This window comes from Denticeps clupeoides, chromosome 10, assembly GCF_900700375.1.
Source record: "Denticeps clupeoides chromosome 10, fDenClu1.1, whole genome shotgun sequence".
Classification (NCBI taxonomy): Eukaryota; Metazoa; Chordata; class Actinopteri; order Clupeiformes; family Denticipitidae; genus Denticeps; species Denticeps clupeoides.
Genome location: NC_041716.1, coordinates 10,200,198 through 10,272,286, shown reverse-complemented (window position 1 = coordinate 10,272,286; position 72,089 = coordinate 10,200,198). Strand labels below are relative to the sequence as shown.

General features: G+C 40.6%; 1 protein-coding gene across 5 annotated transcripts; it reads right to left on the bottom strand.

Moving 5' to 3' along the window:
• Positions 1-19,038: 19,038 nt before the first annotated feature.
• slco4a1 (solute carrier organic anion transporter family, member 4A1) lies at positions 19,039-44,917 on the bottom strand. Of its 5 annotated transcripts, XM_028994730.1 has the most exons (14): positions 38,629-38,643; positions 38,158-38,314; positions 31,398-31,976; positions 30,743-31,118; positions 29,418-29,508; positions 28,607-28,728; positions 28,275-28,386; positions 28,031-28,185; positions 26,613-26,880; positions 25,829-25,991; positions 25,254-25,429; positions 25,073-25,137; positions 24,627-24,775; positions 19,039-24,545 (listed from the first exon to the last, which is right to left on the bottom strand). In XM_028994730.1, the coding sequence occupies exons 3-14, from the start codon at positions 31,818-31,820 to the stop codon at positions 24,366-24,368; spliced, it is 2,280 nt and encodes a 759-aa protein (XP_028850563.1). In that variant the 5' UTR covers positions 31,821-31,976; positions 38,158-38,314; positions 38,629-38,643; the 3' UTR covers positions 19,039-24,365. The 5 variants fall into 5 exon arrangements, with proteins under 5 accessions (XP_028850563.1, XP_028850562.1, XP_028850564.1 ...); XM_028994729.1 differs by lacking the exons at positions 38,158-38,314; positions 38,629-38,643 and adding an exon at positions 44,801-44,917; XM_028994731.1 differs by lacking the exons at positions 38,158-38,314; positions 38,629-38,643 and adding an exon at positions 39,863-39,914.
• Positions 44,918-72,089: the final 27,172 nt, after the last annotated feature.

Sequence of the window (72,089 nt, the reverse complement as noted above, 5' to 3'; positions counted from 1 at the left end):
AATAATAGGCTGACTTATTTTTTACTGCCACTCAGCCCTGAGATCAGTCAACACACACACACGAAATTACAAACCTACACAAGAAGATGTTAAATGATTAATATCTGTTTTAACCACTTATTCTGGTCTGTATTAAAATAAATAACACTGTCCAAACAAATAACATGGAGTCGTTGTTGTAAAAGTCCCTGTCTGGTCTTGTGATTGTTCATGCAGCAATTTAAAATGTTCTAATGTCTCTTGCCAGAGATAATGAGGTGGTTTATAGAGTGTGAAATCAAAGCAGGGTTCCAGTATGTTGTGCTTCTTTGTAACGATGTGACAAACAGTAGGTGCCCTTTATGGATGCAGCATCATGCCACAAATATCCCATTCCAGGTCTAATGGTCAGAAATGCTGTCCAGGAGATCTTTCAAGATCTTGATTTACACCCCCACCCTGTAGTTATTGTCTGCAGCATTTACACAATGTGACAGTCAGAAAATTTAAGAAATGCTCAATATTATGGCTGGATGCTGGCAGATACAAAATAAGACATTGCATTTTATTATTTACTGTACAAATCTGCATGGATTTTATCAGTTATTTTTTTTATTAACCATTAAATTAATAACATTCACAGCAGTAAAACAGTGTTGTGTATAATAATGTCACAAAAAATGCAAACCCATGACCCTTTTAATGTAAGTAAAGCACTTTTTCACTGGATGTTTGGATACATTGCAGTCTATTACAGTTGTCTGGCTTGATTTGGCTGTGCTTTCTTTTCTCCTCATTTGAAAAAACAGCTCATTGCTTGTTTTTTCATATGGGTCCAGTTTCATTCTTTCTTTCTTTATTCTTTCTCTATTAATAAAGTTGTCACTTCTGACAAAAGCTTATGGCTTTCCCAAACCAAAGTTTTAAAACAGGACATTTAAATTTCAGTAACTTCATAAATAGAATGAATGGTCGAACACAGAGATGAGCAAGGATTAAGGCAAATCAATGACATGTTTTCTGTGCAAGAAAAAGATGCCTGTCAAATTATTATTTTTTTCCCCGAAACACTTAGGACCCACTTAAGTCCAATTCTGGGATTATCATTTCCTGCTGTACATGTCCGCATGAAGTCTGCATTTTATTGTAATTTCAGATGACTATTGCTTTCTTCAATACTACTACTTATGAAAGAACATACATTTCAACTGGCTGGTGGTCACCAAGGTGGAGACATAGGAGTGAAAATATTAAATTTAATAACCTGTTTTCAGTTTAATTGTAGGATTTACTTTTGTTTCATAATTTTCTCTCCATTTGATTTATTTCATCTTCCTGATTCATACACCTCCCTCTTTGTGTACTCATCAGATTTCCTGTTGACCTCTCTTGACTCAATCATCTCTGCATTGTATCTGCTCCCTGCCGGATCAACATGGGGGCATCGGTAATGTGCCAATGGACGCTGAAAAACACATACAACTGCGTGCATCTGAACCGTGTCGCTTCAGACAAACAAGCCTGTCAGTGCTGGTTAGTAGCTGAGTGATTGGTGAAGTGAGAGCACATTCCATCTCCATCTTCTGTCACTGTAGGACGTTAGCATAGCTCTGACCCAGATGATGAGAAATGGACTGTGCTTGGAATACAGCTCTCATAGGTAGATGGGATGAAATTGTAAGATGAGGGCACAAATGTGCCAGAAGTGGGAGAATGGACGGGCTTCTTTCAACATATTTTTCAGTCTAGTCTGATGTCTTTTCAATCTGAATTTAATTTATTTTGAAAAGTCATAAACATTAAGTCATAAACATTAATATTTTCACTTAGTGTATTATTAATACCCTTTCACCACTTATATAAACTTCGAAAAAAAGACAGAATATTACTTTTAGTAATAACAGATGTCTAAAGCCAAATATTTGATTATTTTGTTCTTTTACTTCTACTTTCGACTGATCCTCTTCTCCATTTCCCACCCCCCTCCCCCCTATTCACATGGACCACCTGTACATCCATAAACCTTCGACTATGCCTTCTTTTCCTCTCGTCTGGCACTTCTGTAAGATGGGACGTCACAGGGCCATGACATTTCTGCACCTCCGTTTTCCATATCTTTGTCAAATGGCAAGAGGTGTGAAATGCCAGCCATGTGTTTTGTGATACCCCGCCCTGCCTTTGTCTGCCCCAGACAGGAGACACCGGGGGTGGGACAAGACAGAAACAACAAATTTTGAACTTCCTGTGGGTCAAATGTATACAAGAAATGTCCACTTGTGGTTGCTGGACTTTTTTCATCTTCTTTTCCATCGGGAACTGGGCTTTCCAGCTTCTGAGTCTTTTCTCCCATTTTTCTCCTGGATCAGGTGATGTCACTGAAGCTTGGTTCAGGCTTTTCTATCTTTTCCTCCTGTCTTTCATTTTGGTTTTCTCTGTAACATTGGTACCTTTTTTACACACATGTAACTGCAATAGTAATCTACTGGTGTTAATAAATTAGGAACTGTTCATTCTTTTAACCTCTATTTTGTGTGTAGAGAGCATTTTACTCTATTCGCCACAGTTTTACAGTTCCATCCTCTGTATCCACCTCTCCTCTGTCCAAACAAAGTGGATCATTTTTTCACCAAGGCTCTTTCATTAGTTTATTGGGGCAGTGGTGGCCTAGCAGTTAAGGAAGCGTCCCCGTAATCAGAAGGTTGCCGGTTCGCCCGGCAACCTTCCCGATCCGCCAAGGTGCCAATCCTGATCCGCCAAGGTGCCATTGAGGTGCCACTGAGCAAAGCACCGTCCCCACACACTGCTCCCCGGGCGCTTGTCATGGCTGCCCACTGTTCACTCAGGGTGATGGGTTAAATGCAGAGGACAAATTTCACTGTGTGCACTGTGTGCACTGTGTGCTGTGCTGCTGTGTATCACATATGACAATCACTTCACTTCAGTATTGAGCAATAGCTTTTTCACAGTCATTTTTAGGAACACCCAGGTAACACCCAGCTACATTATGAAGCATTCTGAAAGTTTTAAATGATGAAGATATTACCTCGTCAGATGCATTTGGGAAACCAGCCCTGTGTCAATCACAGCACAGAATTCAGCTTATTGATGAACGCTCAGCCTTGCAAATTGCCAAAAACTCAACCAAACTTGTGCTGGCAAAAAAAGAGCTTTTTGAAACTAGATTTAAGCTCACCTATGGCTCAGGCAATATATCAAAATGTAAAGCCAAATGCAGTTCTTCATCCAGAACATTTGCCCGTACCCATGGGCACGGTTAGCAGGTTGAGCGCCCCATCTAAATATTATGCTGTTACACTTGAAAAGGAGTACACTGACAGCCTGAACTTGGCTGCCTGGCCTGCATCACTGTTCTTCTGGAAGCCAGATTCATCCACTGTCATTTCACTGGCTTGCAGTAATGAAGAAAAAACATTCTACCAGCATTGTGTAGCATATGGACATTTTCTTCTCTTCGTGTCCCTTGACAACTTTTGCAAAGCTCACAATTTTGTCATTTTCTGCTCTTTCAACGGAAATTGCCATCACAGAAGTAACAGAAATAGCTTTCATCTCCATTTGTAATAATTTCACATCTATGAGCTGAGCTTGCTGAAGAATGATTATTATTAATTGAGAAAAATAGATATATTTTTTATAAACATCTCTTTCCAGCCATGTTGAAGGTTTCTGATTTAATGAAAGTTTATGTTCACACATAAAAGGCATAACAGTCAGGGATTACATTGGACTCGGGCCATCCAGAGCTAATCCTGTGGAGAACAGAGCTGTCTGTACTTTAGTGACATCTACTTAGTGCATGAAGCATGTCACATGCTAATGTCAAATTAGTTCTGTCCTCTGGGCTTTCAAATATAATTAGAGAAGAATAATGACTGTTTGCCCATTAGTAATTTTTTCTCTATGACTTTCATTTGTTACTATGCTTAATACAAACAGTGCAAAGATAACGTAAAAAACCCGCTGGGAAAAATCACAGTGAGCTAGCTTCACCCTGCACAGAAGCAATATGAAAATCCAGGATGAAACAAGTTACATTTAAATACATTTATTCAAATAAAAGCACTTTGTTTTCTGAGAACTAACAAAAGCATGTGTGCCACAATCATAGACACCATGTGTTTAATGCTTTGTACAAGCAACATTAAAGTCTGTTTTAATTGTCATATTGGCCTAGACACTAGACAGCAATGCATAAAATAGTATAATGCACAACGTAGCCAATATAATAATAACCAGAATGTGCAAAATCAATATCTATACAATAAATAGACATGCGTTCTACATAACCACGTAACCCAGAGCTGCGTTGCGGGTGTCTGGGTCAATCCCAAGGCATTGGGTGCTGCGCACACACACATATGCTAACACCAGAGGTTGAAGTCCAACTTATGTCAGTATTTAAGCCCCACCCGAGTACCGGGTTTTTCTGCCTTTTAGAGAGCTTTTTTACTTTTGCCTCTTGGCTTAAGAAGTTAAACTTTTAGCCTTGTAACCACATAAGTGTTTTTTTTACCTTACACCCTGCCAGATCGTTTTTCAGAATAAGCAAGGTATAAAATGACCCTGAACACTTCTAATGGTGTTGGTGACATATGGAGGGTTTTGAGAGATGGGTGAAAAGCTTTGACCTTTACCGATGAGGCTTCCAAGTACAGAAGATTATGAACCACAGACGTTTTGGATAACAGGTACAAGACTGCTCGTCCAAATGTATTATTAACTTGCGTTCCTGCTGGTACATTACGTCCATCATATTATTCAGTCGTGCTCCCATAAACAGTCCCGCTCTGTGCCCGACATTGTTAATAACTTTGAAATAACAAATCCAATTAGATTTGAGTTTTCCTCCCCTGCAGATTACTGCCAGTTCAGGACAGTTTAAAACATTTTCTCTGAGCTAAAACCAGACGCACAACATCGCACCTGAACAACATTATTTGAGATGTAGTTTACAAATGTAATTCTTCTGAATTACACTAACCACAGTAAACCTGATGTGGTCAGCATAACTTATTTGTGTCTAAATCCATGTGTTTTTTAATTACTTTTAATCTTATACTCTAAACTCTAAAGCAATAAAAAAAGAAACTTTATCTGAGTCATTGCTTGTTAAATCCAGTGACGTCCTGTAGCTTCTGGCTAATGAAGATTGTTTGCCTTAGAGGTATTGTGCTAATGATAATTTTAATGTATCAGTGTCAGTCCATATTCTTTTTAAAGATTGACAGTTAATTTGTTTGCTCAGTTTATATAAACTCATTAGTCATTTTAAAATAATACATATTTATACCTTGCATGTCCCTACTTCTGTTGAAGTGCATTCCTTCCCTGTTAAGAATAAGAACTGGGAGATCTGCTGTGTTTATGATTTTGGTAGAATGCTTGGGGTCTTATCATGGACATGGACGTGTCATTATTCTCATGGTGAGCAACCTGTACCCTAAACTAGTCAGAGAAACGAGCCCCTTTGGAATAATGTCTGAGGCCGGAGAAAATGAGAAATTCCAGCCAAGGGCTGAGCCTATTTATTCATTAGGGAGGAAAGAGAGGGACGGACAGCGACATGACAGACTGACAGACGGCGAGGGAGGGTGAATGGAATACAGAGAGCTGGAGTCGGAGGGGCTTCGCCTAATTTTTAAACTAAAGACAGATAAGACGGATTGTGTGCATGAAGGCGCTAGCTGAGAGCAGAGAGAGGAGGAGCCCTTGCAGAAAAACAGATTGGGATGAAGAATGATGATAAGCATAATAGAAAAGACAAAACGAAAGAATAATAATAAAAAAAAGAAGTGTAGTTCTAGTGCGTAAGCAGCTGTCACACTTTTTTTCTTCTAATTGATATGCAGCTGGGTGGAGGGTTTGGCAGTCGAGTTCTAATCCCCTGTCACCTCAGCTCTGTCTGTTAATTACCCACAGTTCTTTGCCCTCTTGTTGGCACGGCTATAGCGTTCCCATGAAACTAGCGGGGGAACACTCCTCTGCCCTCCATTACCTGCTCCTCTGCAGTTGAGCCATTTGTTTTTGGAATATTTTTTTTTACTATCTCCAAATTTCAGCTGAAACTCAAAATACAGGACTGTCATCAATTGAATAAAATTGCTTTCAGATTTTGCTTTCAGATGGGGGAGCTCATTGTTTTAGTAAAAAAAAAAATTTCAATTTTGGCTGTTCCCATTAGAGGACGCCACAGCAGATCAACCATCTCCAGTTTCCCCCATCCTCATCATATTCTTTCACATCATACTCTTTCACACCAACCACCTGCATGTCATCCTTCACACCTTCCTTTGTGCCTCTTGCTTGGCAGCTCCATCCTCAGCATCCTTCTCCCAACATACTTCTATATGTTCGTATAGCTGCATCACTGTCTGATACGGCATCTGCAACACTTCTGGCCACAAGAGCCTACAAAATATAGTTAAGATGACTCAGAACATCATTGGGATGCCTGCCCCCCCCACTACTGGACACATTCCACAAACGCAGCATCCGCATGGCCTGCAGCATTGTGCAGGACCCCTCATACCCCTCACTTGGACTTTTCACACTTCCTGCAGCAGATCTGCCAGGTTGAGGGACAGCTTTTACCCCAGACTCTCTGGGTCCTCAATACCATGCTTATACCAGGTGCTTGGGGTGCTCTGTTTTGTGAGTGTTCTCTTTTAGGCTGTCTACTGGGGGAGGAGATTTGGATTATGTTTCCACCCACCAATTCCCTGGTCAACTGGCAGCCAATCAACACACAGGACAGAGAACTACATAAGGACCATTCCAGCCACCATTCCGGGCTCATTGTTGTGGAGCCGAAGGAGGAGGAAGTGAGAGGAGAGTTTTGGAGTTGGAGTTTTGGATTGTGTTAGTTGGATTAGCCTTTGTTGTGTGTTAGTGATTAGTGTGGTTCGTTGTGGTATTGTTGTGTAGTTGTTTTGTCTCTCCTTTCATGGTGTGTTGTCCTCCTGTGAATTGTGTAGTTGTTGTATATAGCACTTTTGGTTTGGTTGGTTGTTCACTACTCACTGTAAATAAAAGCACAATATTTCACTTGGGCTTGATATCTGTGTATTCCCACTGCACACATTCCCCTCGTTTGTTGTCATGTTTCCTGACCCCTAGACAGGGACTTAACAGTATTATCATTACCATACTATCATATTATGTCATAATACTATTAAACCTATGTAAGATTGGGCATCGCAGGACCATGCTTTTGTTTTGCATAGGCAAGAAATTGTTGTGCATGAAGATTCAACACCTCTGTTTCACATGCCTTTTGTCGGACGGCCTTTTGTCGGCCTGAGGTGTTGGCCGTCAGGACCGCCCACTCTCTTTGTCTTCCCCAGATGGGAGGCACCGGGGGGCGTGACATCAGAAACAACAGGTTCTGATTGGTCTGTGACAACTTACTGTAGGCCAGTGACAACTTCCTGTAGGCCAGTGACAACTTCCTGTAGGCCAGGGGTATAAAGGACTGTTCACATGTGGGGAAGGGACTTTTCATTCATATTGCTGCTAGATGTCAGTCTTTATCATTGGATTTATCTCACTATATTGTCCATGTCCTTGTTTGTCATCTTTTGGTGTTGTGTGTTATTTCCATTACCATTTTGTCTTTTTGCACACCGTAAAATCCCTGAAACTTTGCAATCTCTGTTTACTTGTACATGATGAGATGACAATAAAGTTGACTTTGATATAGCGGGCCTTGCAAAAATATTTACTCCCCTTGGCTTTTTACCAATTGCTACACCTCAACCCGTTAGAGATGGGGACTGGAATCTGAGACTTGGACTTGAGTCACACATTTAAGTTGCACAATGACTTGTGTCTTGACTCGTACTGTTGGATGTTGTGACTAGTGAGTCATAACTCATAAGCAATGATATTTTCATGGAATTATTTCTGTAACTGATATTCTCACCTTGCTAGAGAACATGTGAGTTTCCTTCAGTGTAATTACAATGTAACACATGTGTGCAGCCACAGATTTCAAATCAACAGTGATGGCAAGTTTACCTGTGCCATTTGTTATCGCATTTGGTGAACGGCCACTTGCAGAGAGTATGGCATCAGGATAAATAATACCGATGTGACTCATTTATTACTCACCACACAGCATAACAGGTCGGGCTTGGGCTGTCAGTCTCAGGCCGGGTCGGACCTACACGTTGGCGCGGACTTTCCTGTAGCCACACGGCAAGTCCATGCCAGTTCACCAAACACACACACCGTACACAACACGCTTTCTCATATCACGCACTTTGAACACTGGTGCAGGCACTCCTTTAAAAAGAGAAAAACAGATGAAGGGAATCAGGAAGGGGCAGGGCCTACACTCAGTTCCTCAAGACCAGTAATCGTGCCCAGCTAACACTGGATGCCGGGGATGATCATTGCAACCCTCTTTCTTTAATCACCCTGTGCCACCATCTCCAATTCTTGTATGAATTCGTTGCTCTCATTAAAACAATATTTGAAAACTGACTGAAGAAACTGATTAGATGTTGTTGCAACAAAACCTAATAGCTAATACCAAATTATTTTGTTTATGAAGATGAAATCTCATGGGACTGTACTAAAAAGCACAGCAATTTGCATCATTTCATAATGCATTTTAAGTCTTTTCATGTTATTTAAAACTCATTTAGGCCTAATAGACATCTACTGTGAAGAGACAATGTGCAAAAATGTTAGAGGAGGTAATGTAGAAGGGCAGAATAAAAGTGTGGGCTACTTCTCACCATAACACCTGTATTTAATGCACCTGTATAGATACAAGCCCTTAAAGAAGGCAGAGATGGTTAGTCTTCTCGGGCTGGATTTTGTACAATAAACAACACTTCAACACAGCATAAAGACCAACTTCTGTTCATAATTGCAGTAATTCAACATAAAAAAAATCAACAATTAAAAAGCAATCAGCATAGTACACAGTTAGCATATCAATGAATCCCTAAAAAGTACATTAACATACTGTATACATTATGTTGGGGCAGTGGTGGCCTAGCGGTTAAGGAAGCGGCCCAGTAATCAGAAGGTTGCCGGTTCGAATCCCGATCCGCCAAGGTGCCATTGAGGTGCCACTGAGCAAAGCACCGTCCCCACACACTGCTCCCCGGGCGCTTGTCATGGCTGCCCACTGCTCACTCAGGGTGATGGGTTAAATGCAGAGGACAAATTTCACTGTGTGCATCGTGTGCTGTGCTGCTGTGTATCACATGTGACAATCACTTCACTTTCACTTTATAAAGTACAGTATAGTACCTGGCACTTTTCATGGTACTGTGCTTGGATGGATGTTACCATTTGTTAAAACAATTTTAATGATAAAACTGTAGTTGTATAAGTTATACAAAAAAAAAAAAAAACACACCACAGTTGATTTTGGACACAACCATTGATTTTTTCTTTGCTAGAATGAAAACTGTGCTTGGCTCACTGTGGTAAGAATTAAATGAAAGATGATAAAATTGTTTCATCAAGGCCTCAGGGTTGACAGGACTCGGCAGGCAACCCCCTTTTTTCGTTTAGTAATTACCTCTATGCAACTGCCATGCCATGGGAAATTATACAGGAGTGCACAACAGGACTATATCTTATAATAATAAACAAATAAAGAAGGCAGGTGGTGCCACAGAAAAAAAGTGTTTCTAAAAACTAGTTTGTATTAATATGTCTTGGTGTAACGGAGAGGTGTGAGAGTGACATTGGTGTGCAGCCAATCGGTCGCCTAATGGACCTCAGTTCTACATGCTGAGAATTGCCAGTAAAGGCTAAGTTAAACAGCATTCCTGCTGTGTGGTACCTTTCCATGCCTACACATCTGCGTCAGTGCGCCCTTGCCACCGTGCTGTAAGCCAGTGTGTATCGGCCTAGACGCAGCAGCCAATACAGAGAAAAGGGAATACACAACAATATGATAAAAACAAGACCACATGAATTTACCTGGGTAAGTAGTAGTATCAATAATAATAATGCCTAAATTTCCTATGAGGCCACCACGGTGCACCATGCCAAAATGAGTCACGGGACAAGGCCGCCGAGTGGTGCGCAGGCCATAGAAAACAATGGGTTTCAGAGCACAGTGCATGCTGCGTTCAGTCTGAAGGTGGCTTTAGTAGACTACAGAGTGCAGCACACACAATGGCATTTGAGTGAAAATTCAAAATCCGACTGCTTTGGGAATAAATCTGAGTATCTGACACGTAACATCCACAACATGCATGTTGTTTTAGGATAGAAGAATATATTAATTATGTTTATGCTTAACCAATAAATATGGTACACAGTTGGTCTCTGATTAAAAATTCTAATTCAGTTGTTGCCCAACAGTTAAGGAAACGGCCCCGTAATCAGACGGTTGAAATCCCAATCCGCCAAGGTGCCACTGAGCAAAGCATTGTCCCCACACACTGCTCCCTGGGCGCCTGTCATGGCTGCCTACTGCTCACCAAGGGTGATGGGTTAAAAGCAGAGAAGCAATTTCCGTCTAGATTAATAAAGTTAAAAAAAAAAATTCACCATCACCCAGATTTGTTCTTACAGCTCAACCACTGCACATGAGGGTAATCTGGGTAGTCAAAGACAGTGATTGGTGGCACCTGTTGGGCCAGGTGCAAATGAATGTTACAGCGACACTCCTTTTTCTGTCTTAACCTTCCAAAACCTCTTTCTTAAAAAATAAAACCGGTTTCTTTGTAAAACACACGTTTTCTCCAGTAAATTACAAACTCCAACAATCTCTGAATAAAAGAATGAATAAACATGCAGTGGACACACTCAATCATGGGAAATAGAAACTTGATTTCATGCAGAAAGTCATTGCGACCCCACTCCAGTTTAATATGTGTTTTATGTTAAATAAGGCAGACCTTTAGTTTAGCACTTCCTGCATTCTTCCTTCCCTGCAGTAGTAAACCGAGTTAAAATATCCTTAGGCAAAATAGTAATCAGATTATTACATATCAACTGGTATGTAGTCCATAATATGTTTTATAAGATCAAGATATTAGCTGAGTATGCTGCATGCAGCATATGTGTATTCTGTGTGGAAATATTCTTTTTTCTATTTTTAATGTAGCACTAATACATTCCTGTAAAAGCCAGTATTCCAATATTATCAATACACAGGTCAGAATTAGGTTGAACCAGTCAGATCAATCAGAGCTCCTTCAAACACTGTCATGCAGTGTTCTGAATTTAACAAGCCAAATCATTTGTTTAAATTGTCGATTGTCTTTGCATTGCCTTCTCTCCATCTCCCAAAAGGCCAAATGCCACTCTGCATGTTTAATCAGAACATCTATGGTAATTAGATTGGGAATATCATCTGTATGTAACTGACTGATGTCTTCATTAGGTGGATAGCAGCTCTAATGAGATTGTTGGTTGTTGTGGGTTCACCACAAGTTTTTTTAAATGCCTTCAAGAGCAAAATAAGAAAGTATATAACACCAAAAAATTTTTTTTTTTGCATTGATTGTGTTTTTGATATATACTTCTACATTCTTACAACACAAGCGAGTAGTAAAACCTTTACAAAGAGCTGTTTGGAAGTTTAACCTAATATCCACAATTATCCTGTTTGAGAAAAAGAGCTAATGATATACTTGCCTCAAGGAAGGAAAACTATTTTTAAACTATAGCTGCCAATTGATGAATCTGCTCAATAGAATATTAAAAACTTGCAAGTTGAAACTGCACATGAGGGAGAATTAATTTTGGACTATGGAAGAACATATACAGACATATACATCTGTAAAATGTAACTGCTATAATAATCTCTGGGACCTCAGTCATAATCAGCACCCCTGGAGTGTTAATCTCCCCTGTTGTGACAACACGAACCTGAGGACAACACGAAGATTGAGGATAGTGTCACAGTGTCATGTCCTCATTTTGTCAACTACACATGTATTAAGCTCAAGTGCATTTTATTTATCACAGGCTCAAAGGCAGGCCTCATGGTTACCATGGTGGCCGTGCACTTCCAAGGATATGATTTAGAATCCGGGATTTCACTTAGTGGGTGTGGAGTGTGCATAATATGCCCCGTGATGCAAATGGAATCTAGAATCGTACCATGGCTGGGAAAAGGTATGCACAGAAACAATAACATACACAGAACATAATAAAGTTTGAAATGACCAGACAAGGACCAGGCACAGTGTGAAAATATTTATACACGTAACAACAGGCGCACACAAACAGGAAATCCGGAACACGGAAGTCCGGAACATGGAACCGGAGCATCCAGAATTTCCAGGCCCTTGGTGGGTCCACTTTAATGAAGTTTCTGTCAGACTCACTTGCTTTCAGAAGCATTTTAAAATCTACTTTATGTGTGTTTGATTGACAGTGTGAATTTTGTTACATATTTCTTAACAGTATTCCCCTACTTTTTAATTTGGTTCCTTACACTGTCAAATGTCTAACTCACAAACATAATGTGTCACACATATTTCATCAAACCTCTTTTGAATGTATTTCAAAAGAGGTGTGATTTCATATAACCTTGACAGAATAATCATCTCAATCATCTTAATTTTTTTGAATCCATACCATTTTGTACCACCGAGCGCAAAAACTGGAAAGCTACTGACTACATTTTTGTTGCCAGATCAAGTAATGAAGTATAAGCTGGTAGGAGTATTTCTTCCTCAGTGGTTCATCAGCTTTTTCATAGGTTTTATAATCTTATCAGGTCTCAGGGTGGACCTGAAATAGCATGAAATTAGCATTTCACTGGGACAAAATCTTTCTTGTAGTTTCAAAAAACAGTAAATATTATTTCCTTTGACAGTTTTAAATTAATATCACGCAAAAGAGACCACCAAGAATTTTTTATCCGACACTTTTACAGTCATCTAGGTACAGGTTAAGGAGAGTGATGAAAATACAATATTTATAACTGCACATTTCAAGTAAACCTTGATTGAAGGACCTACTGTGGGACACTGCAAGATAATAGCAGTGAGATCTAAAGCTCTTATCAGCATGTGTGATTATGCTGTGTTCCAGGGTCTTCCCACTAGTTGTATGAAGGATTTGAAAAATCTTGATGGCCACGGAACACATCTTCAAGCGCTCTTCTGCCTTGAGCATGCGGTTCAATCTAAGAGCTTTACAGGAACATGACACCAGAATTAAGATTTATGGGCTGAGGATTTTATCACCTGCACATGCCCCTGTGGTTGTGAGGTTGTTTTGTGTTTAAGGGGAAAATACATTTTGTGAAAATAGGATTTAGAAATGGAAGCATTTGCCAATTGTGCATTTGTGCAATTTTTAAATAGAATAGTCAGAATAATCAGAATAGTTGGCGGATTCGAACTCCTGGATTCAAGCAAACTGGGTAAAATGCAGAGGACACAATTTGTTGTCCATGGCTACCCACTGCTCCCTCAGGGGATGGTTTAAATGCAGAGACCACATTTTATGGGGCATTGGTTGGCCTAGTGAGTGAGGAAACGGTTTGAATCCCAAACTGCCAAGGTGCCACTGAGAAAAGTGGGTTACATGCAGAGGACACATTTTGTTGTGTGCACTGCAGTGTTTCACAATGACAATCACTTCACTTTCACATCAATATTGACTCAAGTAAAGGTGATTTTCTTTCTTTGTCAAGCAGCATATAAAGTCATGGTCAAGAAATGATGGTAATCTGACCCCATTTTAAGGCTATGCTGTAGAGAGACTCGTCCTTTGTGTAAAGTTTGTTAATTTTAACAATGAGCAGAGTGATAAAGATGAATTATATTAATGAAACATGAAATTTTATCCATTGAAGCACTTCTATTATTATAGCATTATAGAATGTGAAATCTTAAATAATGGGCATTTATAAAGCCTTGTTAAATCCTTACATCCTCTCTTCTGTAAAGAAGATAATGAATTGAGAGATTTTTCCATAGAGTGGGTATTTGAAATGTTTTTTTTTTCAATATGTTTGTAACCATGGTAACTGTGGGATTCTAATACAAATTTAAGACTATTTGCATTGTGTTTTCTACTAAAATATGGTGAAAGTGCCCAAAGAAATGTATCAGAACTATATGTATGCTTTTTTTTTGCATCCTTCTCTATATGTGTGTTTGTTGTCTTACGTGTTTGCAGTTTTGCAAGCAATTTCACTGTGTAATACTGGAGAAATTGGAGAAAATATATCATCGGAGATCAGTGCAAAAGAGAAAAAAACTCATGAATGTAACGTAAGTGCCTGAATAATGCAACAAGACCCCAGCAGAATACTCAGAGATGACAGATCTTTGCTAAGTACAGCAGTTGACATTGTGACAGGTTCTACATATATCTGGAATTTTTTGTGAAACAATTTGACCCTCCAGGATTGCAAGTTCAACAGCATCAATCTTTACTGCCATCTACAGGCACATTTTCACACAGAGGTAGCATGAATGAGCTGCTAGTATGAGGTGAAAGTAGCCCAGTTGGTACCACACTTGCCTAAGTACCTGAAGAGTGCAATCACAGGTTCAAACCAGCTTAAGGTGGGAAAGCTGGTGGATGTGCAAGTTTGACCACAGTAGCTTATGGTTTTATGTTGGTCTAACCAGTTAAGATCAGACTTTACCATCTTAAATTGTGTGTTTTTTCTGGTCATGTTGTTTTTTTCTAGCACGATTGGCCAAATATGTCTTTTTTTTTCTAGGAACCATAAACTGTAGTTTTCACAGGTCTCACTAGTCAGACCCATCTCATCATAGTGCAACAATAAGCTCTGATTGCCTGAAATCACATTTGAACATGCTCAGCACTCACACACATCCTGGGAGATCTGCCAAATTCTTTCTAACCCCAAATTAAAATGATTACAAGTTTATGTAGATGACAGGACTGTGGGTGGCTTGACATCTCTTTCCAGACTATTCTGTGCCCAGGCTGGCAGGGTCGTGGGCAGCAGGAGAACATTCCGCACATACATACATATATGTTATGAGTTGTTACCATCATCTCTTGAGTCATTCTAATGTGTCAAATGTCTCAGATGGAAATGTCAGAGCAAAACGTCCCCATGGTACCATGTTGTTTGCTGCCCCTTTGTGGTCTGAGACACAGCCGCAGGCTTTGGCAATGAATGAAAGTAGAGTATTTATTTGTTTGCATTATACATTTGTGTGCATCTCAGTGGTCTGGCAGTTTGGTTAATTTAACTGATTCCAGTTAACTGTAATTAAAAATAATGAATCCCCAGTGAGAACTGGGTGATGACTGATGGGTGACAGGTGTCCCTCATCAGCGTTTTGACTGCGAAGCGCTGCTGCCTGTGAACTCAGCCGCATCCAGTCAGGTTCAGCCCCCAACACCGGGTCAGCCATAAAGGAAGGCCTGTCACCAAAGCTGATGCCCACAGGTGATGAGAACTCTTGACCCAAAAAATCCTGGAAGGCTGAATGATGACAGCAGGTGTCCTCTGTTCCACACCCACCATGTGGCACTATGGCGAACCGTGACCTTGTTGATAAGGGCTCTGTGACGTACAGAGCAGGCACAGCAGGTGGCCCATGACTGTAGTGTTATCACAGTCTTTACATTCCAGCCTATAAACCGGGCAGAAGGGATTTGAAAGATGTTACATTATAGAACTCTCAAACAAGTCATCACAAACAGGGTAAGATGCCTTGACCTGATTAGTACAGACAAAAGAGCAATGCAATTATGTTTATAATTTACATATAATTGGGTGCTGATAATGAAGTGGTGTCATAATTCACTGGCGTACAGTTGCCTCTTATCAGCAGCCATTGGATTAGCTGAGACAATAATGTCAGTAAAAGCTAAAAAATGAAAAAAAAAAATGGAAGAAAGATCTATCGCTCATTCACGATCCATAACTGCTTTATCTCAATCCGGCAGAGGCGACATTTATTTGCCTTCATAATTGTACTCCGTAATGAATCTACCTGGACTTAATTATAAAGGGCATACAGAGCGTCGCCTTGCATTGCCAACGGCACACTAGTGGTGCACGATTCATGAAGGAACCTGTTCATGAACTGAACATACTGGTTCACATGTCAAAATTATTCAGATCACTGTAGTCATATCTGCTCATATCTAACTCCCGCTTTAGTTGGTCTTGGCAATACAGCATTCTTGGGACGCATCCTCTTACCAGAGATGGTCAGTAACAAAGTAAATATAATTCGCTACTGTACTGTACTACTGTAAGATTTTTGATGTATCTGTACTTAACTAAAGTATTTCACTCTACAGAGACTTTTTACTTTAACTCCACAACATTACAAAGTAATATTACTTAGTAATATTTTTTTTACAAAGTATTATTTTACTTACATTAAACAAAATCTGCTTTTTCTTCAGTTTAACTGTTTAGAATCTTATTATATAAGCAACAAAACGCAATGGTCCATGACATTGCATCTAGCGTCAGAGAAAATCCATTCAAAAAAATCAATTTACACAAAACTAAGCTAATAATATTAATAATTATGGGATTTCAAGAAAACATTAATTGTCATACTGGGTTCACGAGAAACAATATGTGATCTTGAGAAAGGTTTTATGTTGAGCGCTAGAGATAATTAAGTCATGATCTCAGGAAAACGAAGTTGCTTTCAGTTACATTTGTAACTGATTAAAGTCTTATTTGCCTGTAATGTATTACAAAGATTTGTTGGAAATCAGTAAAGTTAGTAGTTTCATCTGTTGTTTTCCACTCACAGGCCAAAAGCATGTTTGCTCTTGTTGAAATTTCACACTCGTTTCTATGTTCAGTTGACTGATATTTATTTGGTTGGATATTTATTTGAGGCCACACGTTGGCACAGTGGGTGGCGTGGTGGCTTCATGCCTCCAAGGTCACAAATTGTTTTTAGTGTGAGTGAGTGAATGGTGTGTGTGTGTGTGTGTGTGTGTGTGTGTGTGTGTGTGTGTTGCTGGAAAACAAGTTATTCACTGTGAAAACTAACTTGTTTAAGATAAATTAATAAACCCCCTGGGAACTTTACTCATTTACACATTGGCCTTATGGCTTTATGTGACGGTTATGACTGGTAACAACTAGTTAAATATAAAAAGATAACAAGCAATATTTCACATTAAGAGAAAAAAATAATAAAAATGACAATAAGGGGTAGGCAGAAAAAAGGACTAATATGACACAATATAGGATAAATGTGTAGCAATTATTTTTTAAAAAATCACTAAAGGCATTGCCATCCCCACTGATGTACACACTATAGGAACATAATGACGGATCACTTCAATTAGATCTAGCAGTGCGCTTCGGAGTTGTGTAATTTATGCATTGTGTTCACCACTGTGGTGTGGATTAGCCAGGAATCTCAGGTCCTTTCTGTACCAGATGAAATCTGCCCCAAGATCCAGATCCATATCATATACATTGTGAATATGAAAGTCCAGTTATCCCCTGTGATGTGGTGGCACTCTTAATTATGATTAACAGCTATTTTATTACTTAACAATTCAATGATTGACACACACAAATAGTTTTTGAATGATTAAAATCATAATTTTGAGCCACAAGAAAGCTGTGCTATGATTTTCTGGAAATTCACATTACTGAAATTCCAAAAAAATAACATAATGCTTTGCATCTCTGTGCCACTGAGTGCTTTATTAAATCCACAAAGCTACACCAAGGAGCACAAATAAGAACATTGTCTACATCAGCTGAGATCATCAGAGCTGTGAAGTTCAGCATGATGGCGAGTTGCCTCTACTGGTGGAGAAAATCTCAAATAATCAATCAATCAAAAAACAAGGAGTTAATTATAGATTGGGACAAAAATGTCTGCTAAATTAGAATCAAATTTTTTAAATAAAGAAAATGTAGACTATTTTCAGGAGTATACTATAGATGCTGAGAAGCAAATTCAGTTCTTAGGTCCTGAGATGATGAGTAAATAACATTCCATGGGTTTTCCTGGCTGCAGCAAGACAGGTTACAGGTGGCTGGTAGGTGTGCAGGTGCTGCAGCTCTTCTAACTGCCATGGGGATGAAGCATCTCAACACCTGAGCAGGTTGCCCCTGTGCCTGTCAGTTCGTCTTTTGACAGTCAGGTGTCCAATGACTCGATGCACCAAATGTTCCAGTTGATCAGTGGTGGCATAAGAGGCTCATTTATATGAACAGTTCAGTCTCACAAATAGTGTTTAGTTCCCACCAGCTCAAATAATTTTTATAGTTTTATACTTTTCAAATACAGTAAATCAACAGCAGGAGAAGATAAATAACAAGTCATAAATCAACGTGAAGAAGATGTATGCGTTTAAGCCCCTTCCATCTGTCATGTGGACAAGCCCCCCCGTGTAATGATCACCAAATTTCTGTTCTGCACAACAGCTGCAAATGACTGGCTCTTCCAAAACATGCTGGATCCATCCTAACATTCTCCCATCTGTATTGCTATACAAAACAAAATGACATGTTTGGAAAAATTACAGTAATTTGTACAAATTAACAGGAAATGTGGGTGTGTTTTAAAAAAAGAGTCATTAGTCTGAACCTGATTGGTTTGCAATTTTGGCTAATGGCTTCATCAAATGAATCTGGAATTCAAAGTGAATACGTTTTTTGTCATGTGACTGGGTCTTTTGCTTATTTAGGCCAAACTGTGGAAATATAAGTGTGCATATAGTGTGTGCATATATCTTTATTTACATCTTTATTGTTTGCATATATCTTTAGCAAAAAATTCAGTTTTCTTTTCAAAATGAAAATTCTGAAAAAATTTACATTTTTGCTATTTGTTTTTCCTTTATGAAGCAACACAAGAAAAAAAGAGACTTTTAAAATATTTGTCTTTATATATTTCACAATAATGGCCTGAATAAATATGAATTCTTTTTATACTGTTTACTGTATACTGTTACATGAATCCTTTAGCACTCCTGGTAAAGCATTTAAAATGTAGACATTATATTTAATCTATTTATCTCATAATTCAACTGCCAGTGATGAGGACCAACTCTGGGCCTCTGCTGCCATCCTGTGGTAGAATGAAATGACATGGAAACAAACTAGAAAATACTGACTCAGTTGCTGCGATGTATTTATTCAAAACGTATTCTTTTCTAGTAATATCCACAGTTTCCACTGTAAAAAAATCATGAGAAGCCAGCAGCATCTCCTGTAAATGACTGTCCTTATTTACAGATGCACACATGCAGTACAACACACGTGAATTGCAGTAAATCACCACGTTTGCAATGTACATCCTTTTGAAAGCCTTTTACCTCATGACATCTCAGCACATACAAGAGGATTTTAAAAAAGGATCCACTGGCTGAATTTTGCAGGATGACATGATGTCATTTGTTTGAATCTCATCTATTTACATATTTCAGGTGAAATGGCTTCTCTGTTCTGTAATTACAGTTATTTTTGGGCATTTCAATTTTAGTTTTAGTCTAGTCTTTGCATCAAGCTGTCATTTTAATAAACTATTAGTCTTAGTCAATTCCAGACTGATTTTAGTCAAGTCAAGTTTATCTTATTATTATGCTACTCAGGGTCGGCCCAAACAAATTGGGCCTAGGCAAGATTTTAGGTGGCACCCCCTTGCATCGCAGTGAATTTTACTGCTAGTGTAGATATACTCACAAGAAACTGAATAGCTTTGTCTTAGAAATTGTATTATTTAAATAAACCAAATTTGAAATACAAAAGAACTTGATCTTGTTGACAAGACCATCCCCACGAGTTAGACTGAGGGCTCTCAAGTTTTGAAGACAGTTAACAGTGTCATTCCACTTAACCCCACAACCAATGCCTCAGGAATGGGGGTGTTTCATTAATAACTTTATTATTTGCATTGTTGTAATTAATTGCTCAGACTTGGTGCATGGCACAGAAAATTCAATAAAATTATTTGGCCTGTTTGGAGAGAGATGATTATAATGTCATTATATGTCAGTCATCCTGTGATAATGAAATGTGACCGAGAATACTTGTTCTGAACAGGTGTTTTCAGTGAACAGGCTGTAAAGGTTTAGGCTACAGACACTCATCAGTAAGAAACTGACGGAAATGATCTGGGCAAAATCCTCTAACAGCAGTCAAGTTGTCATTGTGTCAAACAAGTTGTGAATTTGTTGTAACATTGACAGAAGATAACTTGACTCTGTGCTTGAAGTGATGCGCCAATGCATGGGGTCAACGAAGGTTTTGTTACAATTGGCAGAATAACAAGAAGAATTCCAGGATGCCTTTTCAATGATGGTTGTGTCGCATTTTACCAAGAGACAGTTCTGTCATTTTCTGATTGGCTGTTTGGCTTTGTCAGACAAAATTTGTACCATAATTTTAATGTGTGTATGGTGGGGTAACATTAAATACCATCTTTTTATCCCATCATTTTATGATTGGGATAAAAAGTTGTTTCATTAGGACAACCAGGTAAAGATCTCTGTTGTCATCTTGCCATTTTAATGTGTAGTTGTCTCACGTGCCAACCACTGCACTATGTAATACATTGGTGTCAAACTTGCAATCATTTAATATAGCTCTATTATAATTATAATATGAGACGCTGATAACACACAAACAACAGATCCCACAATGCTGTGCTTCAGTGACCTTGCCAAACATGTGGTTGCAGCTACAGAAGACACAAAGAAAAAAAGCACATGGAGCATCACCTTCAGACTTACAGAAATAAATGGGCGAAAGAACACAGATTTTAGGTAGAGGCGCTGTTCTGCCCAAAGGTGTTTTTTTTTGTTTTTTTTTGTTTACAAAAGTTCTGTAGGTAAAAGTTGCATTATACACTTTAATGCACAGTCTATGATATGTTTTAATGAAGCAGATTTTCTGAGCAACGTCTGGAAATTGCGTGTGTATGACAATATACAATAAATCTGGCAACAGTGATGGAATAATGCAGAAATAACATAACTTTTCATCTCATCAAAAAAATGAAGAGACATTTTAGTTTTGTTACAAAATTGAAAGTGGGAGGAGAGTGGAAGCTGCTGCTAGTTCACTATGTGATTGAAGTAATTGGGAGGGGCCTGTCGGAATTAATAGTTTTTGGCATGTTTTTTTTTTTTTTGGTTTTTGGTTCCGCATTCGTAATTGCAAGGACATCCTAGTCACAATGGACAATCATCTCCATAAATAAAAAAGAAAAGACAATTCGACAACAATTCTATAACAACTATAACAATCCTATGAACATAGCAGAATGTTCTGCCTCATCCTGGCCTTAAGTGGTGCATTGTCGCTTTAAGGCAAACTCTAGTGCATGGGTTTCCTCTCCTGCAGACACTCGCAAAATGCAGAGCAAAGCTACAAGACATTCAAGGACAGTACAGGCTTTCAAGTTTTCATAGGAAGGAGGTTTTTTTTACAGAACAACTTTTAACCATTGCTCTGGGTGATGAGGGCAGAAAGAAACCCAGCCCCACTGGCAAGATCATTCAATAAAGAAGAGGTTCTCGGGCAAAGGCACATTTACATTACCACACTGGGGTAACGTAAATGACACGTTTTTCCACCTTCACAGTTCCATCACTCTATTTAATATTAAATCAGCACTATATGATTTAATCAGCACTTAATGACTCAAAAGAATCATTAAATTGGTTCATTGTTAATGAAGAACTGCAACACTAGGAACCACAATGTTATCACAGCATTATATTTACTTGTGTATCTATTTGAATCTGAATTAATGTTAAAATATTTAAATTACCTTATATATACACCACATCTAACTCATTAGATGGAGTGTATAAACACATGGACTGTATAACATGTGCCTTTTTTTTTTATTTTAGATTGTGGTGGTGCATATTCTAATGTGTGTGTAGACACGTGGCTGTGAAGGAACCCAGCATAATGTGATAAGTGAGACTAGACACCCCACAATTTTTTGGTTTCAGTGGTATCCTTGGCAACCATTAGACTCAAGTCTCATGCACTTTGTTCCTTTAACATCTGTAATTCTGCTGTAGCTGCTCATGCACTGGAGGTCTAAATGTAATGTGTGTAGGGTGAAAATGCAGAATGCAGTGTAACGCGAATGGGCTGTTATGCAGCAGGCAGGCGTGATTGGTACGTTTTCAATCATACCCCTCTTGCGCCAAAACACTATACCAGTAACGGTGCATCCCTACACAAGCACAGCAATGGCAGACAAAATGTGCTCCACAAACGCATGCACACAATTTTCCACACAACACACACACGAGTCATACACACAGACATTTAATGTTAAAGTGAATGGTCATTTGTTATTCGAAACATATGAAACAGCAAAAAAAAAAAAACGTACCAAAACATAACCACTAAATCCCATTTTTGGGCCCAGGGGAATTAGGAATGTGACAAGATGAAATAAATAACAGATCAGTACAACATTCAAATACAAAACATCAATGGGAGCAATATATATATTATATATATATATGCTTGACAACTGGGACAGTCCAAAATAAAATACCTCCTAAATAAATAGGTCAGCCAGCACAAATAACAATACATGCTATCAAATTAAATAGTGCAGAACATTTAGTACATGTTGACTTGTGCAAGAGACACCAGGGATTTTCTAGATGTCTCATCAAATTTATACCTCACCCAGCAAATGAACTTCACATAGTCAAGCATATCAGACAATGTCTTTCTTTCCCTTTTTAATGTTGTCTCCGCTTTGTTACTTTTAAAATAAATTTTAAATCATAGATAAGTTCACCTGCCATTCAGGAGAGCCTTAGGAGAGCGGGCTTGTGCAAACATGTCTGGCCAGTCTGAAAAGCTATGATGCCACTGTAAGGAGTTATGTAGATGGAATAATAACTCATGTAGCATAATGAGAACATACGCCACTGGATTCCTTCAAAAGGATCAGCATGCCCATGAAACTTTTTTACATAACTGATAACTGACCAGCAACTGATAAATGAGTCTGGTGAGGCAGTATGCATAGCCAAACGTTAACACATTCAAAGCACACGATGAGCGGATTTTGCTCTGTAGTGGTGCCATTTTCTTGCTCTACATGTGTACTTGTTCAAATACTTTGTTATATCCTCTGTTAAATAGCTACTAAACTTGTCTACATGTCTACTTGGAGAAACTGATTTGGCACAAATGAACATCCAATTAAAAACATTCTGCGCGCACACACACACACTGCCTAAAGTGCTCTGTGCACTTTTCCATAATAATTCTTTTTATATAAAAGTATTAAAAGAATGCTGTAAGCCCAGCCATAATGACTCTTCGGGCACTATTTTTTAACTGCTGCAAAGTACAGCGCTATGTGCTAAGCTCGGGGCTTGTTCAGCAGTGTGAGGCATCCGTAGGATTTGCAAAAAAATCGATAACCGCTTGTTATATCCGTGTCTTGTAGAAGAGATTGGTGTATAATTTAGTTTTGCCACCCAGAGAATGATATTCAGTGATGTTTTTCTATTCAAAGTTTAAAATGTGAGGAGCTCACACACACTGCTTCCTCACTCTGGATGACTTAAACATTAGCCTACAACCACCCTGGGTGACAATACGTCACTCAAACACTGTGTTTGTTTCTTGTTTTTCTTATTTATGCGAACCCTGAGGGGTCCAACAAGTCCAACGCTTAGCATCCAGACTATTCTGTGTTGCATTTAAGGTCAAAGGTCAATCATGTAGTTTAAGCGCATTCTGGCTTGCTTCACTGGATTACATTTAATGTCTTGTCCTTGACCTTCAGCTGACCTTTAACTTTCATTGGCCACAACATTATATGGCTCAGTAGCTCAAATGTACAGCTGTATGTTATATAAGTATTATACTCTTTTCAACTTGTATAGCTCGAATTAAGCGCTTCTAAAATGTGATATAATTTTTTCTGTTAGTAAATGTGTATTCACTCTGTGTGTCTATATCTGTGCATTGTTTGGTTTAACAGAGCTCTTTGACAATCACACCTAGTTTCCTTTCAATCAATGCATATTTTCTTTGGAACAAATTTTGTGCAAACGAGTAGCTGCTTTTTTGTTATTGTGAAAAACGTAATGGCAACTTTGATCATCTGTTTGCGACACTTGTTTTGGCCTCACTCGTCAATTTCTGTGGGACCCCTATAACTACATGAATTACAAGAATTACAAACCTAAACTGTTGCTTCACTAAATGACATGCAGGGTTGAGTGAAGGTGCAGAGGAGGATTGTGGGTGGAGCAGAACTGGTGCTGAAATGTGTATATATGGCTGTGTAAGCCAGAGCACAGTATTTGTAATAGGTCCTACCGAGTGCATTCTGGAGAACAATTCAGAACAAGGCTTTGGTCGGTGGGGGCATCAACATACACACACACACACACACCCTCATACAACACACAGTGGCTTGTAGCTGAGGGATGCTCAGTTGACATCATAATCTTGCATGTACATTGGCAATGATCTCTGGGGGAAGGTCTTTGATTGGCAGGTCTCCTGACTCTCCCACACTGTCTCCTGCACCTTGATCTGTACTTTCACAGCTACTTTGAGGAGATTCTGGAGGAGGTTGATACAAAATACTGGCCAGTAAAAAGAACACTGTACCCAGAACCTGAAAAGGTGAAATTCAAATGTTAGAAGCATTTTTTTAATGAAAAAAAAAAATATGGAATTTTATGAACCAGTCAGCCACCTTGTATATGATGCCTGCTGTGAGAGTGTAGTTACTCATGGCAGAGTTCTGGTAGAGGTAGCAGGAACCATGTTCCCCACACTGCTCCTGCCACAGCAGGCAAGATATGTCAATCACAGAGCCAAATGCGATTGGGCCAGGGATGCCACCTAGAAGCAGAGTGACAATTAGTGTTGGTATGAAAATCAAATCGGCAGATGACTTCAATATATATCAACATTTTTCAGATAGAAATAAAATGGTGAACTGTGACATTCATGCTCCCTTTGTCATCTGAATTATTCCAGCAACAGGATAATGGAATGAATATGTAGAAATTATAAGCACTTTTGTGAAAAATTCTGTGAAATAACTGATGGGAATTTATGATTATAGTGTTTATTATGAGATATGGTTATTGGAGCTATATAGCCCAGGACTTACTACTAGATGTTTAAGGAACATACCAAGAGTGCGCACCACAATCCACTGGATGCCAAGCCCAAAGGATCTCTGGCTGTCAGGTACGCACCTGCAAACACGAAATTCAGATGCATCATAATGACAAAACAAACCAAACACCATCAAGGTTGAATCTATACAAATGTGTATAGCGCTTAATTGTATATGACTGGTGCATGTTCTCACCTCAGGGTGGCAGTGAGCGCTGGAATACTGCAGAGGAACGTAAAGAAGATGACGATAAACAGGAAGGTGAGGAACAGCGGCATGTGGTAACAAGTAGAGGTGCACTTTCCAGCAATCGCGAGTCCCTCCTCGCCCCACGTCACGTTCCCCACCACACAGCTACAGCCGGTGAAGAGCTGCAGGAGGAATTTGCTACAGTTGCTCTATGTGAAGACTGATCAACAGTTTCTTTAAATGCAGCCCTGAATACAAATATTCCACAGATGTGCAATATTTGATAAAATTCCATATTTATAGAAGATCAAATGTAACAACTGTGCCTCATCTGTTTATTGCTTCCCATTTCTACTATTTGACAAATGCATTAGCATTATTCTGCTACATGTTTTTTTTTATCATTGTGATGTCTGTAGTGTATGCTCGTCCATTTTACATTATGCTTAAGCATATTTATTTTGCTATTTCTTTCTTTGAATATAGACTAAATTATTTGTACCCTGCATAAAATCTTTATGTTTCAATTACTTCATTAAATATTCTGATAATTTGTGTGAACAACAGATTTCCTGCAGTACCTGTTTGCTATTGTAACTGTGCGTCTGGTTCATGGTGCTGCAGCCTGCATGGCATGGGGAGTAGTACATCACTCCATCTGCCCCACACACCGGGTTATAGAGCTCCTTCACACAATGGCAGCCGGCGTTACAGCTCACCGTCAAATTGCCCTCCAACACGGAGCTGAGAAAGAGACAGTGAATGCATTTGAAAAATATTTTTTACTGCAGAATTAATGTCAGTCACCTGCCTACTGACCAACAGGCACCACAATAAACAAATTTTATTCTATCTAGGGCAGGGGTCAAAAACTCTGGTCCTGGTTGGCACCAGCCTTGCACTTTCTATTCTCCACCAAAAATGGCTCAATTCAAGACGTAGTTGAAAATGTAGTTTAAATGAGGGTAAACCAATGAATGTGGAGATTAACAGCAGTGTTACTTGTGTTATTGTTGACAAAATGACCATAAATTGCCATTACTGGTTGAAATACCATCTACAAATGGAAATGTAATATTAAAACATTGACATGCCCTAATGCCCCTGGATGACTGACACATTGACCTATCCACCATGCCCCCCCACCCCTTTTTTTATTTTTATTCTTTTTGACATCTTGTTTAGAGACTCTGATCTCAAACATGTCATCTTCAAAATCTGAATTTCAAAAAAAGTCAATTTGTAGCAGTCAAGTTGCACAAACCTTCTATTGTACGAGGGCCATAAAATTGGGTCATTTTTTGTGAGTGCAAGTTATTACTCTATCATTTCATGTAAATGAACTGTGGCACTGTCAGTACACACCTTTCATACTTCTCCCCTCTATAATACAAGTCCGGATATACTCTGTGGTGCTGGGTGTGGCCCTGCAGTGGTCCCGTGTGGTACGGTGCCGTGACTCCTGCCATAGGGATGTTGGGACAGTGGATGAGGAAGATGAAGATTGTCAGCAAACTGACCAGGGCGCAAAGCATACAGAAACGTATGATGCCACGACAGCGCAGATTCAGCTTCTTCACAATGTAACCACCCAGGAAGGTTCCACCTCCACCCGCAGGCACCACCATATAGCCTACAGAGAAGAAGTGTGAAGTGTGAAAACATTTTCCATACATATGTAATTACCTAAGAACAACCTTTGTTGTAAAAAAAAAAAAAAAAAAAAAAAAAAAAAAAACGTGATGAAATTTGGCCATGGTACGCACAGTAGGAACTGAAATAGCATTTTCCAGTGGACCTGTAGTGTATACATGTAGCCTGTGGGGGCAGTAGTCAACTACTTGTAATTGCCCTCAGACATACGCATCTTTAGCAGGGTTCTAGACTGTGACCAATCTGGTCGAAAAATAGAAAGAAATTTGGTTGCACATGCGACTTGCAACCTAATTTCTCAATGGTGCGACTTACAAAAAACGGTACCAGTTTTCTGTAAATTCAATGTGGTTCAGGCAACAAGCATGTATTAGGGCCATGTTGTATTCAAAACCAATCAGAGATTTAAAGAGCGGGACCTTCCTCCAGATATTCCTGTACTGACTCAGGCCTTTTTAAAAGGCCAAACCCGACATTATTGTGACAGCAGATGCAGACCAACATGACTGTACCAACATGCTTTAAGCGTTACGAGTCAGACTCTTTTTCATAATTGGCAGAAAGTAACCTCTGTTTCACCACCTCAGCTTCCATTTTAGCGCTGATCAAAACACATCACCTGACCGAGAATTTACTGCGCGAGCCCGAGTAAAATGATTAAACGATGAAAAAACTCAGTGCATCAATGAAACAGATTACATGCAGCGATAAATGTACTGGCCCAGTGTCGTCTCTCACCAACAGGCACCAAACAGATCATCAGGCTGAGATAATAATCAAGTTCAAGCCCTTAAAACACTTGCACTTTTCATTTAGATTTTCTTTTTATTTAATTTATCTTAAATTCAGCTCAGTGAAGCACATTTTCAGTAAATTACATTTCTTCTGCTTCAAATACAGAACTTTATGTTAACTAGATTCATATATCATATATTAAATATATTTAATCATTTACATTTATATGCACATCAATTAAAAAAGGAAAAAACTGAACCTGTAAAAATGTTATTAATAGTGGTGCTGTCGAAAATATGGGGCACTTTAGAAAAAAAGTTATGCGCAAAGAGTGCCAAGTTAGTCTAGGGCCCTGTTTAAGTGGTGTGTGTATATGTGTGTGTTTGTGTTCATACCAAACCAGGTAGCTGCCTCTGAGGCACTCAGGCTGAACTGAGACTCCAGGAACTTGGGTCCAAATGTAGACATTCCAGCAATCAGGGTGGCCTCAGTGGCACCAGCCAGACACAAGAAAATAAAGGTGGGATTCTTCAGCAGGAGGAGAACTGACCTTTTTCACACAAAAAAGAAAATTTTATTACTGAATGAAAATGAGGACAGCACTAAAAACCAAAACAAGTGTTCCTCCCCGTAGCAAACCTGGGCATGTCTTTAACCGTCTTCCCAAACTGGGGGTCACAGGCTGTGGTGTGACTCCCGTCCTTCAGCTGGTGGGCTTCTGATACACGCATAGCAACGTAACGCTGAGAGCCTGACAGACAGAGAAAAAGAGAGAGAGAGTGAAAGGGATGTAGTGGCAAGACTGTATGTCGTTCTAGATAAGGCCATACACTAAGTGCCATAAAGGTAAATGTAATGTAAAAAACCTGAAAAATCAAGAAACAAATTCAAGATCATACAACAGATTTTTTATTTTTAGACTAATACCCAGACTGATAGTTCTCTTATTTTGTAAGATGCATTGATGTTACCTGGCAGCTGCCTTGGATATCCCAGAATAGGAAGGGCTATGACCAAAGCTGCAGCTCCACCAGCCAAGAAACCGATCCACCATGCTCCAACCCAAAGTGGGTTCTCTGGGGTTAGGTCTGTCCTAGAGAGCAGAGGGAGGAACATAAAACCACTTACGTTCACTTCAGGACTGAAAGGGTATTCTGTTAGTGAACACTAGAGGGCACTGCTCTAACTTGAGAATATTGATTCACCCAGATCTCACCCTGGTTTGTAGCCAATCTACAAACCAGCTTCATTTCTGCTGCTCTGCTCCAAATCCCCTCACTCATTCCTCAGCACATAAGCAGTCAGGGTCATCTGTCTCACTCTGAGGACCCCAGGCAGAAGGGACCTACGCTAAACCAAACTAGGCCTGGACCCAGGGCTTGCTATTTGAAAGATAATAGACCAATAGACCAAATAATCACATGCCTGAAAAAGTTAATTGACTTGTGTGACCCACAAAATCAGCAATCAGGGTGGCCTTGTATGATTTTATACCACATGTAGTGGTTTTGCAGTGTATTACATACATTATCAAGTATATTTTTCTACATATTTTGTGATTGTGTTAGTTTATACAGTTAACTGCTGCCTCACTATCTGAATTTGGCAAGCTAATATCTATGGAAATATTCAATCTAATTAACTATTATATAATGTAATGATCAGTTTGAATCTGTCCACAGTAGTCTGTTTGTCTCTGATATCACAGTCTGCGCTATGCCTTTGATGACCCGTGACACTTGAACTAGACCAGAGAAGGCAGGAAGTGGGAGAAGAACTTACGCTTGGCCAATCTCAGTGTAGATGTTGAGGAAGAATCCTCCCAGCAGGTATCCGGCTGCTGGGCCAACAATGGCAGCAGTGTAAAAGATTCCTGAGAACCCAAGCAGAGAGGAGGCATGTTAATCTATTTGTGTGCCCTTCCCTGTTGACCCTCCACAGGGGACCAAATAAGCCCCTTTGTTTCCTCCCGGCTGTTATTCCTGCTGTTGTGCTGTTTAGAAATATATTTTTTATGTGAGTGAGACCAGGCATTGCTCTGCAGTAAGGGTCAGCAGGGTTGCAGTTGGTCTTGATTACCTTTGGAATGGGGACGGACGATGGGGAGGGGTGTTTTTATTGATGTCTGATTGGAACCATGGTCCTCGCTGATAAAGGAAAATAGATGGATGGTAGCTTTAAGGAGGTATGAGTGGGTTAGAGAGGCTTGGAAAACTACAGACCAGGGTATCAATCTAAGCCTGTCCTGAGATAATTTTTTTTTATGGGACGTATTTGCAATCTACAGGGTGGGCCATTTATATGGATACACCTTAATAAAATGGGAATGGTTGGTGACATTGAACACATTTTATAAGTGGTCAGAAACTTGTAAATAACTCATAAAAGAATAAAGTTACGTTGAAACCATGCGCACCATTGTTTTTCTTGTGAAATGACAAATAAATTTGATGTGTCACATGACCCTGACCACTATTGTCACCACCTATCTTGAAAAGTTTGCCCCCTCACATATACTAATGTGCCACAAACAGGACGTTAATATCACCAACCATTCCCATTTTATTAAGGTGTATCCATATAAATGGCCCACCCTGTATATGAAATAATATTTATTATGAAAAAAGTTTATTGTGGTCCTGTTTTGCTAATTCTATATAAAAATGGCACCTCGTGGTTCGGGATTTGAACCGGTAACCCTAGGTGCTTCCTAACCCTCTGGTGCTCATTAGACAGTGAAAACCCATTCACATTTTGATGTGTAGTCATCAGGGAAAGCCTCAATATTCATTCTGAGAAATTCATTCAGAGAACGAGCCGTAACTGCGTCTAGTGGAATCCCACGGTTGGACAAGCAGTAGCTTCTGTGGTTAGTTCAGGAGCCTTTGCTGGTTAATGTGGGGGAAAGGGCTGTCCTGTCCCTTGGTTGCTCATTTATCTCACTCATTTTAACACTCCAGACGAATATTTCACAATATCCGCACTCTGATTCTTTTAAACATATATATTTTCCCTCATTCACCCTGTTTTACTCATCGTACAACCAAACAAGCAACTAATTTGACTGACAAACAAATTTCCCTCTTATTTAGACAGCATATACTGACCTATGTAGACTGGTGCATAGCTGGATTTAACATTTTCATCCAGGTAGGTGACCCCCAGTGTGTAAAGTGGTGTCGCTCCCACACCGTGCAAGAACTGGCCCAGCATGAAGACGTAGCGGTATGCCGACAACCCACTGGCCTCCATGTTCTGGCATGGCTCTGTTTGATTGGTTGAGCACAGGCCCGTGTGCTCCAGCAGGTTCACTTGGTAAGGAGGTGTGGTGAAGTGGGGCAGGGCAAAGACCAGTGACCCTAGAGCCATGATCAGTACCCCCCAGCCCAACCAGCGGGGCTTGTGGCCGGTTCCTCCAAAGTAGCTGACAAAGGCCAGGCACAGGCAGGCGGCGATGTCGTAGGAACTGGCAATCAGGCCGGCCTGGAGGACAGAACCTAATGTTAACGTTCACAATCGGGATTTTTTTTTTATGAATTTTGAGAAGACGCCCATATCCAGAGTGACATACAATCAGTAGTTACAGGGACAGTCCCCCTGGAGACACTCAGGGTTAAGTGTCTTGGTATTAAGTGTATTGGTATTAAGTGTATTATTGACATAGACATTAATAATGGTTGAGTTTTTGTTAACCGTGAGTTTGCGGCAACAAAGTTTTCCGCTTGAAGCACCGGTTCACGTTTCGAGTAACTCATCACTGACCTGGTAGCTGCGCAGGTCGAAGCGGCGCTCGATGGAGGTTATCACGGTGTTGATGAAGCCATTGATTATCATACCCTGCAGGAAGGAAGCTACGCAGAGAAAGAAGAGCACCCACCGAGGGGTGTTGAATGTCTGGATGGCACGTGGGGTCAGTGCCCCCCAGCCGCACAGCTGCTCTGAGTCTGCGGGGATGAATTGCATCCCATTGCTATTGCTGGCCAAATCGTTCCCCGCACTGGCTGTCCTGAAGCCCACCTGGGCCAACTCTCCAGATGGGCTGCTGAGGCTGGAAGCTGAGGGACTGTCCTCCCGAGATCCCACAGGGCAGGGGGTGTCCAGCCCAGGGCTGACTGGACCATCATGGAGGTCCAGGAGCTCCTGCTTGGAGCTGAAGGAGGTGTCAGTGTTTAGCAGGTTGGGCATGGCCCCTGAGAGGGGCACGTGGTGAAGGGGAAGTTGGGAGCTTTGTCACGGATCCTGTTAACTCCGGAGTACCATGGGGTTCTTTTCTCAGCAGAAATCCTGTGTTGTGGTCAATACGTGAAACTCAGTTTTGGTCGCAGACTAGAAAGCCTCAACCTGAAAAAGAGAAGTCATTAAAAAAGCTTATAATAAATATAGCATTACTATATTTACTATATGGTGGAACATTGTACATGATTAAAAAAAAAGGAAAACCACATTGTCCCTAAAACCAGCCGAGTGGTTCTTGACTATTGCCGGGATCCCCAGACCTCCCCAGTCAGGTGCAGCAACCAACCGATCGGTGGAATTAGTTTTGTTTGTCCGGGTCAGCTTGTTAGGATCTCATCCATTGCCAAGACTTTCTCTCCCAAGCACAGACATGGAAATGGTCATGAAACAGGGAAGATGATTGGGATAATACAAGATGAACATTCCTGTCCAAATATACAGCTCTTTGCCAGAGACATCCTCAGAAAGACAAATTAATTTCTTTTATTTAATTTAAGGGTATTGCAAGTGAAAGCAAAAGCACCTTGGGGAATTTTTTTTTGTCATTATTATTTCACCGCAGGTTAATTACTGCTCTCAGCAACAATATCTTTCATGCAGCACCTTCGGCACTTTCGGATTCTGCAGTTCTTAGACCACGCTACTATGCACGCGAATGAACAAATCAGATTACCGAAGATTACACCGTGATGTAAGATTACCTGTCATCATTTACCTGCTGTTCACCAAGCGCAACAGCGAGAGGAACTTCTTTTTTAGTTTATCAGATTGCCGAAGTACACACACCGATTGCATATGGTACATACATACATTGTAGTATTTACATTTTTTTATTAAAAAGATACCAACATTTGTATTAAAACACATTGTCTGCAACGGTTATTATTGTCGTTAAAGTTAACCACCCTACCTTCATGCTACCCCTCCATGTGTTCCAGAGTTCTGCTCAGATTCTGAGAGACAGTGAGCGAGTGAGCAGGAAACAAATGGACGTGCAGCGCGAAACTCCACTTTCCCGGCATTAGTAAGCCTCTTAAAGGCTCACGCCGAGACAGCATCACTTCCAATCCTACTGCATGGCCAACCAGGAGCTGAGGCTGCTGTAGCCATGGTTACCGCATCAGCCCACTCCCCACCTGACCACTCAGTGTCATAATCTTTCTGCTTCAAAGATGCACGCATACAAACACGCTCAGCTTGTGTGTTTGTGTGTGTGTCCAGAGCTAAAGGGAAGCCCTGGTTCAGCAGCTCTTGTAATCCTCCCGTTTAAGTGACTTTCTGGGCTATTACAGACGCTTCATTAGAGATCCCCTATTATGAGAGGTCCCCCTATTTTTGCTTTTATATCGATCTTAGTGTTCCCCTAATACTGTATCTGAAGTCTCTTTCAGAAGATCAGCCATGGTGCAGAATTACAGCCACACAATGAGATTTCCCCAGGACGCACCGTTTTGGTGTCTGTATCTTTAAATACTAATGAGGAGGAGAGAGGCGGGACGAGGAAGAGAGCGGCCTGTAGATGTGAGCAGGAAATGACATCATCAAACACCATTTACCAACTAAAATGTTTGGCACAACCAGGTTGTGTTGGCAGTTTCAAGAAAAAAATTTTCCCACTGGTTCTACAGCAAGATGGAACTAAAAAAAAAAAAAAAAAAAGGCTTTGCTCAGTGGCACTTTAGTGTCACTTTGGATTCGAACGGCAACCCTCTGAATACAGGGCTGCTTCCTTAACCGCTAGGCCACCACTGCTCCATAGTAATGCACACAAAGGAATCATCGGTCATATGTGTAGTTTAATCCAATAATTTCTATAATAATCACAGTAAAAGCATCCTGGCCCCATAGCGCACCAAAAAAAAGAATCATCACAGCTCCTCTGTAATACTGACTGCTGAACAAAACACTGTTTAGAAACAACTGCTGTCACATTATAGATGTAGAATTTTCATCGTTGTGAATGATAAATGGTTCTAGCTATGATTATGCACCTCTGTATTAACAACTCGACCTAGGACATTTCAGCACAGCCATTCATGAGCTGCCCTATACTATCGCACCCGCTACCATGTGTTATTGCCAGATCAACCCTTAAAAAATACAGTAGAAAAAAAACAGTGTCAGACACCAGCTAGATGTGCTTTGAGTCCATGAGAGGAAGAGGCAGGATGGTCAGTAGTATCAGTAAATAGCAGCAGCCACAGCAGATGCCCAGAAATCCAATTAAATCCAAATTAGCTCCTATTGAACAAATTGATGGATTGCCAAGTGCAGATTGTCTCCACCCTCTAGATATGCCCCATTAAGCAGTGGTGGACAATAACAAATTAAATTAAAACAAATTCATACTTTTTTAAATCATGTATCTCTAATAAAGTATTTCATATTGGAGAAATGTTACATATCAAATTACATAAAATATGCACATATTGTGGACATTGTGGGAAAAAAATGGTCAATTAGTGAAAGTGAAGTGATTGTGATACACTGCAGCACAGCACATGGTTACACAACGAGATGTGTCCTCTGCTTTTAACCCATCACCCTGAGTGAGCAGTGGGCAGCCATGACAGGCACCCGGGGAGCAGTGTGTGGGGACGGTGCTTTGCTCAGTGGCACCATGACAGATCAGGATTCGAACCGACAACCTGTTGATTACGAGGCCGCTTCCTTACCCAATAGGCCACCACTGCCCCAGATTTTGATTGCTTAAAAATGGAAAAATGCATCTGCAACATATAGTACCGTAAGTTACAGTAACATAAGTTTGGACACCTTCTCATTCAATGTGTTTTCTTTATTTTCATGACCATTTACATGGTAGATTCTCACTGAAGGCATCAAAACTATGAATGAACACATGTATGAGAAAAACACATTGAATGAGAAGGTGTGGCCTGTACTGTAAATATGCATTAACTAGCAATAGCAGTCATTTAAATAAGTTTTAATATATCAAAATCTAAATTTTTTCCAATATACAAATCATAAAGAGACCGTAGGCGATTCATGCAGCTTTTCCTTGCAGTCGACAAGTGACTACATACAGGAAATGGACCTCCCTGACAACATCAGTTTCTTTCAGTTAACTCTTTATTTCTGTACAAACTTTAAAGCAACATCTGAAATTGGTTGGTACTAGTAGTATATTTTTCCTTTTGATTACATTTTATAGGCAAATACTTGTGTACCTGTTCACACGGGGAAGTTTAAAGGTAGATAACACTAGTTTAACATGGTTAGTGTATTTTGCCCATCATTGTCATTGAGGTAAATGAATGGTTCAGTTGAGTTGAGGGTTTTCATTCTTGCCTGTGTGAGTTGTGCTCAGAGGCGGGCTCAAAAACTATTTCAACTATTGTTACACAATTCTTTTTTTTTATCTTCCATCAGAGGAAACCTAGATCAATAAAAGGGTATTTATTTCAACTTGATAACAGAAAAAATGTTTGCTCAGTCTAGGGGTCATTCCTGAGCAACCCTAAATAAAAGAAAATTATATATACATATCTTTGATGTTAGGCAGGTGAGCATTGTGAAACAGCAGAACACATACGCTTTGAACTGTTGGAAAGGAAGTGGTGATCAAAGACTGGTTCTTGCGGATTTCCCTCCACCAGTCAGGGAAAGTTTTAGCAAAACACACAAAGGCTTGAGCCACATAAGATATGGGCCTGGTGAACTTCATTAACGTGATCGTGAATACGTTTTTATTCCAATAGGGCTCTAACAATACGCAAAGTAGCACAATCAGTGTTTTCAGATACATGATAGTGGACTGAATGGAAATCCCCACAAAAATCCCAAAAGCACACACAATACTGTCCAGTCTAAGTTCACAGGTTCTAAGGCACAGGAAATGAAGACCAGGGAAATGCAGTGACAAAAGATGAAACCGAAACTATACAATGTTTTCTATTGAAAGTGAAGTGATTGTCATTATTATACACTGCAGCACAGCACATGGTTATACAATGAAACATGTCCTCTCCTTTTAACAATCACCCTTGGTGAGCAGTGGGCAGCCATGAAAGGCACCCGGGGAGCAGTGTGTGGGGACGGTGCTTTGCTCAGTGGCACCTCAGTGGCACCTTGGCGGAACAGGATTCGAACTGGCAACACTAGCAGTGTTTTGAAAAAAGTCTCTGTTTTTCTGTTCATGGGTTTCACTTGCCACCTGCTTCCCCCTGTTACCTGGAGTGCGTCTCTACACTTCATTTCCCCAGAGAGAGCCTGTGTGTCTTGTGCTGCAATTGTAAGCTATGATTCATCAGTCCCCAGTTGCATGTTCTTCTTATCATCTGTGGTGTGTGTTATCACCTGGTTCACAGATCCTTATCTGTGAAGCAACAGAACAACAGAACACAAGGCAATGGTTGCCTTTACTAGAAATGTGTTATTGGGTCACGAACAAAATAGTTATGAACACAGAATAATTCCTCACCTTCCAGGAATGGCCCGGTGCAGTACTTGTGCATTGGGTGGTAGTAGACAGGTAAGACACTTTTACCTATGAACCTAACTACTGACTTGCTCTGGTTAAGGACATCTCTGCCAAACGCAAAGTCCAATATATCGAGAATGGAACCACAGGTACACCCAGACACATACCAGGGTCTGTGGTTCACTTGCATTGTTGCACGCACCATCAATTCTTAAGATTAGGGTGTTCATATAGGTATTTCTTAAGAGGTGCTTCTAAGCAATGTCAATACTGATTTGAGCCATTCTGCAAGGCACCCTATGAAAGCAGGTTAAAAACCACAGATACTGGTGACTGGTGAAAACGAGTGTATTCGGTGGTTCCACTATTAAAACACCCTGTTACTCATGTTTTAGTGCATTAGTATCAAATGTGAACATGTGCAACATGTGCATCTTTTCATGCCACATACTGTCATTATGTGATGGGCAGTGTTGGCGTAGTGGTAATCTGCTATTCATGGGTACACAATGAGTTTTGCTGGTTTTATAAGACAGTCATTTCTGACAGTGACTAAGAAGACTATCACAAACACATCATTTTATTTAATAGATCTAACAATGTCACTGAACGGCACAAACTGGAAAGTACCAAAATACACTTGTACTCAACGAGTAACCGTAAACAAGTAAATAGGTACCCAAATGATTAAGGTAGAGGCTTTGGACCTTTGGACTACATTTTAAAAATTATTAATTTTAAAAGTTATTCATCATTCTGTTATATATTTACAGGAACAACTGCAACGAGAGTGTTCTTCAGCCATTAAGTCAGCCTTATTTGTCATTTTTGTCAAGGGGTGGGTGCATTATGGAGCATGCAGTCATATGCAGTGGTTGGAACCTAGCAGAAGAAAATGGCAGCAGAGAGCACTATGGGAAGAAGGCAATCTGGTGGATGAGGTGTGAAACCTTGAGTTCTCCTTTCATTGTTCAGCAAGGTTCTGAGGAACCAGCTGTTGGTCACAAAATATTAATCCAATAGCAAGTTCTGTCTCATCTGCAAACCCTGCATATCATAGGTGTTCCAGACATCAGAAACTATATCTGGCATGATTGATCCCCGTGTATTGCTATGGTCCACTTGCCCTTGTCCAGCGGTTATGTCACTTCGCTGGGGCGCAGGAGGCCGGGCTTCTCACCTTGGCTGCCCAACCTTTATTTTTTGGTGCAGTGGTGGCCTAGTGTAAGGAAGTGGACCCGTAAACGGAAGGTGCCGGATCGAATCCCGTACTGGAAAGGTACCACTGAGGTGGCTCTGAGCAAAGCACCGTCCCCACACACTGCTTCCCCGGGCGCCTGTCATGGCTACCCACTGCTCACCAAGGGTGATTGTTAAAAGCAGAGGACACATTTCACTGTGTGCACTTTGTCCGGTGTTGTGGAGTGTCACACCAACTTAAGTCCCGGCCATGAAAAAGCATATGGTGCGTCAGCATAGCATCCCCACACCTACATCAACATCTATTCTGATGGCATACAACAATATCTTCCTATCCATTGTTATTTAGTCCAGGCCAGAAGATAATCACATGACAAAACTTGTGTTGTCAAGTGTGTGATTCTGTTTTACATGGAACTGTACTTCCTCATCCTACATCAAAAACGGGAACACCGTTTCTGCACTCAACAGTGTTAACAGTCAATTGAGGCTTATTATGTACCAGACATACGTGTGTCTTTTTTTTTTTATTTGTCAGCTGAACGTGTGACATGGCTTAATGTTGCAAGCTTTAAAAAAGCAGAGTGGCAGTAAGTAGAACAGTATACTTGCACAAACTCAGGAAACCACAACTCTGCTCACCTCCTGCTGAAGCTTCGTCATGCAAAGGGCTGATGGAATATGGAACACAGCTTCAACTGAAACCCAGCTCCGAGGCTCGCCCATCACTTTGTGCAGCAGCAGCCACAGAAAGCTGCAGCCTCGGTACCGATGCACCAGGGCTATGCAAATATTTTTTCTGGTGTATGTGGATGAATGCAAATTGAATGGTGATTTGTAATTCAAAAACAGGTGTATTATACCTCGTAAGTCACATGTTGACTTCAATAGTTTGACACATTCAGCTGGTGTACAGTTTACATCAGCAAACTTTGGTCCATACTGCACAGTTAATTCATAACTCGAAAGGGGAAAATGCACATATGTTTCACTTACATCTCCAGAAAATCTACATATTATAATAATAATAATAATATTTGACCGCAAAGGTCACTCCACCACCAACAGAACAATGTACTGGGGTGGTAGTAGCCTAGTGGGTAACACACTCACCTATGAACCAGGAGAACCCGGTTCAAATCCCACTTACTACCATTGTGTCCCTGAGCAAGTCACTTAACCCTAAGTTGCTCCAGGGGGGGGACTGTCCCTGTAATACTGATTGTAAGTCGCTCTGGATAAGTGCGTCTGATAAATGCCATAAATGTAAATGTAAATGCATTGGAGATTTTTGTGAGAAGTGTATAGAAACTGGTGCAATGTTAATGGCAAACTTTAACTCCCAAAAAGATAAAATTAAAAAAAGGTCCAATGTCAAAAATTCAAACTTCATAACAAGAAAGAAAAAATTAAGTACAGTTTGTATTTAGGGAGTATATGAAGTGTTCTGTGTAAAAAAACTATACCCTCCAGTGAGACCCTCCCCCTACATCAACAGGAAATGCATCCACTCAAACGATTGGCTGATTTATTGGGTCATTTCTTCCATTTGGTTTCATATGCAAGGACCTATACTTTTTTCCGTTGGAGCTAAACAAAGAAATTTCCACCCTCTATTGCATGCGGAGCATTTACAGAACAGCAGCAGAACTGAACTGTTCCTTGTTTAGGGTGAGAATAAAAGTATAGTGCAACCCGTTCTTTACGCCCAAATGTAAAATAAGAGGAAAAAATGTGTCTGGGGTCAGTGCATGAATCAGACCTTTCAACCCAGACACACACACACACACACACACACACACACACACACACACACACACACACACACACACACACAAACACACTCAACCGTGAGCTGATGAGAAGTGGAAAACAACCACTGGTGTCACAATTCTCAAGGGGTTCAAATGAGGACACTCGTTTAAGAGCATACTATATGACCCTGATATTGACAATATTGACATATTAAAAAAACGTTTTATCCTTATAGTACAATATTTTGTTTCATAAATCAACCAACATCACTGAATTATTTACAGTTTCAAATAACTAACGCTCCCTAAATAGTTGAACAATTACAGATTTTGGATGTCTTAAGGAAGTCTGCAGCACTTGGACTGGGCAATTTGCAGCCAATCGACAAGCTTGATGACGACACCATCACGACTTCACCAGACAAGGCTTACTAAAAATCCACGATACAAGGACAATACATGGTACAGAGGGGTGGACTCGGGAATACAATGACTGGGCAGCAGCACAGCGGAAACAAGGGACAACACACAGACGCACAATACAATCTCCGTTCTGGAGCACGGGAACGTACAGGCCAAAAGTTTGGACTCACCTTCTCATTCAATGTGTTTTCTTTATTTTCATGACCATCATCTATTCAGCAAATATTACACACCGTTTCACAAAACGGCTGCCAAATTCCTATCAAACTTTTACAAATTTGTGTATTTCCTGCACACTAAGTCCAAACTAATGGACTACTACATTTACATTTACAGCATTTACCAGATGCTGTTATCCAGAGCGACTTTCAATCAGTAGTTACAGGGACAGTCCCCCCCTGGAGCAACTTAGGGTTAAGTAGGGTTAAGAACCCGGGTCTTCTGGTTCATAGGCAAGTGTGTTACCCACTAGGCTACTACCACCCTACTAAATATATAATAGTGACCAGATTAGAGATGTTTAGATGCTAAAGACTACGTAGTTTGCTGTAATTTAAAAATAGTTTTTACTGTATCAGATTGCCTCAGAAGTAACAGTAAACTACCCGTACCTCAGTGCGTATGTGGTGTTAAATACAAATCACCAACTCAAAAAAAACGTCCCCACGGTCTTCCTGTTAAATCAAGTATATCAACTAGGGTTGCAACAACGAATCGATTAAATCGATAAAAATCGATTACTTAAAGAGTTGGCAATGAATTTCCTAATCGATTCGTTATGTCGCGCGACGTGGAGACGTTTGATTATTTAAAAAAAACTTTATTTGAGCGTGGAGCGGAGTGAACACACTCGGTCTCTTTCGCACACAGACGCTAGCAGAGTTTGGCGCCTCATAGACAGCGCGGAGTATAAATAAAAAAAAACGAGCAGAGGTAGAGGACAGATACATGGCGGAGGCAGAGAAATCTGTGCGAAAATATGCAAAAGCGACATGGCACGGCACGGGAGCACCACGGCAATGATCCAGCACCTGAAACGGGTGTTTGATGAGGAGGAAGGGAGTTCAGCAGCAAGGTAAGTCGCTACAGAATCCTACTTTTGTTCCGTTTTGAAGTGAGGATCGTAATGTCCCTGGTGCTGGTGTTTAACTCGCCGCTGAGGAGAACTAGACGGGGACTTACAGCGCCACCTACAGGTGTGGAGGGGGATGAAACAGCGTTCGGACTGTTCTCTGCATCTCCGCGTGGACGATGGAGGGTGGTAGTAGCCTAGTGGGTAACACACTCGCCTATTGCGTCCCTGAGCAAGACACTTGCTCCAGGGGGACTGTCCCTGTAACTACTGATTGTCGCTCTGGATAAGGGCGTCTGATAAATGCTGTAAATGTTTACCCATCATCCAGCTTTACTAGCATGACAAGTTAGCGTTAGCGCGTTAATAACAGTAGTAAAGCAGGGGTGCTATAGTTACTTTGCATTAAAAGACTAAAGACATGTTTTTATTCACTAGCCTTCTTTGGACCATTCATTTTTCAATCTGTTGTCGTGTATAGCTACACTGCAAAAAAAGCTTTTCTTACCTAGTAATTTTGTCTCGTTTCCAGTCCAAATATCTAAAAAATCTTAAATCAAGATGACTTGATTTTTTTTCCAGAAAACAAGATAATTTCTTATGCTATTTCATGTGTCTAGTAAATGTATCTTGATTTAAGATTTTTTAGAGATTTGGACTGAAATCAGGACAAAACTACTAAGTTAGAAAAGCATTTATTGCAGTGTGTGTGTGTCAGTGTGAGAGTTTGTGAGTGTGTGCGTCTGCAAGTGTGTGCATCTGCAGTGTAGTGTAGAGAACAAGTTCTGACATTCAAACAAATCCTGCTAAATTTTCTGATTTGTATTGTTCTTTATTTTTTTATAAATTATTTATCGTTCTGGCAGCTCAGGTGGCACTTTATTTAAAGTCTATATTTGGCAGATGTAAAGCATGCATGTGTATGTTTTTTGTGTTAGTCCATTTTTATTTTATTTTATTATTATTATAATAGCTCAAGGAGCAACATGTTTGTGCACGTTCTAAAGATTTTGGTTCTGTTTTTGAATAAATGGTTGGAAATGAATGCTTTTCTTGTTTTTTGTTTTTTATCCGATTCTACGATTAATAAAAAAAAATTGACAGATTAATCGATTCTTAAAATAATCGTTAGTTGCAGCCCTAATATCAACACAAAACCAATACGTGTCAGACGATAAACAGGCTGGAAATGTGATAAAATGTTGTGTTGATAGACCTGCTTTCATCTCTGGGCCTGCCTCACACACACACACACACACACACACACACAAACCTAAATGCAGGGCTTCCACACTGGGGCATTCCTTACGGCAATCCCTGTCTGACGGGCACATGACAATGAGCAGAGTGCAGATGCCAGGACCAACTGACCCGCCGTCTACTAGACAAAGGAGGAGCGGAGCGCTTATTTCAGTCCTCATCTGTGATGGGGGGAAAAAAGGCAGATTCAGCGTCCCTCCAGCTCCCGCGCAGACGCTCAGGCGGAGGCGAAGGACCCAAGTTCAAAACCCAAACCATACCGTTTTTTAAAAGCACTTTAACACAAAAAAGGAGCTGACGAAAGTGCTGTACATAAAAATAAAAAATAAGATAATTTACCCAGGAACAGGGCAGACAAAAAAAGTTCATTAAAAATAAAGAATAATGAAAACAGAATAAAATAAGAGAAACATGCAGCAATTTGAATTAAACAAGGGGTTGAATAAAACAGAATATTTAAGACAACATATTAAAAGATTTAAGAAAGGACTACCTAAGAAACCACATAAAACGCTGCATAAGAACACTGTATAATAACCACGTCACACTGGGTTAGAAGCCAGGGTGTAAAAGTGAGTTTTTAAACGAGATTTAAACGCAGTGATTGACGGAGCCTGTCTGATACTGATTGGAAGGTAATTCCATAGATGTGTAGTTGCATTTTGTACAAATTGTACGCAAGCTAGAGATGTATGGCTGATCCCAAAAAGCATGAATTACAGACGTCAAGGTGGGATGTAATGAAAGTGTGAATCACTGTTTCCAGATTTCGTTTGAAAAGGACTAGCTTGAGTTTGGTCAGGCGCCTCAGCTGAAAAAAAGCACGATTTTACAATATTGTTAACCTGTGCATCCATTTTCAGAGTTCAGTCCATTTTAACACCTAGGTTTGTAATCAATGATTTTTCACAAGGGGTTAGGGAAGCGAGGTCAACACAGGGGTCACCACTGGCAAGAAGGATACATTCTGTTTTAGTTTAGTTTGAGGAAATTTAAGGCCATCCACCTCTTGACATCAGTCAGACACTTGAGGAGAGGTTGGATAGAGCACCACTTGTTACACTTAAGGGGAAAGTATACTTGACAGTCCTCTGCATAGAAATGAACAGAAACATCAAGTTTTTCAAAAAATCTCCAAGTACAATGATGTAAGTACAATGAGAATAAAAGAGGACCCAGAACGGAGCCCTGTGGTACCCCCCACGGAAGCGCCGTTGAAGATGAGAAGGAGTCATTAATAGAGGCTTCTATCCCACAGATATGATTTGAACCATTTGAGGGCTGGACCCCTAATACCCACCCAAACTCCTCCTAGCAGCTTTATTGGAGCAGTGCTCCAGTTTGAGTACACTACCAATTAAGTCAGACAGCGAGGACTGTTTTCAACAGTCCTGAAGACTTATCGTTCACTCACTCAGCATCTCATGAAGCAGCATTTGTTGATGACAAAAGCAGCAGTGAAGATAAAAAAAAAACTTCATTTTTCCCTGCTATGCAAAAATACTAAACATATTCATTGCATTAGATTCTTCAAAATGCCCTCAGTCTCAGTCTCCATAACCTCCACAGATTAGGTGCATCCAAACTACACAATTATTGGCAAATTAGCAACATGTATCATAACCCAGCTATGAAAGCAGCCTACTCTACCACACTACATGGTGTGATTAATTTGGTTTAATCATTTATAAATCTCGTTGAAAACTACCTCAGTGGACCTAAGTGCTGTACAGGCAGAAATTGTGACACGATAAGTTAAAAAGGACAGAACAATAAAATCTATGAAACCAGTTGACAGAAATCAGTATACAGTTCACGGAACAAATGATGTTAATGCGATCCGGCGTTTACAGCCACCAAGTGATCAGCATTAATCCACGAATGAAGTCAAAGCAAAGAACGTATTCCTGGTACATCTCCACAATTAAGAACAACGGAGTGTTGCACAGTGTTCACACACTTTTGCAGTGTTGATTTTTGAAGCTTTCTGATTGGTCAGAGTGGCTTTAACCGCTGGCCTGCCCTCCGAGAAGCCAGGGTCAGACGCAGGTGAGAACACGTCCTGGGCCTGAAGCCAAAGCCACGAGTGGCAAACCTGTAAAAGCTGACGAGGGTACTGATAGGGCATGCGCGGCAAGGCCCAGCAACCCAGGAGTCCTTCTCTGGTGAACAATGAGGTTCTCGTCCCCAACAGATGCTCTGGACCTCACCCGCCAAATGCAGAACAAATGCAGCTCATGGGGGGAACAATAAAGTGACACACCCCGCACGCAGAACCAGTACAGCCAGAATGAATAAGCGTAAAAGTTGCCATGTTCTTACAAATTGTACAGACGATGTTACAGTAGAGGGGTTATTGAAATGATGAAATTGCGTGGTCACGTGACACGCGCCGCAGACAAAGCGCGTCTTAGGCGGTTACGCGTCTTATTACGGTTTACGCGTTTAGACATCGGCCACCATCCTCTCCGAACATTTACATTTACATTTACATTTACGGCATTTGGCAGACGCCCTTATCCAGAGCGACTTACAACGTGCTTTCAAGTTAGCCGAACCCCCCCCCAGCCGCGACAAAGACGGGGACGCAGGGCGCAGAGGGACAAGGACGGGGACGCAGGGCCAGGCCGGGCGCACAGAGATGCCGAGCCCGCGCCCGACGCTCTCCTCCCCTCCAAAAAAAAAAAAAAAAAAATGCGACCGATGCTGCGCAGCATCACGCACGCCGCCATCACCCCCCCCGCCCCGAAATAGCGGCGCCGGGAGGGCTACTCACACGCCGCCGACGTCCTCGTGGGTCGCGCAGCAGCCATCGCGCCACGTGCCGTCCGCGCACCGGGACGAAGCAGCCGTCTGGCGGACGCGGGAGACGCAGCCGCCGCCGAGACCAATGAGACGACGACGCCCCCTCCGTGGCGCTATGGCAGCGCAGCCAATGGCCGCCGAGCGGAATCTATCAAGCCCCGGTAATTCACGAGGACAAGTGAATATTTCTATCCATTTATTATTATTATTATTATTATTATTTAATTTGATCTTTTTTAAGTTGGCCAGATGCAGGAAATTCATTTGATTCTAGCCCATGATGCACAGCTATAGTTTCACGTGCAAATCATGGGCGCGCATACAAATATTGAACATATTCAGTGACCAATATCATGCGCACAGTCCCCAGGACTCCAGAGCTGGCGGTGTCCTGTGTGGAAATGTCCATGCTGGCAAGTCATCATATACACATCAAATACATACACATATTTGTACCTGTTGGCGCGCCAAAATGCTATAAAAGCAATGATGTACAGCAAAGCAGCAAAGTGTGCATAAAATGCCAGGATTGTGACGTAAAGGCTATAATGTTACATAAAACATTGCCCATCCAAGTAAAAAAAAAAATATTTTTGGGGGGCTGGGTGGGGTAGAAAATGATAAGTACAACAACAAGCTGGCTGCATACCCTTGCACACCCTTAAACTAATACTTCATCTTTATTTACAGCATTCAGTCTTCCTTGGTTCACACCAGATTGGCTGACATCTATTCAGTTACCTGCTACAGCAAAGGCCGTGGTTAGCAGGGCACTTACAAAGCACGTATCTCCGTATTCAGAAGTATTGAATACAGATGAATGTATTACAGATGTATGCATTGAAACCCACTTATTGCAGTTATATGCGTTTGGCGCCACGTGACCATATTTAATTCTCAGTTTCAGCACAATAGGGAATTGCTACACAATCAGTGTATTTACAGAATAAAGTAAATGTTGAGTTCTTTTGAGTTTGCCTCTGATTACATGACTCTTTGCGCCGGTTGTTGTGTATATATAATGCCCTCTTGTGTTTAGTCCTTGTCAGGTCATTGAATGTTTGTCCATGTTTTCCATGGTCATGTATTGAGTGTAAATCCCTGTCTGCCTGCCTGCCTGCCTGCTCCAACCCATCTGTTCCATGACAGTAACCTAATTTGATAGTACGTGTTTTTTATGTTTTATTTAGTTAAATAATATGTAATAAAACAGTATGGTTGAGTCTTACATTTAAAAATGTAACATTTTAATATCTCTGTTATTTAAGATAACTGTTCTCCCTGCATTAATTATTTCTAGCCACTAGAGGGCAGTACAAACACACACTACGGCAGAGGCAATTTTAAAAAGAACTCACAAAGTACTACAGGTCAACTGGGTCCCGAGTACTTTTTTTTTTTCATAGTCTGATATTTCTGTTATCTGTTAAATGACTTGATCATTTAACAAATGACAAACAGATACAGGTAGAGAAGCGGTCATATAGGCGGGTAAGGACAACGGTCCCCTGACCCAGAAATATTTCTCTCCTGCCAGACCATAATAAACCTTAGATTATTTTACCATTATTATTTATATTATTTGATTATTTTTAACTGCCTAATAATCAAAGTGGCACATTGTAAGCAGTTTGAGCTGATTGATCACTACTGCAAAGTGGCTCAGACACGTTGGGTCTGTTTCCTATTTGTTATCCTATATGGAGTGCTTTTTAACAGAGACCTTCATTGAAGTTTTCTTTTTGGTTAAGGACTGTAATGTGAAAAACCCGATGACCACGGGTTGATCATTAAATACATGAAGATGTATTCAAAAGAGAATATGTTCCATGCTTATGAACTTGAATTTTATGTGTGTTCTGTATGAACACACAGGCAGCAATTCCGTTACAAGCCTATCAAGAAAAATCAAGGTGATAGTGAAAGGAATGACAAGGAGAAACATTTAGCAGAAAACCAATTGGTCCCCAGGACAAATACATTCAGAAGCCACTGTGCTAATCTACATAAAGTCAAAGTGAAGTTATTCTCACATGTGATACAGAGCAGCACAGCACACAGTGCACACAGTGAAATTTGTCCTCTGCATTTAACCCATCACGCTGAGTGAGCAGTGGGCAGCCATGACCGGCGCCTGGGGAGCAGTGTGTGGGGACGGTGCTTTGCTCAGTGGCACCTCAGTGGCACCTTGGCGGATCGGGATTCGAATCGGCAACCTTCTGATTACGGGGCTGCTTCCTTAACCGCTAGGCCACCACTGCCCAAATAATCCACTGTCCACCATTGAATGTAAAAATGTCAAGGTCAAAGTCAAGGTTCTTTATTTATGCACAATTGATACATATACCAACAATCCAGGCACATTGGAATTCTTCTGCAGGAGTCAAGAATATGATAAAAGTGAAAAGAAGTCAAATTAAATTTACAAATATAAAATATATGAAATTAAATTACGAGTAATATAAAAAAGGGAAATGGGAAAGGGACATTGCTTACAAATATTGCAGAGTTAGAATATATTGCACCTTTTTTTCGGAGGGGTATTTGAAACAGACCTATTTCCTGGATTGCAAATACCAATCGAGGTGAAGTAGTGTGGGGTTATTATTGCACAATAAATAGATTTCACGACAGATATTCAGTCAAATCTGTTAAGGGTCTAATTGTTTATTATAGCCACTATTTTAATTGTATTTTTAAAAGAATGTTTAACATTTAATACAATGTATACTCCAACTTTTACTGATACCTTGCAGATTTTATTGAAAAAAATTAAACCTGTATAATAGCTAGTGTGGCAGTTTTAGAGGAAACATAAATTTGAAACATCTTTTTTTAACTGAAGTCATTACTATGCTACAATAAACCTTTTCATAATGAACAATTATGATTTGAGGGTCTCAGAGAATTATGCATTTAATAAAATTTTATGGTAGACACATACTTACTATAAAGATCATAAAACAGAGGTGCATGTGTTAATATTTTATATCTTAGTGGGGAATAATTTTTTTTGTAAAGCACATTCTGTTTTAACCTTACATATAAAATAGATAAAACTCAGGGAATTTTAGGGTTACATTTTAGGGTTATTGGTATAAATTAAATCTCATTTATATTCCACTTAATTGACTTAATTAAAGTAGACTCAAATACATTTCAATTGAATTGCCAATAAATATACATTGATACTCCAAGTTTGCTAACAAGTGATTTTGTGGTTTATTAATATTAACATATATTTTTCTTGATAGAGCAATACTATTTTAAGCAATACTAGATATTAAGGCATTTTTCAACTTGCCCATTTAATTTTTACTGAGATGCACCATCCACCTTTAAAATACATATACAGGATCAATAATTCATAAAAGGAAAACAACTACTACGAACCGAAGTTTCATTTTAATGAGGCTTCTATTTCAGTGTGGCAGACTGCTGAACGGACACATGCGCTTGCATTTTGTGGACGCTAGAGGGCGCCGGCTTTTAACAATACGCCCATCCCACGTTCATCGTAAGAGCACAGCACGTAAGAGAACTCAGAAAAGATGTTTCTTTTTCTCCTTGATCACAGAGAGATCATTTTATTAAAAAGTTTTTAATTACGAATGATAGCATTTTCCAAAAATTTGCCTTTGAAAAGCTCCTTAAAATATCGCCTGTTGCAGGCAAAGGGTTTGGGGCTGCAACTAGCTGCAAAGCTAATTTATTTTTTTTTAGAAGCGTTGATGCAGCTAATAGAAAACTAGGCATTCAAGTGCAAAAGTAAGTGAATTACAAGGATCATTAGCTCAGTCTGCCATATAACGGTAAGCAAGTGCTTAAATAATTAGGCAAGTTACCAAGTTAACCAATCAAATGTTTAATCGCCTAAGGTGAGTGCTTTCCCTTTCAGAAATCCAATGTGTTGCAGTGGCCTAAATATACAAAGACTGCATTTAAACTGATTATATATAACCCTTTCTTTAAGGAAAAAAAGATATTTGTTTCTTAAGCTGATTTCACTAGTTGTGTGTAAATTGAAATGAATGCAATGTTCACGGTATGACCTGGCCCAGCAAATACCATCCTCACCAAAAAAACTAAAAAATATAAAAAATAAATACATTACTAAGCTGTAATTGCAGGTTTAACCTTGTAGGCAATGGCTGCTTCCTTCTATTGTGTGTGTTATTGTTGAAATTTGAGTCCGTTTGTGCAGATTGTGCAGTTACAGTGTCTGTGATTAATATCCCGTCACTAGTTAGCCTAGCCGCGGCTGCAGCGATGAGCAGCTTGATTTACACGGTACGAGTAGCCGCGGCGTCTTCATTAATCATACGCAGAGGGCCTGTCGAGTTAGCATTCATCAGCGCGGTATTAGGATATTCACACGATTCAATGCAGGCAGAGGCCCGTTCTGGCAACAGCGTGCGGCAGTGAGCGAGTGGAGACAGAGCCGGGAAGGGAAAGAAATCGATATGTGCGGGAAAGGACATTCTCAGCATTAAGATTTCTACAGTAACTGTTTTCTAAGCAGCAGAAGAATTAATGAGATTTTCTTTTTTAAATCACCTTGGCCACCCCAGGTCACAAGAGGAGAGGGCCGCTAAATAGCGTTGCCAGATCTGCTTATTTTAAACAACTCTGGCCTGACTTGACCTGGCCTGTTTTTCATAATGTCACTTGGCATTCCTACTGCCTGTGATTGTTTCCGTCTTGATTACTTCTGTGAGTATGATGTGTAAGTGATGAAGGGCCCATCCCTAGTGCTTTCCAGTCTCTTCCAAAGACTTGCAGATCTGGTCAACTGGGTCCATGTTCATCAGTTTTAATATTCCAGACACAAATGCCTTAGTTTACACATTACCGTGACAATCATGTCCTTGGTGGGTGCACATGACCGCAATTGTTGGCACATAGACATGCACACACAGTGCAGCAGAATTGAACTTGGCTTCTCAAAGCAGCCGCTCTGCTTCTCACCTGGATTTATACAAAAAATTTAGAGCTTTTAGAGAGGGATTTACAGGTGACAAACAACCGATATGTATGAGAAGAGAAGATGACTATACTACCATTGCTTGAGATGTTTGATGTTTTAAAAAAATGCTTATCTATATTGATATGTTCACTCTTCAGCTATCAATATCTTATTGTAATAAATGGTGTTGCCAAACTATCCAGAACCTTTTGATGATCAGTCTATGACGTTCAGTCAACTTCATAAAAAGCTTAAACTTGAATGAGGTCTAGCAGATAAGCTTTGTAATGCCATTTCTGCTTTATTGCAACGCACTGCGCGATTTTTCCACAGACATTGCGCATTTTGACCACCAGAGTGCAGGTCTGCATTCTGTCGGTCAGCATGGCAGCAATAGGCATTCACTTTAAGTCACTTAACGATTTAGATCCCAGTTACAGACTTTTGTATCGTTTAAAGGCTTACCTATAGTGTGAACTGTGTAGGTTGACGGTTGATCTTTGTGAAGGGTCTGCAGTTTCATCATAACAACCGCAGACAAAGAGAGAGAGTTGGAGACTTTGCTTAATGCATGTCTGAGATCGCTCTTTTACTCCCAGATAAAGTCTCTACTTTTGCAAGCTGAAGAGTATCAGCATAAGCAATAGATTAATGGTAGCCTTCATATGTCAAAATGCGTATATTGATAGTCTGTGTGACATCCAGACATAATTAATAAAATGAAATGAACATTGAGATTCTAAATAAAAGTTTCTCAGTTGGTTTGTGTGGCTTTGGTGCATTGCACAGTGCAAGCATAAATCATGTACACTGTTCAGTGTATGGGCCACGTCTTACTCCAGCTCTCCCATGTTGTACGAAGGAGGTTATCCTTAAACATATTAGAGCAGGTGCAGTGCATTGAAAATCCATTCTGTGCTGCTGCCACAGCGATTCTGTTCCATTGAATTAAGTGGGGTCAATCCAACAAATCAGGAGATTACACTGAGTAGGAGAGGGGCACACACACTCACATACACACACACACACACACACACACACACACACAGCTAAAATGAAGCATGTGAGCGACCCCGCCTGTAACAACACACACTCACACACATGCAAAACATATACATAACCTGTGTGTGTGTAGGTGTTTCTGTTTATGCGGTACCCTCAGTAAAATCTTCCTTGTTCCACTGAAAAACCTCTTCAGTCGCAATGAGAGGATTCTTTGAAGGGGAATCGTCCTTTGCACTCTTATGCTTTGGCTGTGTGTGAGTGTGTGTGTGTGTGTATCTCTGAGAGAGAGAGAGAGAGAGAGAGAGATTCTGCTGAGTGAGACACTCTCAACTTTGGGGACCTTGGCACCTGTCTCCCACACCCTGCGGCCTGGCTTCTTTTAATTATCACACGGTCCGAAGCAATCGATCGTGTATGCTAATGCCACTTCATCCCCTCATATTAATCTGACCAGTGTCAGATCTAAAACAATCTTGGCCAGGATTGCGTGCGAGTGTTTTCAGTGGCATCAGGGTGTGATTTTTGCCCAATGTGGATCTGGAAGGAAAAGAGAACTGCTTATGACTGAAGTGAACATAGTTAAACCCAGTTCTGGTCCTGTAGTTACTTTTTTTTCTAAACGAGCCCCTGATGGATCTCCGTTCCTCTGAGTTCCCCTCCAGTTGTTAGCAGAGGCCTACATTGCACTGCTGACACTGCTGCGCACATTTTTTGCAGCATTCTTGTTTGTATTTTCACAGAGATTTAGGGCGTCATCATCAAAAATCTGTTTCACAATGGAGATTGTGCGTCTGTGACAGGTTGAACACCGTGAGTTCTTTTTGGTCTGGACCTTGGGGGTTGAGGGACAGCATCTGGGACAGACCTGTGGCAGGCCTGTGCTGACAACCTCCACATCACGCTTGAAATAAAAGCACGAAAAGAGAAAAGCACAGAATAACACAGCAGACAGGAAAAACAAACACCCACAGAAAACGTGATTTAAAAAAAAAAGAAACCTAAAATGCTCAGTAAAATCACTATTCTGCAGAGCTTTGTATTCCCGGGGATGCAGTGGTGCCGTGGGCTTCTGTAGTGACACTAACATCACTGGAAAACGCTGCTTCTCTGCTTTCAGAAACTGTTGGAATTACTTAATAGCGCAACCACTTTAGGAGTTAAGGTAATTTAAGCGTGTCTCTGTTCAATATCCGCGCTGTAAAGAAAATAATTTCTAAGCGTGAGAAATGCCATGTGTGGCGTGTGAGCGTTTCGACTTGTTGAAATGCGTGAGAGCCCTGTTCAGCCATCTTTTTTTAAAATTTCATTTAATTTTCTTTCTTTATTTTTTTGGACATGTCCTTGTTCCTTGGCCAGACTTGATGGACTATATCTGTGACCCCTTTTCTCTTTAGCATTCTGCTTTGTGACAGAAGAGTGCATGATGGGAACGTTCGGGATGCAGTGAAAGAATTGTCTTGGCACCGGGTGTTTGGACACGGGCCCAATGACCTCAGCATTCTAAATTTAGTAACAACAAGTACTGTCTCCTGTCCACCATTCTCATAAAATTATGACTGCCAACAGTTAGTGTCTTTCATACAGTCTACATTCATATTCGCATCACTTACACAAACTACTAAAGTAGCATAGTGTTCGATGTTTGATGGAGACCTGGGTTCGAGTCCCAACTAGAGCGATTCTTACAATAAGGTTCAGGTACAGTGTCTTTTCTGTCGTTTCTATTGTGATAGAATGGTGCACTGGTGAGAAGTTTTCTTCCGATTGCCCATTGCTGGCTAGCTGAGAGTTGAATGCATGGACTGGACTTCCAGACTTCAACTGCAATGTAAATACAGTGCCTCTCTTCTCTCACCTTCAAAATACAAGGAGCACAACATTTCTTAAGCAGACAGGTAATGCTGGGACTAGCAGCAAGAGGTCAGCTAGATAATGATATCTCACTAATTACAGAACACAGGGTGCTGACCTCCAAGTCGAATGGCAGCATTATCATTAGCCAAGGAAAAAGTGTGTTAAATGATGGTGGGACGTGAGCTTCTAGGGAACTGGAGAACAGGGAACAGCTGAAGCAAGATCAAAAGCCAAGTGGAAAAAAGTAATCCGTTATCACAGTTCTAGGCTTTCCATTGGTTCTGCATGAAGTGATCACTGTATCGTAGCAATGGAATCTACACCCTGACGTATATTTACGCGTCCATCACTCTGCCCTTGCTATGTTTAACACTCAACCATCTGATGGATTGATGTCAAATTAACCAGAGGCAGCCTTAAACACATGTTTCATAAATAAATGATATGTACATGTTTATGTATTGCATTGGTTCCAGAAGATTCATGTGGTATCTGTATCCAAGGAAAACTGCAGAAGATCCTTCAAGTCCTTTAGTTTTTTTGCATGTACATTTACAGAGCTTATCAGATTCTCTGACCTATAGTACCTTCCAATCAGCAGTGACAGGGACAGTCCCCTTGGAGACACTTAGGGTTAAGTGTATTGCTCGGGGACACAATGGTAGTAAGTGGGGTTTGAGCGTGTGACTTTGTGGTCTTTTGAGGTCACAGGCAAGTGTGTTATCCGCTCTATGGGTGTGCTACTACAAGGTTGCCTGAGCGTCTGACACCTCCCACAGATTCTCAATTGCATTGAAATCTGAAGATTTGACACCCTCCAATGTGTCAGGGTTCCATATTCTGCTGAGTGCTGATGTTCGTACAGAATTTAGATAAGCAGTCACACAAGGTGGGACTGAACACTGCCCAACATACACAAACGACAAGGATTGGAATAGTTTGGGCACCATGAGCAACTAGAGCAGTTTCAATAATTCTTTATTTAAGAATTCATATTTTCTATTACTATGCTGGAAGGACATCATCATTTGGAAGTGAGTGAACTGAAGTGTTAGTGAACTGAACTGAACTGAACTGAACTGAAGGTCAGGTCATATGGTTTACATCATTTTCACCCTTGTGTCCTATGGGTGCTGCTCCATCTAACTGATCATAAAGGGAAAGTCCATCTTTGGATAGGAAAGCACGTCCGGCTCATCTGTTCGTTCGACTCAGTTCTTGTATGAGGCCACACTGCAGTGCAGTGACTTTGAGAACATTTTTCTGGCAGCATTAGCATTACGTTAAATGGGGAACAGAGGCTGGGCTATTGAGCGGTGCGTAATTTATTAAATTTCATGCTCATGATTAGAGGATCTGAGATTGAAATGGATGTGATCCCGCATTGTTTGGCGGGGCAGGTAATGGAGTGTCTTCTGTGCGTAATGGTGTGGACAGCCCAACGCGGAGATGGTATGCGGCGCTGCCAAAAGAATGCTGGCACTGCAGTGGGGGGAGGGCACAGATTGCACAAAGCTGAATGTGTCGGTGTCTGTGAAACCTGCTGTGTGTGAAATTCCATGACTTTGTGTGTGAACTCACTTGAGTGTAAATGTACCTGGAAGGGTGTGTATTTGGCCTGTGCGCGAACAAAATCTATGATCTATGGCTGAGAAGTAATGGCACTAAGCACTTTGCATAACAGTCTTTCCGAAGAGGGAATATTCCCCAATGTAACATCAAATACGCTTTATGGGTTTTCAGAAATGAATGCAAGTGAATGAAAAGGCTGGCTTGCTAGTTAGCTAAAGCTGGATGAGATCGAAACATTCATCATTGTATAAAAGTTTTAGGCAGTAATAAAACTAATTAAAGGTTTTTCATCTTCCCAACAGTAAGTCTGAAATTGATCTAGAAGGAGCCAACCAAAAGACTAAAACAACAGAAATAACAACAAAAGTGGCAGGAATTTCATTTAATTTCAGAAAAATGGCTGATATCTAGAGATGTGCTAGAAGAAGTGTGGGTTGGTCTCTCCCAACTCTATAAACTAATGAATGATCAATATATCAAATATCTACAGATGGTAAACAATATTGCATTGGTGTTAAACAAGACTTTCGTATTTAACCAAATTAAGGAAATTCTGCAATAAGTGTATTTGATCAAGGTTTCACATATAGCATGATATGTCGCATTAAAGACAAAAATCAGCTTTAATATCAGTGGTTTAGTTTTAATTGGTTTGTATTGCCTAAGGCTACAACTGCAACAAAGTTGCGGCATTTTAAATCCTACTTTGCACCTCGTGCAGAATGCTATGCTGCGAATACTGTGTGATTGACACTGTGTGTTTATACTGCTCTACAATGTATAGGTTTAGTTTAAAGGTACATCTTCTCAGTGGTTTGTGGTTTTGTGGACGTCCTCTCCGTTAAGGACTCTGGTGAGGACAGTGAAGTTGGAATACTGTCAGTGACCCAGTCAGTGGAATAGGAACCAGGGAAAATAATGGCCAGGGATTCTTCAATTTAGCTTAATATTGATCTCTGTTTTCTCTCGCCAATTCCTTGTCTAATTTTCCTCCTCTTTTCACTTGAGAGAAACAGGGCAGGTAGTTGTTAATGGTGTGTGTGTGTGTGTGTGTGTGTGTACAAGATGAGAAGAAGAACAGCGGTGGAATTCTTCTTGGGTTACAGTCATGAACAGCATCGGCAACAATAAGGTAAACCATGAAAACCATTACACTACATAACACCATTACATTAGATTAGTCTGTGTAGACTAATGATCATGTAAATGTTTCAGCATAATAAAGGCATAGTTTACTCATTTTAAACAAGGCAGCCTTGTTATAATGGTGGACTAGGCTTATGTGTATTCTGCTGTATTGAGATATTTCAACAGAATTTTAGGGCGTTTTCACACCTACAGGCTTTAGTTCGCTTCGGTCAACTCAACTTTGTCCCCCCCCCTTGGTGCGGTTCATTTTGTGTGGTGTGAACATGATATTTGCATAAAAAAAAACAGCACTGGGACCCATAAAAAGAGATTGTCTCGATTCGAATCAAATCACGAACTCTGGTGCAGTCTGCTTGGTAAGAGCTCCTACCGAACCAAAACAGGAGAACAGTTTGAGAACAGTGAATTATGGGTAAATTTTGCATGTTGTTTTGAAACTGTAACCTGCGCTGTATATTTTGCCAAAAGTGGTAAATACATGTAATAATCTACAATATCACCAGTGCAACAGCCAAGCTGTGTAAATTTAATTTGATCATGTCCCTCCAATTTCTCGCAAACATAGTTCACCCCAACAGATCTGCTTCCTGTATTAACTTTTGTCGTTCTCACGACGATACATCTGACCAATCAGCAGAGAGAAAGTTCTCGCTTTATTTGAAGCGACACCTTTTGGTTTGCTTGGATTTTTCCCTGTGTGAAAGGGAAAGGAACCAATAGGAAAATTATACAATGTTCAAAACTCACCAACTGATTTGGACCACAGCAAACAAACTAAAGTGTGAAATCGCCCTTAATGTCTCAACAGTGACAAACATAGAATAGGCATTAGAGACGTGATGCTGCTGCACAGCAGGCTCCATTGGCTGTGTGAACAGTGCCAGCTGCTGTGACAACAAGGACATTTGAAGGAGGGTCAGGGCCACACACAGTCTTGTAAAATAACAAAAACACAATTGTCAGACATTACACACTTTTATGTGTTCTGCATGCTCTCCCTGTGTTTATGTTTACAAGGGTGGTAGTAGCCTAGTGGGTAACACACTTGCCTATGAACCAGAAGACCCAGGTTCAAATCCCACTTACTATCATTATGTTCCTGAGCAAGACACTTAACCCTAAATTGCTCCAGGGGGACTGTCCCTGTAACTACTGATTGTAAGTCGCTCTGGATAAGGGCGTCTGATAAATGCGTGAGTGAGTACAGGCTTTTAGAACTGATGCCATGAGACAAATTTTAAAATGAATATAAAAATAAATATTCAGAAATGTAAGCCATTTGCCAAGTAAGAGCACCGCCCTGGGTTCTTTTGTGCTTTGTGATGCCACGGTGCTCTGGCTCAGGAGGTGGCAACAGATCACTAAACTGCCTGGTACTGAGTGTGTTTTCACACTCAGAGAAGGTTTTCCCCTCCAGGGTGTCCAAGTTCTGCCAGTGGGAAGAAGTTGACCATCAGACTTGTTTCATCTGGTCCTACCTCCCCTATGTTCCAACAACATTTACATTGCAACATGCAGACTTGCTTGATGGTTAAGACATACAGAGGACAGTAGAACCTTATAAATAAAACCCCATAGAGCATGGTAGAGCATAACTGGTAAATTAAATAACATTTTATTGTTATGTTGATCAGGAATGGTATTGTTGTTACATATTGAACATGCTGTGATTATGAAAGAGTAAAATACTGCTTTAATTTGTCATGGACGGCCCAGGCATATGAGCAAAATGAGGTGAAAAATAAAAAATTCTCCCTATGTAGATGTGGGAGAAGCCGAGAATTAAGTTTAACCCAAAGTCACTCGCCATCACATAAGGGCAATGTGCACTGGCAAAGAAGGCTGGGAGTACCACAGTCTTAATATAAATACACAAGAAAATTACTCAATAATCTAAGAAAGACGTTGCAATTTGGGTATTGATTTGCAATAAGGACGCCTTTATTAAAGACACACAATCTGTCTGAGGCTCTCCACACCGCTTCTCACTGTTGCTAATTACGTGCCAGTCGGAAACTCTGCAGAGGCCCACATTAAATTTATTTACCGGCTTAATTGTCAAACAGTGATGCCAGTGGCCACTTAAGGCCTTATTGTGCTCTAACACAATGAGCTAACTCATTCACACAAGACTGATCTCTCTGGGCCTGTGAAGACAGTTAATGGGGGAGAAAACTCCGGTGGGCAGGCTGTGGCACGGCAGAGAGACATATTATTCCTGCCTCCGGCTTTGTCATTTATGCCCGCGGTCCTGCAGTGTGGCCCCTCTGTGCCTCCTTTGCATGAAGCAGGTGCAGATTTGTATGTCTTTTGGGATGAATATTCTTCCTCCTTCATCTCATTTTTTTCACTTTATCTCTCTTTTGGTTTCAAATGAGATTTTCTGTGCCCCCCATGTTCACCAGTTGTCTTTCCTTCAGCCACGTTTGGTATACAGCAACCTTTAGATACCAGAGACACCCAGGCCATTTCACATGCTGATATCTTCTGCTTTATCACATTAATATTCAGAATTTATTAAGCATGTCATGACATTTGCTGTCTATTGATAGTTGCCCTTCTAATGTATTACATTTGTTTTTGTCACGTCTACGGACTTACGGGGGAAGGAAGCGCAGAGGTCTGACATGTTGGGAAGGGGTTTTATTCATAAACAAACAATAAACTCAAAGAAACAATGGCGCGGTGGCCGAAAACAGTTTAACGTAAATAAAGAACTGAAACTAACCCGTAGGTGTGTGGCGATTGCCAGAACTCAAATCACAAACAGACACACGGTTGCCAAATGAAGTTCACGAAAATGCCGGAGACCTAGAAGGGGCGGAAACATCCGGCATTTATGGGGCGTCAGGATTGGAGTCAGGTGTGGAGCCCAGCTGCAGGCAATCCTGACAGTTTTATTAGTTGTCATCCCATAAACTTTTTCCCATTTCCTTATGTTTTGCCCATTTTGTTGTGATATTAATGAATTTCTAAGATCAAATATCACTACCACTGTTATAGTCTTTTTATTCACAATAAAGTGACTTACTTATCTTACTTTTAGCTTAACTGTATTTTTAGTAAGAAATTAATACAAGTGTTGAAAAATAGCTTTGGTTCTACCTTTGGTTGAGGGAAGTATGTAAGTATTATATATAATACCGTATAAGGTAATGGAGTTGAGTCTGACCTGCACAGCACTATTTAGGAGTGTGTTCAGATCTGAAAGTGAAGTGATTGTCACACGTGATACACAGCAGCACAGCACACAGTGCACACAGTGAAATCTGCATTTAACCCATCACCCTGAGTGAGCAGTGGACAGCCATGACAGGCACCCGGGGAGCAGTGTGTGGGGACGGTGATTTGCTCAGTGGCACCTCAGTGGTACCTTGGCAGATCGGGATTCGAACCGGCAACCTTCTGATTACGGGGCCGCTTCCTTAACCACTAGGCCACCACTGCCCCACTCCCCCATCTGTGTGTATATTTACACATGCATAATTGGATTCGTATGCAAGTCCGTGTCGGCCATGGCTGGTCCTGTGTTCCTCAGACAGGCTCATTACAGCTGTTTACATAATCCCACTCAGAGGGGTTCATCCTAACTACTGCAGGGCAAAATCTGCATAAAGGAACACAAGGTGGGAAAGTAAAAAATCTCTCCTCCCACTTGGCTCTGTGTTTGGGAGGAGATTCATGTCTAACACTGGATGATAATTTATCTGCATGGATTTTAACTAGTTCCACACAGAAATACTGTTTACATGGTCAGCAACCTGTATGTTGGAGTAAATAAAAAAAAATCAATTAGTTATTCCCTTTAAAATTATACAATTCATTTCATTCTCTATTCATTCATGATTATAATAAAAATAATAATATAATTAATTTAATTTCTTTTTTGGGCATAAATGTGTCGTAAATTGAAATGTCTTCGTTGCATGTGCGATACTGGTGATTTTGTGTTACTATGAACAGATGAAAAGATGTGGTGACACCTTGTCTTCATCTCAGCAGCCTCAGATGATTGTAGATGCTCCGGTCCAGCATCTCCTTGTGAAGGTGTCCTGGTCTGGAGCAGTGCTCCTTTTGTGATGATCAGTCCCAAACCAGGAGGTGATGTTCTGACTACATTTCTGAGTACACATTCTACAGCAAGCTTAGAAGTTAAAGGAACCTTTAAATCTTGAGAATGAATATAGTGAAGTGGACCGTTGACTGTCAGGTAACAGGTCCTGTCATGATTCACCTGGACAGGTATTTTTAGGAGATCCTCCACCCACGAGCGCTGTGTGTGAGTCTCAGCGGTCCTTTCTTGTTCTGCTGCTTGTTGTGTCCTTGCTAAATGTTTTTTTTTTTGCTGTTGTTTCTTGGCCTGAAATCTAACCCCCTCCACTTTCTTCCTACCCCATCGTCCCCAGCCGGTTAACAGCTCCCTTCCACCCTTCCCTCCCCTCCCTCCGCCGCCTGTCACCACGCTGTCCCTTTCCTGCTGTCGCCTTGTTTGTTTCAGTGTGAGGCTCCACCAAGAGTCACCCAACTACTGCCCTTGTCAGGAAACATCAGTCCAGGAGGGACCCTATGCTCTCTCTCTCTCTCTCTTTCACACAGACACACACACACACACTTTCTTAGTCTTTCCCCACCTCCATCTCTCAATCTCTCTCACTCTCAGTTCAGTTCTGTATTCTATTTGGTCCATTTACTTCTTCTTCTGTATCTGTCACTGTCGATATCTCTTCTTCATTTCTTCCTCTCTGCTGTTTCCTGTGCTATGCTCTCTTGTGCTCACTCTCTCTCTACCTCTCTCTCTTTCCCCACTGCCCTCCTCTCCCAGTGTTCAGGAGTAGCTGGATGGGCACAATCTAATATAGCCATGCTGCATAGACATGTCATTAGAGGATGCGTGAGATGGTCTGTATGAATATATGAATACAGGATTGTGTGCAATATTGTGTTATTGGAATGTTATTGTAGCTGCTTATGCAGTGAGTTTACTCGCTCTCTCTTTCTCTCTCTCCCTCTCTCAGTGGGTTCTTCATGTGTGAAGGAGGACCGCTGTGCAGGAGTGAGCAGTTTGGAAGTGTGAACAGGCAGAATTTAGTGCACTGTTACACCCGGTGACTCCACCCCCCCACCCCAAAGGGACCCGATTCCCAGCCCCTCCTCTTTACTAGAGTCCTGGGAGGCAGAAAGCAAGAGGAGAGCTGGTGCTTAGCAGGCATCCCACGAAGCAATGGGCCGTGTCTCGTCACCGCGGGAGGGGCCGGGCCCGATGCAGAAGATCGAGCCTGTTTTACTGCGTGAGGCTCGTAGAGGTTTCACACCAGCGGCTGTGTGGAGGACACTGGATGTACTGGTCGTGAGGGCTGAAGCGCTGAAGTGGCAGTTCGGTTTGTCACCAGTGCTGACACCATACCTGCTCATTTCCAAGTCGATCTTATGGCACCCCCTTCTTGTACAATAGGGTGCTTCCTAAAACACAGATTTGAAGTGCCAGCTTACTCTAAAATAACTATTTAATGTCTTCAGAAATGAATGCAATATATTCTTCTATTACATTAAAACTCTTTTTACAAAATATCATATTTGACACCATCAAAACAGTGTTCCACTATTTTCAGGACTCCACATTTCCACATACATATTAAAGCAAAGAAAACAATACAAAATCTTTTATTCGGGTCAAAATGGTAAAAATGTAAAAAAACATTTTTCTCTCTCTCTCTCTCTCTCTCTCTCTCTCTCTCTCTTTCTATATATATATATATATATATATACACACACACACACACACACAAAAACATTTAATGATTACACCAACAACACACTCATACCTTGATGGAATATATATCTGTATAATTACAATATTTACAATATTAAAACTAATCATATGAACATTTACAGTCATTGTGCAACTACTGCAGCAGGAGAAGAGGTACATTTTGGCTTCACGCATGCATTCTCTTTTGTTCTCACCTGACTGACTGAAGCTGCACTTTTAACTGCCCTTCCATCGTGCATATCAGTGCTTGGAACATTCTTTTCTCCTGGGAGAGATGATTCTCACTTTCTGTCTGAATCCATTCATCCTTTTCATCTATCCCCCCTTCCTTAAATTCTGTGTGTGACCAGCAAATCTGAGGTTCTGTGGTGTGAATACACTATAGATCTTCCCTGTGTGTGCCTGTGTGTGTTTTTGTGTGTGAGCAGGAAGTCCTGTCCAAGATGTTTGTACATGTTTCTCCTCCTCCTGTCTCTGCTCAACAGCATCCCACCCCCTCCTTTTCCTCCTCCCTCTTTCTTCCTGTCCCAGCAGGCCCCAGGGGAGGCTGGGAGGCTCGGGTTGGCTCAAGGGCGAAGCACAGAGACCGCTCTCCCCTGGCTGCCGGCGTGGGGATGCATGCGCAGCTTTACAATGACTGACTGAAGAGGGGTAGCGTAATCGCACAGATGAAGAGGGAGAGCGAGGGAGGTATTACTTGCTGCGGTGGGAGATGTTGTCTAGCACATCAAGCCAGGAGGAAAGGTTTCGTGTTGACCTTAGCAGACATCATGAATTAAAAAAAAATCAACAAGGGAAAAGAAAACGATATTTAACTTTAGAAAATACAGACGCTACTGACAGCGGACAAAAAAAAAAACCTTCTGCGTGTCTGTGCATTTCTGGTTTAGAGGGAGCGTGTACGTGCGCGTACAGCAAGCACATATATACGAGACTATGAATAGCCGCTCTCAGGCGGTATTCTCCCAGATAGAGGACATTCATTATTCCTGTATCCATGTGGGACATGCGGCCCTCTCATATGTGTGTGCTCTGGGGGACGGCGGGGGTGGGGTGGGAGGTGTGCTATAACTATACTACAGCACTGGTAGTTTGTGCTGTAATGAAGGGTTGGTGTGACTTTTTTATCCCCGCATTTGGTGTTTCTTGAATTGCAGTTTCTTTTTAAGACCCAAAACAGTTGCAAACATTGCAAGAAATGTGGCTTTGCGCATAAACAGTTCCTGTAAAAAAAAATTGAGATTCTTGATCTTAGATGAACTATTTGGCTTAGATAAACAGATTTTCATTGATTTTCTTTTCCCTCGTCGTACACTTTCTATGAAACTCGCATTCCTGCGATTGTGCTTGTAATGAAATGTATCACACTGGGAATTGAGCCCAAAACCCAGCTAATGTTCTTATGGGGAAATGTTTCTCCACGGTGTGACCTGATACAGGGACATTTTAAGTCCTTTAATCTTGCACTTTCTCTCTGTTTTACTGCTCGAGTGACTCAAGGATATCAGTAATATCAGCTTATACATTTCCTCTGTATCTAAAGTGTGATTAATTAAGATGATTTCAAATTAGCATAACATTATGGCTGCAGCATATACAGTACATGCTTTGGTTTTTTAAACATTCATTGTACCACATTTTCACGAAGCAGAATATTTAAAGGCTAATTAGTCTTAATTACTATAATATTAGTCCCAGAAGGGGCCAGTATAGATTTGTAGATTTGCAATGATCTTTTTGGATTACTGTTACAGCAGAGCATGTAGAAGGCATTTGAGGAAAATATGAAGGCTTGTGGTAGGTAAGGCGATGCATGAGCTTAAGGAATGAGCCTGTGCTTGGAAGTGTAGAGGCAGAAAAGATGAAAGACATGATTCGGAAGAGATCAGTATCAGTGTTGTACTTTATGTCCCAGCACTGGCAGGCCTCAGCAACTAATGGGTGGTAAAGGTCACAGAACTAAGAGACTGATTGTGTATATAATTGTGATAACAATTTGTGTGCCTCACCTGTGCTTTGTCCTCCAGGACACTGCAGACTCTGGTTTCCATTTACAGCATTTACCAGACGCCCTTATCCAGAGCGACTTACAACCAGTAGTTACAGGGACAGTCTCCCTGGAGCAACTTAGGGTTAAGTGTCTTGCTCAGGGACACAATGGTAGTAAGTGGGATTCGAACCCGGGTCTTCTGGTTCATAGGCGAGTGTGTTACCCACTAGGCTACTACCACCCTTTCCCTTGTCTGGGCTTGGTATCCCCAAATGTCCATTGTTTACATAGTATGCTGAGAAATAACTTGGAATGGGATTCACCCATATATATTGTATGGTCAGAACTGCAGACCTGCCTGGCACCTCTGAAATGATTTATTGTAGAAAGGTGCCCAAACCTTCACATCATGCCTTGTTTGGTTCTTCTTTAAAAAGGAAAGAGACCTGAACCTGATGAGGAAGACTGTGACACAAACTGAAGTGTCTGATCACAATAAATCGAGTTATGTTTCTATTACAATACAAATTGCTATGAAGTACTGGGAACCTTTGATATGCAAAACAAGAAATTTGAATTCTTACCCTTAAAAGTAAAATGATAGAGAATTTTTTTTTTTTTTTTTGCAACTGTCATGATCCGGTCCGGGTCCGGATTTCGGACCGGAGTTTCATGTTTGTCCAGTATAATGTTCCCTGATCGTGTTCACCTGTTGTATAGTTATACAATTGTAGAAAGCTATCCTGTTCATGTCTGTTGTTTGGTGATGTTCCCCTTGTCCTGTCTATCGTGGTTTAAACCCCTCTCTCATGACGTTGTGCGTATGCGTCCTTCTTCCTCGCCATGTCCAGCCATCGTGACAGCAACATTATTCCCATTGATATTGTTGAGGAAATTTATCAGGAATTATACTGGCATCAGGAATGGTATTGTGTTTGATTTTTCTGGGAGATACATTTTCCTGTGCTTGTTTGTTTGTTTTTTCAGTCGCTTGAACCAAATTGTCTTTTGAACCAAAAGACAATTCCATCTTAATATAACGGGCAATACATTTTTATGTTCTTCTCCTCTTTTCAAAGAAATACAATTTCCTCTAACACAGAATAAAGAAATCCAACATCACACCTGGAAAACCGACAAACACACAGACCAAACAGTGTGAGGTAGAGAAAAGAAACATAGACAGGAGGAGTATCATGGGGAATAGTAACATCATCAATGATGTTTCTTCTTTGAATACAATTGCACCTCTGTTGATTAACCGTCTACAAGAGTTACATTTCTGCAGATAACATATGTCTTGAGAAGCAACATCTGTTGTAATTCAGCTGATTCAGGTTGTAGGTTTGCTGCATTTTAGTCACATTGATCCACCAAATTGATCCTCCAGTTTGGGCCTTTGAATGTCTGACTGCACAGACTGGCTTTTGCTTCACTAACATGTTTAGTAGTACTCTGTGCTAGGGCAATTTAAATAGTATTTAAATTGTTTTTCCCCTCTTGTGCTCGAGCAAAGGCATGCTAATTGATTTATCTAATTACTAAAGGCCTTGGCGGAGAAGTAATTATAAGTGTTTCTCTCCCTCCCTCCCTCCCTCCCTACCAAATCGGTAAAAATAATAATATTTAAAGGGAGGGAAATCATTCTGATTGTTTGGTGGGCCGAGGCTCCTTAATTAAGGCATAATTTTAAAGAAACTGCATTGGGGATTTGATGGTAATGGCGGAAACGAACACATATAAAAATGTAAGTGAGCAAATGTTTTTGGAGGAAATAGAAAAATTGTAAGATACTTTTTAAAGTTTCCTTTCTGAAATACTTAACTAATTAAGCATGATTTAATAAATACTAAACACTGTTGAATGTGAATGTTTAAACCCCAAGAGACAGGTATCTTTAAGGCTAATTAGTTATCCATTAATAATCCATTCAGCAATTTGTTCTCCACAAACAAGTAATTTATTATCAATTTACTCTTATGACAGTAAAATATTACTTGTGTAAAATATTACTAATTTCAGAACAACATCACACTTTTTGTCACGACGGCGAGCTAATGGGGGAGGGAAGCGCAGAGGTGAGACATTATGGGAAACAAGTATTTATTAATAATAATAAATAAACACAAATAAATGCAGTTTGGTGGCCAAAAAACAGTGAAACAAAGGGGAGAACATAAACTTGCCAGCAGGTGTGTGCTGGTTGCCAGAACTCAAAACACAAAACTGGTTCACAACAGAAACTCAAGTTCGTGCACAGAGTCCACGAAAATGTCGGAGCTGCAGATGGGGCGGAGTCACAGACTTTTAACTGCTGTCAGAATTTGCTTCAGCTGTAGACAGCACCTGGAGCCAATCCTGACACTTTTACACTATTATGTAATATAAAATGAGATGAGCTCATTTTAAACTGTCAGAATAAATGTGTTATTTGCTATGATTAATGAATAAATATCTATAGCATTAATATAAATGTATGCAGTTAACACAACTGACTGTTCTGCACTTCCTGTGTGGGCTCTGATCTTTAGCATAAATGTGGAATTCAGTGGGAGTCCCAAGTCTGAGTAAATGGGGAGGGTTGCGTCAGGAAAGCTTTTGCCAAATAAATTGTGCGGACAAACGTGTGCACCCTTTACAAGAAAAGCCGAAGATGAAGAACACAAATGCATTGCAAAATGTGCAATTTATCGGTTCATATTTTGGTACTTCATTAATAGTCCTGACTGACAAATATATATAAACTGTATGTGTGCGGACGTTATAAGAATCGTAGAATATACAGAGCCACATGCAGCCAAATCCACGAATGTTGGTATGGATCCAGAATCTGCCTGAAGTCCACTTACTTGGTCTTCTTCATCTCTACCCGAGATTTATTTTGCTGAGCGAATGCTTTTTGCCAGTTTGCCGGCTCAGCTGTGTGTGTGCACCTAAAAGCCTCGGCCTCGCCGTAGCGGCAGCTTCATGCCTGTTTAATATGCCCGGCTTCCCAAGCAGCACCATTGACAGGCATGAGTCATTCCTCAAGCTGTTCTGTTTGATCGACTGGAGTCGCTCTCCTCAGTAGCTTCTGCTTGTGGACAGCGTGACACTTTCTTCTGGCTTCGTGACGGAAATAAACAAGAGTGAATGAAGCTGAAAATGTTTATAAAATTGTCTTGATAGATGTGTACAATAGGTTTGCTTCATTAATATATTTTTTGGCCTAATAAGAAGAACCTAGTGTTATTTTTTCCACTTGCCTTCTGAGAACTCAAACATTTTTTGTCAAGACAGTATGACTTTAAAAAGGTTATAAGGGGGGGTCTCTGAAATTAATGAATTTTTACCTTGAATGTATGGGATTTTCCTCAATCTTACTTATTGGAAGCATGTGGGAGGCAAAGATGCTGAGATTGTATGACTGAAAGTAGGTTTGAGGGAGAGAGAGGGACTCAAGGTTCTGATGTTACAAGAATACACCAGGATGGAAAGGACCCATGCATGAAGCTTTTCCACCAAACAGAAGAGTTCAGCTCTTCATTCATACCTCATATTCATCTGAGCAGAGGAGTACACAGAGGAGTACACCTACACTGCTCCCACATTGAAAAAAACAACATACCTGAAGGGGAAACAGGGTGGTAGTAGCCTAGTGGGTAACACACTCACCTATGAACCAGAAGACCCAGGTTCAAATCCCACTTACTACCATTGTGTCCCTGAGCAAGACACTTAACCCTAAATTGCTCCTTACTGCTCTGGATAAGGGCGTCTAATAAATGATGTAAATGTAAATGAAACATACTCTCGCACTGTTCACCAATCCCACTGAACCCTCAGGGAGGAAATTGCTTCATATATGTAGACATGTACACTTAAAAATCCTGTGCGGTCAAATGCATTGTCCAAAATGTCCATGGTTGCTGGAAATGGCTGTTATTGAATGTCTACATAAATGTAGAGAGGAACTTTATTAGCAACCATTGGTCTTGAGTTCCAGTGGGATACTGAGTTCACTGATGCAAGCCTGTCTTTTTAAAAGCTTAATAGATGCTAAGAACAGTTACAAACATTAAAGAAGCAGTAAAAACGACCTTCTTCAGACTAGTTGAGTTTCTGGTTCATCAGCAAATTTAGGTGCATCATTATTTTACTTTGTCAATGACTAATGACTATTTCGGTATTTATTTATTTATTTATTTTTAAATCCTTAGGCATTTTAAGTCTCTTTTTACAGATGAAAATGTTCTTTAGGATCCCCATATAAAAGCATTGCATGCAAGAGGATATTAAGCAGGTCATCACAAACCTTTTCAGTCACCATATACTGATAAAGATAAAAGATAAAGTGAAGTGATTGTCACATGTGATACACAGCAGCACAGCACACGGTGCACACAGTGAAATTTGTCCTCTGCATTTAACCCATCACCCTGAGTGAGCAGTGGGCAGCCATGACAGGTGCCCGGGGAGCAGTGTGTGGGGACGGTGCTTTGCTCAGTGGCACCTCAGTGGTACCTTGGCAGATCGGGATTCGAACCGGCAACCTTCTGATTACGGGGCCACTTCCTTAACCGCTAGGCCACCACATCCCCTCGCTGCTGGAGCAGGCGTTCACTGGAAATCAAGCACCTGTTTGCGGGGTCGGGGACCGTCTTCCACACGCGAGAGGTGTTCGTGGACGCGGACGAGGCCACGATCGCTCCGGTGCTGACGCAGGGCCGTGTGAGGCCGTGATATGTGTTTTTTTCTTTAGCATAAAACACTTGCATGATTGAAAACCTAGATGCAAGATCAATTATTTGTTACTGGTTTGATGATCTAATTTTTCGCATATGAACTTTTTAGGTCCATGCACTTCCAGACATTCAAACATTGTCATTGGTGGTGACTTACACTGTTATTTAGATCCCTATTTAAAGAGAAAGAGATCATAATTGTTTGGCTGGCTGAGACTTTATTAATTATGGCATAATCTTAAAGAAACTGCTTTTGGACTGTCCCCTGCTACCCAATGCTTCACATTTTAAGCAATTTGTATAAATACAGGAACTAAATAGCCACATGTTCATTCATTTTTTTTTGCTCAAAAACCTTACTGAAGAGCAGAATGTATTTTGCTTAATTCTCAGATAATTGCCTATATCAATGTCACAAAATACTTAAATTTCCAATCACATCTCCTAATCATTTGTTACTTCTGGTGCTGCAAACCTTCCAAAAGAAAATCATAGAAAGAACCATCTCTAGAGTTAAAGATTTCACAGAAAAGAAGATTAATAGTGAAATGTCTGATTCTGCAGTTTTAAGAGACACTAAATGTCATAATTTGTTAAGAGAGGCAGAGAAGTGGCTATTGGAGATATATCCAATATATCCTTCTATATACTTCTATATAACAAAACACTGTGGCTCTATATGGTCTGCAAACAATGTAACTATAGAGACAGAGAAAAGCCTATATGTAAAAAGTTATACTATTCTAAACAGAAGTAGTAATTTAATAATTATGTTTTAATGCCTAGATGTGTCCTCAAAGGTGCATAAAACAGCATGTGTATGTGTAATTACATGTTTATTACATGCATGTTGTATATTTTGTAATGTACATGAGGCAATATGTGTAGAGGATGCAGAGGGATAATTGCACAGGATATGTATTTTTTTTAAGCGTCCAATGCCAGCAACGCCCATGTGTATCGAAGCAAGGTGCGGGGGAGACCCCCCGTCTGCTCCCACATTGACGTCCTCTTTGCCTGATACCAGATGTCAGTTTAGCAGTCGATGGAGCGTCGTCTGCCCCACCTTCTATTTATGACACCGCTGCTCTCTTCTTGTGTTCTCTTTTCCCTGAAGAAGGGCTTATTGAGAGAGGGTGAGAGTTAAAGATAAATCAATACTCGCTCACAGAGGGCCGAGTTAGCCCGAGCCGAGGTGTCGTGCGCTCTGTCTCATTCGTCATTGCCCACTTCCACGCATGCCGTTGTAATATTATCAGTGATCTCTGCTGTTGAGCGATGGTCGGTCACTCGCACTCTCCTTCCCCATAGTCTCCCTGTTTGAGTTAAGGTCGCTATTATCCAAAAAGCCTCGTCCCGTTTCTCCGGCCTCCGTTAGCAATGATTGATGCTATTTGGTCTCTTCTGAAGCGTTATCTTAGCAAAACGCCATATATTCGCCCGAGTTGATTCATGTTAATGTTGCCCTTGTCCCATTTCACAAACGGCCTTAAGTGCCTGTGCTGGTTTGAACTTGTATGATCAGCATTTGGACCAGACACTTAAATGGATTAATTCCTCAAACATTTAATTACTACCTTAAAAGTATGTTGAGAAAAAAAATGCATGGACTGATTTCTGCTTGTGCGGACAGCAGCAGTCCGAGTGATGAGGCACTTTACTCCTTTTTCAGCTGAAAAATGAAAACGGCCCACCCGCCTCCATGCTATTTTACCACTGAAACATTGTCTGGGTAATTTTCTCCTTTATTTCTCCTAAATTATTGCTGTTCTCATACCTACAGTTAGGTGCATTTAAAAAAAAATAAAAGAACGGGGTAAATTGTGAACAAGCACCATTTCTTTTGGTGCTTGTACTTTTCTCTTTTCTTATACAGCTAAAGGTTTATATTTGCAATTTTAAATGGTGAGTAATTTAGGAAAGGAGTATTCACACCTTAATAATGCTGTTTCCTCTAAAGGCTGCCATTTAATTTTGTGGTTATATAGCCTCAAAACAAGAAGATTGTTACTTTTTATGTTCCACAAAAATGCATTCCTTTACACTTATTAGATTGACTAAATCGAAAGGAACGCCACTCAATAATGACTAATGATCTCTAATGCATCTTGACCTTGTTACATCGTTTAAGGTTGGATTAACTGTAATGTATTAATTCTAAAAATATAATAATGACCACCATTTCATGTGGCAAAATGTTAAAATAAAATTCTATCACAACTATTAAAATAACTGTATTAAAATGCTTGGCTTCATTTACTAGTTGTCCGTGAAAGTTTTGCCAAACAAAATTAAGAGGGACCTGTGCAGAGGGTGGGGGTGTCCTTTTCACTCACTGGGCCGTGTCACATGCTGGATGATGAATGTGGTCAAACGTCAATACAGTGTGAATAATGAGACGCAGCGTCCTCCTGTTTATGATTTTTTCAACCCACCTGTCTTTCTCTTTCTCCCTAACACACACATTCACACAATCCCACCTGCCCTCCTGGCCGCCGTTTCAATTTCAATATTAAAATGTCGGCCATTGGTTTATGTGGCTTGGCACATTGCTCCCTGCTGTCCAATGTCACCCAGGTGATAAATCAATGTTGGGGAAAGGGCAGTGTTATCATAGTGTATTATGGTAACTCGCAGCTCACTCCATCTCTGGGGTCTGCGTGGATGTTAAGGGTATTTGTGTGGTGTGGTGGGGACTGACCCCAGCGATGACACCATGGCCTGTTGTGTCACGAAGGAATCCCAGAATCACAGGAATGTGAGTGTGATTTATAGCACGTCGGCTTGTTGCATCAAGTGTGTGGCTGATGTCTAAATGTCTACCTCCCAGGTGTTATACCACCACAAGATACAACATAAAATTTTACAGCCACATTCATGCATATTTACAAAAGAATTCATGAAAAATGGATATGAGATGCAGGGGCAAGGGTATTGGGTATCCATATTCATATTAATTATGTACATATTACATATGTTATCTATTGATTAGAGTAATTCATAGAAATTTAACCTATGTGTACTGCAACATATACTAGTAACTGATAGAGTTTTGTAACATACAATACAGGCCAAAAGTTTGGACACACCTTTCTTTATTTTCATGACCATTTACATTTTAGTACTTAACAAAAAAAGTTGAAATCACTGAAAACATGTTTTATAATTCTAGTTTCTTCAAAATATGCACCCTTTGCTCTGATTACTGCTTTGCACACTCTTGGCATTCTCTCGATGAGCTTCAAGAGGTCGTCACTTGAAATGGTTTTCCAACAGTCTTGAAGGAGTTCCCAGAGGTGTTTAGCACTTGTTGGTCCCTTTACCTTCACTCTGCGGTCCAGCTCACCCCAAACCATCTCGACTGGGTTCAGGTCCGGTGACTGTGGAGGCCAGGTCATCTGCTGCAGCACTCAATCACTCTCCATCTTGGTCAAATGGCCCTTACAAAGCCTGGTGGTGTGTTTGGGGTCATTGTCCTGTTGAAAAATAAATGATCGTCCAACTAAACCGAATGGGATGGCATGTCACTGCAGGATGCTGTGGTAGCCATGATGGTTCAGTGTGCCTCCAATTTTTAATAAATCCCCAACAGTGTCAACACCCCCACCCCATCACACCTCCTCCTCCATGGGAACCAGGCATGTGGAATCTATCCGTTCACCTTTTCTGCGTTTCACAAAGACATGGCGGTAGGAACCAAAGAGCTCAAATTTGGACTCATCAGTCCATTCCTTGTGTTTCTTGGCCCCAACAAATCTGTTTTGCTTGTTGCCTCTCCTTAGCAGTGGTTTCCTGGCAGCTATTTGACCATGAAGGCCTAAATTGTGTAGTCTCCTTTTAACAGTTGTTCTAGAGATGAGTCTGCTGCTATAACTCTTTGTGGCATTTATCTGGTCTCTGATCTGAGCTGCTGATAAACTTGTGATTTCTGAGGCTGGTGACTTGGATGAACTTGTCTTTAGAAGCAGAGGTTACTCTTGGTCTTCCTTTCCTGGGTCGGTCGTTGTAGCGCATGATGGTTTTTTGCGACTCCACTTGGGGACACAATTAAAGGTTTTGCAATTTTCCGGACTGACTGACCTTAATTTGTAATGTAATGATGGCCACTTTAGTTAGCTGATTGGTTCTTGCAATAATACGAATTTTAACAGTTGTCCAATAGGGCTGTCGGCTGTGTAGTAACCTGACCTCTGCACAATTAATAAAGCAAGAAATTCCACTAATTAACCC

Bases quoted from the DNA above. Each gene is read 5' to 3' on its own strand.
- slco4a1 (XM_028994729.1), bottom strand. From the start codon at position 31,820: ATGCCCAACCTGCTAAACACTGACACCTCCTTCAGCTCCAAGCAGGAG. The intron at 29,509-30,742 runs GTCAGTATATGC...TTGGGTTCTCAG, and splicing joins CTATGCACCAGTCTACATAG to GAATCTTTTACACTGCTGCC. The intron at 25,992-26,612 runs GTGTGTACTGAC...TCTCTTTCTCAG, and splicing joins AGAGGGGAGAAGTATGAAAG to CTCCGTGTTGGAGGGCAATT.